At 39.3% G+C, this 58,056-nt stretch overlaps 4 protein-coding genes across 4 annotated transcripts; all 4 read right to left on the minus strand.

Annotated features, from left to right (window-relative positions):
- Positions 1-9,620: 9,620 nt before the first annotated feature.
- LOC131321246 (uncharacterized) lies at positions 9,621-11,775 on the minus strand. Its single transcript, XM_058352250.1, has 3 exons — positions 10,597-11,775; positions 10,247-10,481; positions 9,621-10,154 (listed from the first exon to the last, which is right to left on the minus strand). Exons 1-3 carry the CDS (start codon positions 11,773-11,775, stop codon positions 9,652-9,654), a joined length of 1,917 nt encoding a protein of 638 aa, XP_058208233.1. The 3' UTR covers positions 9,621-9,651.
- Positions 11,776-12,035: 260 nt separating this feature from the next.
- LOC131318999 (L10-interacting MYB domain-containing protein-like) lies at positions 12,036-14,472 on the minus strand. The gene is made up of 2 exons (XM_058349086.1): positions 14,049-14,472; positions 12,036-12,972 (listed from the first exon to the last, which is right to left on the minus strand). The coding sequence occupies exons 1-2, from the start codon at positions 14,454-14,456 to the stop codon at positions 12,145-12,147; spliced, it is 1,236 nt and encodes a 411-aa protein (XP_058205069.1). The 5' UTR covers positions 14,457-14,472; the 3' UTR covers positions 12,036-12,144.
- Positions 14,473-16,864: 2,392 nt separating this feature from the next.
- LOC131319451 (wound-induced protein 1-like) lies at positions 16,865-17,899 on the minus strand. The gene has a single exon (XM_058349685.1). It carries the CDS (start codon positions 17,582-17,584, stop codon positions 17,252-17,254), a length of 333 nt encoding a protein of 110 aa, XP_058205668.1. The 5' UTR covers positions 17,585-17,899; the 3' UTR covers positions 16,865-17,251.
- Positions 17,900-43,289: 25,390 nt separating this feature from the next.
- LOC131319449 (alpha-soluble NSF attachment protein-like) lies at positions 43,290-48,755 on the minus strand. The gene is made up of 9 exons (XM_058349683.1): positions 48,431-48,755; positions 46,603-46,652; positions 46,450-46,522; positions 45,839-45,918; positions 45,457-45,608; positions 44,716-44,881; positions 44,583-44,630; positions 44,215-44,295; positions 43,290-43,615 (listed from the first exon to the last, which is right to left on the minus strand). The coding sequence occupies exons 1-9, from the start codon at positions 48,579-48,581 to the stop codon at positions 43,535-43,537; spliced, it is 882 nt and encodes a 293-aa protein (XP_058205666.1). The 5' UTR covers positions 48,582-48,755; the 3' UTR covers positions 43,290-43,534.
- Positions 48,756-58,056: the final 9,301 nt, after the last annotated feature.

Raw genomic sequence — 58,056 nt, forward strand, 5'->3', positions numbered from 1 at the left:
AATTAGTTGCAATACTAAGTCGATACGTATTATCTTTGTACATCAAAATCACTAACCTCATTGATTACCATTGTTAGTCGCCGCCATCATGTTTTGAAATTTTTTTACCTTACACAGTCTAGGAGTACTATTATTAATTATTTTTGCACCTTTCTATAGAGAACCATTGTAAATCTTTTGTTATCCGCATCACTAATTTCTACTACCATATTTGTCATAGTCATTCTTTTGTCCAATACTATTAGTTAGTTGGCACAAACTGTTCCATAAATAATATCGATTGCTGCCGTCATCTCGGCTATCAAATTTTTTTGGGTGCTTTCAATGATTTTGAATCACTTATTCTTCAATAGTCCCTAATCAAATTCTTTCAATTCCTTTTGTGTTGATATAACAGTTACCATTTGAATTTTTATCTTCAAGGACGGGGTCCACTAGCTCCTGCATAGTATAAATGTGGTGGGTTTGACATTCTAAATTTTAAATTTACTATTTAGTGTTGTGGGTCCTACAAACAATAATAAGAACGATGCTCCTGCTTCTTATATGTCATGGGTCCCACTTCTAAAATTTTAAGTTTAGCGTTTATTGTTATGTATTGTTATGGCTCCCACAAAAGAACAACATTAACAATTTAACGCTATAGCCTATAGGTACCGATAGAATTGGACCCGATGGGCTTGTGGGGCCCACTCTGGGTTCCGCACGGTTAATTTGAGTCGTTTAATAATTCAAAAAATATTGAGTGGACCCGTGAAAAATCAGCTCAATCCGATATGTGTAGGTGCTTGTTCCAATATTCCATTTTTTCATTCATATATTGGATTGAGCACCCGATATGTGTAGATGCTTGATCCACAGGCCAGCTCAAATTTTTTAAAATTATTGAATAGCTCGAATCAACCGTGCAAGACCCGGAGTAGACCCACAAGCCCGTCAGTACCCCATCGGTTCCAATTCTATCAGTACCTATAGCAGGCCTCAAAGAATAATGACAAAAGAATAAAAGTTAACAAAAGATTGAAGGCAAAGAAGTCTTTTCCGCGAGTTGCATAACAAACTTGCAACCCCCACTTTTATACTCCAATAGAAAGATGTAGGTATAGGTAATGAATCCTTTAAAAACTATCATGCACGAAACACTCATAAGGATAATCCGAAGGGGTTGGTCAAGTGGTTTTGGTCAAAAAATTATGGGTTTGCTCCATTGTTAAGATCTCAAGTTTAATTCTCTTCACCAGTAGTTCTTGAGGCCACCTCACCCTCTCGCTGTCATGTGTAAGTGTAACGACTGTGGGGATTAATTCGAAGTATGTGAAAGCAGGCCCGAGACACTTTGTATCCCAAAAAAGAAAAACATTCATGACGTTCCCTTAGCCACTTCTCTCATGTTGATGTGCAACCACTTATCGGTCCTTAATTATATGTTGCCACCGAAATTACGAATCGCATTTACCGGAGAGAGCTTAGGAGTATTGGATGCCTACAACAATTGTGTAGAGATCCCCCATGCTTGAGCCAACATTCCTCTGATCTTTACCCTCAGCTATACAATTGGCAATAATATTATCATTGCCATTGTAATCGCAGCACAAGTGACAACAATATAAGAATATTACGACTACGGCTGTCAATATTACCATTGCCGTTTTCAATCGCGCTGGATATTCTCCTTTTCAACTTAATTAATTTAACACGATTTCATCTCGGGGCGGACGAGAGGGGTTTCTCTGTCTCTCTTCCTCGGAGATACATAATTTACAGTTTAAATGGATTGTGAGGCATCAAAAAAGTTTTAAGGTGATGAAAAGCAATTAATCAAGTTGCATGGTAAAAGGACTTCAGAGTAGAAGAGTGATAATATAAAGATGTGTACTAATAGATAAATGGTCGTCCCAGATTCCTAAAAACCATACAATGCTACTCGATTCTGTTGTTTTGTAAAGGGACTCCGGAATTCAAGCCATTTATCTTGATCTCTTCAAATGTAAGAAAATTTTCCTTTGCCCCAGTGCGAGATTTCTTGATTTGGTAATTGTTTTCTCTAAGACCCAAGTGGTATGAACTTTTTATATGGGCAACTTCGTACAGAACTTCTCCTCCGTTTTAGTTGGGCTCTGCTAATAGACGATGGAATTGATACCCAGCAATAGAGACAGATCTAGAAAATGTGAAGACCCTTATTTTTGGAATTTATTAAAAGGTTTGATTAATGTTGGAATACGGAATAAATGAGGAATTTATTGAATTATTTGAATTGGGTTTAATGTGTTAGGATTGTTATTTGAAGGAGTGTTTGTGCAATTTACATATATGCTAGTATATAAGGGGGGTGTGTGTTGAAGGAGATAAATCTCCCATTTCCTCTCTCTCTCTCTCTCTCTCTCTCTCTCTCTCTCTCTCCCGACCCCCCCTCTCTCACGGCTCTCTCCTCTCTCTCACTCTCTCTCTCCCTCAAACTTCACTCAAAGCTCGAAACCCACAAAGTTCAACCTTCATTCTACACTCTAGACGTGAATTTAAACTCGGGGTTCGTTGGTTGAACCTCGGAAAGAATCATCCTTGGAGGAATTCAAATTTCAAGTTCTAGGGCTCGATTGATTGGGCTTGGATCTTCGTTTTTGTTCATTGAAGTAGGAATTTCTTGCTCTCTCTCTATGTGTATATGAGTTGATTGTGTACTTAGATCGTGTTTTAATTCGTTGTTGTTGTTGGGGTTTTGCCTTTTGAAGTCTAAAAAATCGCTGAAAAAGTTCTGGGGTATCGATACCCCAAAAAGGGATATGGATACCCCAGCCTTCTTTGGATAGTAGCCGTCCAGGTATCGATACCTCATTTTGGGGAATCGATCCCCCCCCCCCCCCCCCCCCCCCCCCCCCCCCCCCCCCTGCTTTCTGGACTGTTTTGACATGTTTTGCTCTTTTCATGCTTGTTTGAATCCTGATCACTTCTAGCACTCTCTAAACACCTTTGAATCAATTCTAGACTTGATTGTTGGTACCTCGAATGGTTCGTTGATCTCTCAAATTCTTTTGGCCCTCGTTGGAAGATAAGACCTTGTTGAACTTAATAAACTTGGTGTCCGTTGGTCGTTCTTGCTTTAGATTGACTTAGAGAATTTATTTGGCATGTTGACATGATCCTATTAGAGTTGATATATGTTGAACTTGAGGTTATTAAAGATTGAGAAATGGTTAACATGAATGAATATGAAGGAACGATACGAAGAAAGCCACGGATCCATCGTAAGGTGTGATGTCGAAAATGGGACGCACAGGGTCCCGAATGCTCGGAAGTACACAAGAAAGCCACGGATCCACCATAGGGTGTGACGCCGGAATGTATAAGGGACGCACAGGGTCCCAAATGCCCGGAAATGAGATTCAAACACATAACTTAACGAATATGGTAACTTTGGAGGTCATTATCCTGCTTGTAGTTGAATGGAGTTGGTTTAGAGGCTCATGTCCTTATTGTCGAACATATGGAAATATTGTTGTTGCTCATGTTCCTTTCGGTGCATTGATCATCTCATTTGCTTATAGCTTGAGCATAGTAATCTCTACTGAGCTAGTGTAACTCAACTTATTATCATTTTCAGGTACACCGCAAGGGCATTGATTTCGGAGTGCATGGAGTGCTTGTTTGACATCATATCTTTGGAAAGCCAACATCGAGGAGTTATTCTAGCATCTTTTGTAAACTCCCTTTTGAAAATATGAAATTGTAACTCCATTTGAACTCTTTTGACTTTGAAAATTGTGTAATCGCTAAACTTATCGTCTTTTGACTAATTCTGAAAATTTGGCCGAGGTGCCAATATTGTAAATCCTTTTAAACTTGATCTTTTTCTCTCGGATGAATTAAGGGGAACATTTTGGGATATTATGATGTATTACTGCGTTAGACTTTTATTAGAAATGCTATTATTATTATGTTGAAATTCCAGAGCGTGACAGAAAATGCACGAGGGCGCTTTTGAATCATAATCTTCAAAAAAAATTCCATACGGGTAGAGAACAACCAAACTAAAACATTTTCCATTATGCATTAATTTTTTTATAAAAAATTCCAAGCACCAAAACCAAAAGTTAATATTTTACACGTGAAAGTGTTATTTTTTAAGGTTATTATAGGAACTTCACACTTTTAAGGTGAATATTTATGCAATTTTCGAAGGAGATAATTGAAAAGAAGAAAATTAGGGATGATAGTGAAAATACCAAAATTCATGGGGGCACAGGACCCGCACCTTGGTGGATCCCCCACCTTGGTGTATCCCCTTCTCCTTCTTTTTTTAAATCTCGGTAAAAGTTACATTTTATTAAAGGAATATTTAAATATTCATCATCTTTATCCATATCATGTAAGAATTCATCCCGCCCTTTTTTCATGTTTATGTTTTCATCCTCTTAATGTATGAATTACCTTTCTTACCTTTTTCCCTATGATATACATATATTATGTTATATTGCTTTCCTAATTTAGTGGGATTGAATTGAATTGTTTTTCTAATTTAGTGGGATTGGATTGAATTGTTTTTCCAATTTAGTGGATTGGATTGGATTATTTTCCTAATTAAGTGGGATTTGATAAATTTAAATATGATTGATAACTTCTTCTTTTTTAATCATGGAATGTATTTGAGGAATCAATTTTATTAGGAATATGACATGATAAGTTGACCACATCTTTTCATGTTTTCTTCATTCTTCAAGTTGGCCAATTAGATAACAAAAAGTCATATTTTCCATTGATCTTATTATATGGAACATGGCTAAATTACCATAAAAAAAAAAAGAAATAACATGACATGTTCAAACCGTTACATGGCAAATAGTTAAATTACCATGACATTACATGGTTAAATTATCATGATGATTACAACGTGAACACGATAAATATCTCATAATTCGAACAAATATTTCATGGTAAACGGTTCAAATATGGTTAAATTACCATCAAAACAACTTTCAAAAAAATCCATCTCGTTACAAGGAAAAATAATGCCTATTTAATTTCCAAGAAAAGGAACTCAACATTGACAATACCAATCGGAAGCCCACAAGGATGTAATGCCGAGCGGAAGCGGCAAGGCGGCGATGGTACTGCTTCTGATGAAGCTGTCACTGAGCGCGGTGAATATGGACCAGATCTTTGATCCGATTGCCTCTCTAGGAAGCGGAAGGGTGCAAGGCGGGCACGGTGCGAGTTCTTCGGATAATTCGAAGTTGATGATGAAGGAAGTGTGGGAGAGACTGAAGAAGTTGTTCATGTACTTCAAAGGAAGGCCGGTTGGTACTCTGGCTGCTCTCGATCCCAGCGCTGAGGCTCTCAATTACAATCAGGTAAAAGTATTTTCATTCGTAAACATGTCGCGTGAGATGAATATGTAGCTGTGAGGATTAGTAGAATATTGAAGGATTGATGATCGATCTGAACGCCGAGGAAGAGGAACGCCGGGACCGTCGGAGAGGATGAAGATGATAGTCTAGTGCTAAGGGACGGACAAGATCGGGCCCCGAAACTGATTGTGAACATGCCGTAGTGAAGCGATTGTCTGGAAGGAACGGATCTGGGTGCGGCAGGGAGAGAGTTTTTGGTGGAACAAGATTATGGGGAGTAGGGAATTCATGGGGGAAGGATTGGGGGAGGAATTTTCGGGATTGAGGGAGGAAATTTTGGGATTTGATTGCTAATTGTTAAGATTTCATCCTAAAATTCAGTTCTATAAAGTGTGTGTGTGTGTGTGTGTATATATATATATAGTTCGGTTCCCTTAAGGGATCCCGCACGGGCTTGCCGTGCGGGACTCCTATTTCCCAATCGAATTGGGACGATCCGAGCCGCTCAAAGTGATCAGAACGTGATTTTAAGGGTACCCGCGAGAAATCAGCAAAAAAAATGATTGGGAAGGGCTTGATCCGAGCAGTTTTTTATTGAACGGTTCAGTAAAAACTACTCGGATCAAGCCCTTCCCGATCATTTTTTTTGCTGATTTCTCGCGGGTACCCTTAAAATCACGTTCTGAACACATTGAGCGGCTCGGATCGTCGCAATTCGATCAGGAAAGGGGAAGTCCGCACGATAGACTGGTAAGGGATCCCTCATTGGATCCGTGATGTGTGTGTGTATATATATATATATATATATGGTATTGTAAATGTAAAGAGTAGGGCAATTTTGGTACAAAAAATGAGTTGAGGATGGAAACATAACACTTTAAAATGATCGGGATGGATTTCTAAGTTAGAAGGATTCTGAAGATGATTCTTTAAGTCTCCCTTTATTAAAACTTGATATGGGTACATCGAGCTTCCAATAGAAAAATAACCCAAGCACCAACTCGACCAAGCCCATACCCCTCCTTGGTATCCACCCTGTCCATCCGGATTAATAGTAATGTGCGCATAAATTGACCCGACCAAAAGAATTATAAAAGGAGAAAAAATTTTACATATAAAAGTATTGCGAAGATTATTAGAGAACTTGACACTTTTAAGGTGAATACTTAATGTTTATAAGGAGATAAATATAAAAGGGTAGAAAATTATGGGTGACAAAAATACCATAAATTCATGGGAGCACGGGAACCCCTTCCCTTGGTGGATCCATCCCTATCCATCCGAATTAATAGTGATGCGCTCGTAAATGAATCCGAACAAAAGAATTACTAAACTAAAAGTATAAAGGTCGGATAAAGGTCCTCCCCCTAATCTCCAATCTTGTGTGGACAAAAGCCGTCTCTAAAACCTGGACGAATCTCATGATAGGTTATCCTCTTGTCTTCTTTTATCTCTCAAGGAAAGGAATAATGGAATATAGCCGACTTTCAATTTTTTTAATTTGTCCAAATCCTCGTACACCTTCTTTCTTATCGACATACTTGAAATCAGGACCAGTTTATATTATTGTGGGGACAAAAACTTAATAATGTGGATGACTCGATTGGTCGTCGACCCACTGCATTGCATTTAAGGAAAGGACAAAACGAATTTGGATATGAATTGTTTGAGTGGTCGAGCCTTGTATAAATCCGGGATCCAATCTCATCTGTCCCGAAAATCCCTGTGCCTCTGTGTCGAAAGGTTTTCTGGCCGTTGGATTATGTGTTATTTTTTAAATCCAATGACCGAAAAATTCCTCGCACAAAAGCACAAGTTTTCGGCACATGAAATCCTGCCTCAAATCCATAGTCATATTGCTTAGGAAAATTAGTTTAGGTGATCTCAGTACTTGAGCCTCGTACAAATCTACAGTCGTTGAATTGACCAACCATAGTCGTTAAATCCATATCTAAAGTTGATAATAACTCGACGACTTTGGATATGAAATTTTGAAAGTTGATCCAACGAGCTTTGTTTTGTTAAACAGCTAAAGCTCCAATCACCTTATGTGATTTTCCTAAGCATTAATTTTATGAGAGTAGTCAACATTTTTTTTTACACCTCAGGTGTTTGGGGCCAACTTACGCGTATCTCGACTGATCTGAGGATCAATTAATCCCACTGTTCACTTGCAGGGGTGCCAATTAAACAAGAAAGCTTTTTATGGACTGATACCAAAAAGTTAATATATAGCACCTACGAAATTTCAAACTTGAGATCTCGTACCCCACCGGACGAAGCCTGTTTTCCCTAAAGTTTGTTAGTAAGTTGTTTTCAAGCATCGTATGAGAGTTATGACTTTCGCCACCGTCATTTTCTTCCATATCAATTTTTAGGACGGGGAAGCTGCTGTGCAGCTTCGTGCTGCACAACGTGCTGCGCACCTGCCGGCGAGCCTTGCCGGTATTGGTCCGGCGATCGGAGACGTTCACCGCGTAGAGCTCGTCGAGTTCTACGTGTGCGCCAAAAATCAGCTTGATCAAATATTGTTAAGTGCCGCATCAGAATACATATAACTTGAAAAAAAAAATCCTAATGGATACAAAACACTAGATCAAAACCACTGAATCTATTTTTTTCAAGTTATATGTGTTCGGATGAGGCACTTATCGATATTTGATTGAGCTGATTCTTGGCACACACGAAGAACTTGACGAGCTCTACGCGGTGAACGTCTCCGATTGCCGAACCGATGCCGGCAAGACCTCACCGGCGGGTGCGCAGCATGCTGTGCAGCACGAAGCTGCACAGCAGCTTCCCCAGTCGCAATTTTTACCTATAGTGCATGCGTGCAAATTAATACTAACTTGTCTGGGTGAACTCCTCTTGCGCTGTTGTGCACGAGCAATTAGGTGAGCTCCTAGAATATTGTTCCAAATATTCCAAATAAAATTTCTCTTCTTTTTTTTTGGTACGTTAAGTAATTAGTAATTTTTTTTTTCTTTTGCACTGTTATATTTTTCGTAGGACTCCAACCGAAAATTAATTGACAATAGATAAAGTAATCTTAAGAATGTATTAACCTACCTTTGGCGGTTTATATGAGCTATGTTGGATAAAGTTTCACACTCCTCTTAACTTGCAACACAGATGCATGTGGAGGTGGAAACTAATGAGGTGATCGAAGTGATTGACTCGGGCTACCAAGGGCGGAACTATGCGAGAGCCCAGGTGAAGGCAAGTGGAGTGGGAAGCCCTGGTGAAGGCAAGTGGAGTGGGAAAAAAATAAAATTTTATTTGTAAAAATTTAGCCCACCTCATTTATAGGTAAACTTGTTAATGATATCGATTTAGACAAGATAATAAATGATTTATATTCTCCAAAACAACGTAGGACACAACTTCAATAGGGTACAAATTTAATAGTTTACGTTTTTTGCACTTTTCTTTTTTTTATTATTGAACATTTACATATTTATGTGCAAAATTGTTGGATATTAATTATTAAACTCTTTTTCGGTTTGTCTATTAGTTTATTAATTTTTTTATTAGCCCAGGGACTTTTGAATTCCTTGTTCTGCACTTGCGGGCGACCTTCACATGTAGCGAATGCATGTGGAGGTAAGAATTGATGAGATGAGATGACTGACCCGGGCAACGGAGACTCGGCCACGTGAGATGAAGTTACTCAAGACCTAACTCTGATACAATATTAAATTTCTTGGAGGATTAATTTTGACAACAATATGTGAAAAATAACCTTTAGAATATGTTAACTAAATTTAGGTGACTTAGGCTCCGTTCCAGAAACCTTCTTATTTTATAAGTACTTATTTTGCAACTTCTCCACAAAAAATAAGAACCTTTGTTCCACAAAACCCAAATAATAAGCCATGTTCTTATTTAGTTGACTTGTGTAATGCCCAAAATGCCCCTACATGGATGGGAAAATCCATCCAACAGGAAATCAACAACTAACGGAGAGGAAATCAACTAACGGCCGTCCAACGTTTCCCTTCTTGTTTTTTTTCTTTGTTTTTTTTTGTTAATTGGTATTTCGTTAATCTATCCCGTTCCACTTTGTAAAATACCTACTTTTACAAAATAAGGACCACTTTGAAGCTTAAAAATAATAAATTTATAAAAATAATATTTCATTAATTTGTTTTGCAATGTTTGATAAATCGCATCAAAATCTACCAAATAAGATCCATAGACAAATTTTTTTTTATTGTGGAATACAAACCCATTTTTTTCTCGTACATAAGTAACATTAATGTATTGCAGAGGTATTCAAGGGCAGCTGAACCTAAGCATTCCCGCCTTAACTTCTTCCTCGTCGTCGTCGGTCCAATTTCATGTTTGTCATTATTTCATCTCGCACCTCTCGCATGTTCGAATCATTCGCATGTAGCGGAAATAGCATGTCTTCAGCGGCCTCCATTTCGGAGGATCGGGGATTAATATCCGGAATATCATCGTTATCATAGTTTTCATCATCAAGCAAAGCTTCTTGCAACTCTTCGTCGTCCGGACAATTGCGGATTATGAAGTTGTGTATGCCCATGGAAGCCAGAACATACTTCTTGTGAAGCGCCAAGTTATAATATGTTGGAATCTTCATCATCCGCCATCGATTTTTCCATACCCCAAATGTTCGCTCAATGACAGATCGAAGTGACGAGTGCCACCTATTAAAGTATTCGTGGTCACCCATGTGTCGTCTCACTCTGCGCCTAAAATCGTCTAGGTGGTACATGTGCCCTTTGTACGGTGCCATGTATCCTTTTGCATTAGGGTAGCCACCGTCCACTAAATAGTACTTGCCTGAAAACCAAGAAGAAACAAAAATGAATACAACTAGTTGATAAGTGGAGATTTTTTTGAAATAATAAAACTTCAACTACCAACATTTTTACCTTCCGGTGGATGCGGAAACTTTTTCTTGCCTTTACCATGAACACATTCCTTGAAAATTAAATAATCATGCATCGATCCTTCCCACCCCGGCGAGGCAAAAGTGAAGCATAGATCAAAGTCGCACACAGCTATTATGTTCGTAGTGTGGCCTCCCTTCCGTCCCCAAAATCTTTTCGCATCCTTCGGATTAGGCTTGCAAAATACATGAGTACCATCCATCGCCCCAATGCAATCCTGTAAACGATTTCCGTAACACATTAGGTTGTATGCCCATGGGAGTCGGTAAGAATTTTAAAACTTTACATTTAACGATTGAACCAAGTTATAATTTTTTTTTTTTGCTTCGTACCTTGAACTGTTTGTATTGAGGTCTAGCTTGCAAGTAATGATGTGGGTCATTGTAATCGCTTTTTGGCTTTATTTCGTCCGCCGCCAATTTTAACATACATTTTAGGACTTTGTTGATCTGCCTCGAACAAGTAGCTTGCCCACGTTGGAATTGTTCCTGGATCTGTTTAAGGGTCTGTCCACGCAATAAGCACAAAAACATTGCAAGGCTCTCAATTACGCCGACCGCACGTTTTGTTCCTATTTTGAAGCCGTATTTGTTAACCATTTCATTGCATAGCTTTTCAAACACTTCCTTTTTCATCCCGAAGACTTCAGGACACTTTCTAGTATTCTCGGAATTTAATGCTGACATCACCCACTCCAAACCTTTGTTGGCCGACGTAAGGTACGGTATCTTCTGTTTTTTGTTCGGGCGGTTTTCATCGACTTCCTCCATTACTTGCTGTACGAAATACAAGTCTCGTTGATGCACGGCATTCCTGAAGTCGTCCTTTTTAATGCCCTCCTCCTCATCTGATTCCTCTTCGTTATCCCCCTCCTCCTCCTCATCTGATTCCTCTTCGTCCTCCTCATCCTCATCTGATTCCTCTTCGTCCTCCTCCTCCTCATCCGATTCATCTGCGTCATCCTCCACCTCATCTGATTCCGCTTCATTAACCTCCTCTGCAACCAAACGTGTATTACCCCTAGAAAATGCTTCGTTTGAGTGCATTTGTGAAGTTGAAGGTGTGTCCCTATTACAAGTTGTGTATCTCGTTCCATCATATTGACCCCCATATTGACTCTCTTCGTTACGAACCCGAGCCCATTGATTCGATATTCCTTCAAGGGATGTTCTACCATCTGTATTTCCCCATTCTGGCCCTCCATTCCAAAACCCATCCAATGATGATGCATTTGCTGTTCCAAAGAAGTTCGATGTGTTTTGTACAAATGTAGGAGTACCTGACCCATACCAAACCCCCTGGTTTGCATTGAACGAGTCAGTGGGGTTTTGCAACGACAACCGTTCAATCCCATTAACTAACATGGATGCGTTGTCCGCAGTGTTGTAATAATTGTTATACGCATATCTGTCTTGCTCATTGGGGACATCTGCATAATGACCAAAGAAATTGTTTCCTACGCCAGCGTTTTCATTGTTGTTACCGAAGTAGTTACCTCTTGACGGATCCATGGCCCCTACCAAACTGAAAATTATAACTCTAAATTAAACCGATGCTGCATTTTAAACTTGTCAAATATCTCGACAGATAGATAGAGCTACATACAAGAGTATCAACCATTGCAATAACAGAATATCATAACAGTACCGAAGTTTTACACCCCAACATTCCAAATTTCAACATACAGTACCAACCAACTGCCACAAATTATGGTTAACAGTACATTAAAACATCTGAAAACAACACAAATGATTAACAGATTATAGTCCCAACATGCAACCCGAATAAAAATTATACGCAAGTTCAAGTTAACAACCCCATACGGAACAAGCCACGTGCACAAACGAAAGTTCAAATTAACAACCCCATTGGCCAAAGTGTTACTGGTAAGAACCATGAGGGAATTGGGGACCATGGGGGAATGGCGGACGTTGACGGAATGGTTCAGACTCATGACGGAATGCTTCGTAACCCGGAGGGAATGGGGGACCACTCGGTGGGAATGGTTGATAAACCTCAGGGAATGGTGCAGATCCCTGCGGAAATAGGGGATCCCGATTTTGTGGGGGATAGGGAGGGAATGGGGGAGGTTGAAGGCCTCTCTTTTCAGGGGGAGCCCTGAGGTACTTGGCTACGGCCAAAGCATTCTCTCTCTGAAGCCATCTAATCATTCGGCTACTGCTCTCTACCTCGCAGAAAACATCAATTTTATGTTGTTGTCTTCCAAAAACACTACAAGCCCAAATAAACAAATCTTCGTTTTCACCCTCATTTTCGAATAAGGGCAGGGTTTTAATTTTTTTGACACAGTCGTCCACTCCCCATCTTCCTGGACGATTAATAAGTATACTTGGGGTTAACTTGAAACGGTCAAGTGATTGGGCAATGGACCCGGAATCATAATCACTAGTCTCGGTAAACTTGCGCTTTTGCCCACCAGACCCACTGCCCAATTTCGACGTTTGGCCTACAGTTTGTTTGCCCTTTCTACTAACCGGTGTCGTTTCATTCAAGTCGTCGGCATGGGGGACCGACCCATGAAGGTCCCGCGGTCCGTCCGACTCATCAGATCCCTCTGCAATGTCGTCAATGCCATCACCTAGAAACATAGCTTCGTTTCCCATAGCCGTAACATCTCGAAAGACACGGGCCATGAGTTCCTCATGTTCCAAACCGTTCTCTTTGAATTTCGCAACATTGCTATTTCGCTGCAATGAGTACAGTAGAAAAACAACACAACAAAATCAACTACGTAGTAAACAAAGGGAGAAAAAGTGTAGTACCTAAATTGTGCAAATATGAGCCAAATGCAACACACAAATGGATCTTCAAACCTTTATTCTGAGTAAAGATTTCTTCAAAACAGTTTTATACATGTTAGTATTTGTAGTTTGCACAAGGAAACCACAATGTCCGAATGGCATTTATAGTTGGGACTAATGGTGGAGGGGGCCCCTCCCATGCACTCATAGTTGTACGTCAAACATAGATCCAAATACCCCAAGGAAAGGACCAAAATAAAAGGGGGAGGGGGGGCCATTCACATTTTTATTAAAGGGAAAGGATAAGGTCCTAGCCTGACAAAGAAGAAAAAAATTGGTAGTTCCAACATTTTTATTAAAGCTGCTGAAAAAAGACCTATTTATTTGGCAAAAGGCTGCCCATTGACTGACAAAAGCCGGGCTTACCCATATCAGAAGACCTATTTCTTCAGACCATCTGTAGTATACACATGTATGACTAGTTTACTACTATTTGATGAATGAAAATTGCACCCAAGAGAATAAAATTGACATGGCATTACTCTGGATGAGTTGACATAGCATCTGAACCCAGCTTCAATTGTGTGTGTGTGTGTTACTACTATTTTTCCTTTTTCAACAGATCATTAACAATGTCCACTTTGCACTCACTTTCCTCTCTTCCATTTCCAAAAATCTCGAAAGGAAAAGCTCCTAAAAGTACATCCACTATCACTCCCTATAGAAAACGCATTATTTTAAGTAAAAACTATCAGCACCAAGTATCAGTACGAAACTCATATAAGCACCAAATATCAGTAGCAAACTGCTCAAATGACCATAAGGGGACAAGTGATTGTGTTGTACAATTTTCCAGCAATACAAGACAAACAAATCATGCTTTTAGCTATCAACGGAAGGTCCCACAATCTCGGCACGCAATGATACATGTTTCGCACGCAAGCATTTTAATAAAAAGCTGCACCAAAACATCATCTAAACACTAATCAGACAGTTTTTGCAAATGTAAAGTGTATACTTACAGCAATCATTGCTGCCCACCAGTGTTCAGGTCCTGTTATTGCACCCGTATCAGGGTCCCTACCAAGTCCAGTTTGGCTGGTATCCTCCGCAACTAACACCCATGCCTTCCACTCCTCCTTCAGTCGGTCATGCTTGTTCTTTAATTGGTCCTTCTTATAGTTCATTGTTCCGGTCTTCATAGCGAAAGCCAGAACGATACGCTGCCATCCTTGGGAGCTGAACCCGGTTAATGCTCGACCATATTCGTCACTTTCTTCGGCACATGCTTCAAGTAAGCACCTTGTGAGACTAGGTGTCCACTTGGCTCGATCCAAGACATTTCTATTTGAAAGTTGTGAAGATTGCGCGACACCTTTCCGGGGGCTTGACCTAATTCTAATGCCACGTCCGCCTCTTGGTGAGACCATGCTTGTAATCTGAATATTTCTGTAGTCATAAATGTGTAGGTTAAGAAAACGACCAAAAACACATTTGCGTACGAAAACAAAGAAATCTGCATTCATCTCCACAACACAATGGCTGTCTTGCACAGTTTTTGATGCGGGGAAGCGTATGAGAAATTGAAGAACGATGCGAGAAGGACAATCACAAACACAATATTTTAGAGAAACTCTCTGTAGACTATTTTCAATAAAAAGTAATCAATTGCCCCAGCCCAGAGGCGAACAATCCGAATAAATAGGGCGCAACTCTACCCCTAGACAGCGTAAAGAAACCCTACTAAAATTATTACTGACCCATAAAATAGAGGGAAAAACAGACTCAAGGCGATATGTCCCGACCGTGGGGCCGTTTCAAAACAAACCCAAGTGGGCCCAAAGCCAAATTCCTCGGTCTAGTAGGATCAAGTAGTACTGGGAATTCTCCATTTTCTCTTCTCCTCTGCTATTTTCTCTGGAAAAGTTGTGGGTTTAAATTACAGAACTACCAAGCACACAAGGAAAGTTGGTAAGTGCAGACTTTCGAGGATTCAAAGGCACTTGGAGAAGATCAACAAGCCTCCTGTCTTCACCTTAGAGGTACGTTTATATAGATGAAACAATTCATTTTTTCATATGATTTTTGTTTTGTTGACTAGTTGGGTGTTATTAATGGCATTTTGTTTGATCTTTCTCAGAGCCCAGGTGGAGATATTATCGATTGTGTACATAAGAGAAGACAGCCAGCTTTAGAAGATCACCCTCTCCTTCGTTATCCTAATGACAACATTCGTTATCCTATTTCCATTTGACTTGGGCCTAATCTGGCATGACGTTCCAACAAATAAATTCAGTTGATGATACTTTTCATGTAACCAACATATCCAACCTTAGCTTTGAAGCCTTAAGATAACTTGGAAGAAGAATAAACATGCAACACACAAATTCTAATTTCCAAATTAAATGGTGGAGAGAGATTTTGAGATTACTTACGTAGCAGATGGGGCTCGGACTCTTCGACAATGGGCCAAAACGGAGCGGAGGAAGTCGATTCGGTCTTCTTGATTGTGTGCGAAGCTCTGGTTTTGCACAGAGAGAGAGAGAGAGAGAGAGAGAGAGAGAAGGAGGTGGGGGGCGGCGGATTTGGGAAAGATGGAACTCGCTGCTGGATGAGAGATAGGGTAGCGTCAAATGAAAGCCGGTTCTACCCTACACACAGACAAAATGGTTGAGGGGCAAGAAAGACATTTCGCAGTTGGGCTATGGGGGAAAACGACGTCGTTTTGGTCTTACTCTTTTAAAAAATAAGAAGCCAGCACTTTGTGGAACAGGGGTTCTTATGGGACAAAAAATAAGAACTTTTTTCAGTTCTGGAACACAGCCTTAGTGAGCAACCTGGTATAAGTCTAACATCCACACTGTACCCTCGGATTTCTTTCGCAGCGACGTTGTAAAGAAGGCCTAGACAATTCTTCACCTTTTGGTCCAACAACCAACCGACTTTGCCCTTAAAAGTCCCGCCGTGGAAAAACCAGAAGAAAAAGGTAGGTAACTAAAAGGTTGTCTAACATGGTTGGATGCTTGAAAGAGGAGAAATTTTTTAGTGTTGGGTGGGTACTACGTCACCCGATTGATGTAATGTCTGAGCAGGCAAGACGTCCAAAAGTGTATTGGACTGATCAGATTGAAATACTCCCTCTCATTTTTTTTCTCTCCAAATTTAAGCCGTCCAAAATCGAAATGGATAGTCCGGATGCACCGAATGGGCACCACGTGATACCTTATCGGCACTGAAAATTTTCTCATTAAAGAGGGTGTTTTAAGTGGATAGCCGAAGTAGTTGTAACTTGTGCGTTTCCAGAGAGATCATAGCATATTAGCATAGGTAGGTGGCCAATTGCAACAACTAAGCTAAATAGGCTAGTACCGCAGCCCAATTGGTACAATAAATTTGCGAACCAACTCAAATGGAAGCAACTGTGTACAGTGTATACTCTCTGAGGACTCAAGTGTCGGGGTCAACTTACAAGCAATAATTCTAGGACAGTGTATACTTGCCATCTCTTCATTTATTCGTCGGAAACAATTTGGAAATGTGATACTAAACTTTATCATATTAACGATTCAATGCATAGTGTATACCTACCAAATTTTTTTGTTTTTATTTTAAGGATCGAGTTCTAAAGCTTGGTATAAAATTAAGTCAACAACAAGTAATAAGTTCACGCTTGCTTTGGGTAAAGTTTATCGTGAAGATAAGTTCACGCTTGCTTTGGGTCTTTAGTGTCCATTCTGGTCAGCTCTCCATCATCTTGCTTTTGGTTGAGTGACATGTATTTCCACAATTCTCGTTTTTTTCAACTACAGAACGGATTAAATCCATATTAGAAAATCAATAAGCCAATCACACGAAAGTAATTTTATATCATGACCAACAAAACACATAACGGCTAATGAATCGGGAGATGTCCACATCATGATACACCTTAAACTTGACGCTAAAAACACTACCACCATACACTCCCCCAATAACAAGGGAAAACGCACACAAACGTACAAAAACAAACTAAAATCCAAACCAGGGGCAAATCAGTAACCACACCCTACGGGCCACTTAACATAGCCTTAGCAGCCCACACGCTTTTATCACACGGTAAAACCGTGTTGCACCCCAACTTTATTGCACTACGATATCAAACTAATACGGCCACACCTGATCTTTTTTGTTTTAATGATGTGAGACTAACGACTCGACAAACTTCCAAGTAAAAATTATGAAAGTATTATATTGCTAGCACGAGACCCGGCACGGATTTTCCACCCGAGAGACTGCTCTCCCACACGGACGGACAGTGGAGGGAGGTGATGGATGAGGTGGACGGGGAGGACTGGTCCGGGAAGCCGATGCGGGTGACGGTGAGGGACGTGTTGAAGTACTCCCTGACCTGGGTGATTATCCCATCCGTGACGGTCCAGGCGTGGACCCAGGAGATGGAGCGGGCGTGGTCACAGCCCTCGGCGAGGACGGTGGAGCCGAAGGCGGCAATGGACTCGGGAGCAAAGTCGAAGGAGTCGTTCGGGGAGGCGGTGGCAGTGCCGGTGAGGAGGCGCATCATAAACTGGTGGGTGGGGGGGCCATGGAACCACCACTCGAGGTCGGGGGCGAGGAGCTTGTGCACCGTGTCCACGTCTCGGGAGCTCAGGGCATCATACAGGGCGAGCACCACCCTCTGGTTGGCTGACTCCTCCAGACTTTCCCGTGGGTTAGCCAGTTCTGGTAGAACGAGCCCGAGGAAGCCTCCGGAAATTCTAGAGAGAGAGAGAGAGAGAGAGAGAGAGAGAGAGAGAGAGATGTTTATATGTCAATGGAAGCTGAAGGGAGGAGGTGGGATTTGGGTCGGGTGTTTTGGGGGTCTTATATAGAGAGAGAGGGAGGTGGGATCTGGTCGGGGTGTTTTTAGTGGTGTTAGAGAGAAAGGGGCAGAACAGTCATTTCGTAGAATTTTGTATTTTCCATGGATAAGAGATTGAAAATTTCCTAATTCAGCAGCCTTTCTTTACCAAAAATTCGCCTTACATTTTCAATAGTCCCCCTGGATGTATACGATGCGTGCTGGAAGTGAGGGGTGGTGTCTGTGGACCCACCACAAGAAGTTCGATCAAGGAAAAATTATTTGGTGTCTGTGGGGCACCTCACTTCGTGGGGGAACCCAAGAAAAGGTTTACGAAACTATAACACAAAATGGGAAATGTCACATCGGGTAAATATTCCTTCCGTCTCATAATATTTGTTCGGTCCGCAAAACGAAAATTATAAAATAATGTATTTCTTTCAAGAAAAAATTTAAATTTTTTTCTTAAGTTAAAAGAACTCGTCAAGATCTAGAAAATTGTTGAATTTTTTTACAAAAATTGTATTATTTTTACGTCTCCGTTTTGCGGACCGGACAAATATTATGGGACGGAGGAAGTATGTAAACGTCAAATGGTATATAAAGTAATGTCTCTCAACTAGAGTATTATTAACCTGAGCTATACATCCTTCATCCTAATTTATTTATCCCAGTTCTATTTCAACTGAATAAAAAAATTAGTTATATCTTTAAATTGATAATAAATTTTATATTCAATAAATCTTGTTTGATAGATCTCGATTTGTTCTATAATACAATATTTTCAAAATCACCTAAAACATTATAAATTACAAGATATAATCAATTGAAAAGTGACACGAACTCCCAAAAAAGACAATTAAATTAGGACGGAGGTAGTATAACTTTTGAGCCGTTTGTTTGGCTGTACCATCCTTCACCAAAGAGCTTGCAAATTCCAAGTCTCTTGTTCCAAGCCCTTGCCGCCGCCTTTGCCTACCCTCCCCTTCCCTTTCCCCTTCCTCTCCCCTAGGGTTTCCTCCCTAAATGGGGTGGCTAGAGGGGGGATCGAGTTTCCCCCTAGTGGGGTTTTCCTTTCCGTCGGCCTTAAATCAGAGTTCTTGCCCCCTCGCTCTCCACACTCCACTCTCTTCTTCCCTTGACATTTCTAGTCACCTAGACTAACTCGTTTCATCCACTGTCGCACCTCCTCTGTCATCTCCACTGCGTAGCCACTGATGTTCCGTCATCGGGGGTACGTCTCGAGTTCGTGGGTCAGGTTTGCGGTTGTGGTTGTCGGCATTTGTTTGGTGCGTGCATGGTTAGCAAGAATAGGAGTTCCAGGATGGTAGTTTGTGTATTGTGAGGTGTTTTTTTGTTTCAATTTTATTTCTATTTCTTAGTCTTATTGCTATAAGTCTTTATGGTTGGTGCTTCGGAGGCCCTAGAGATTATAGCCGTTAGCCTTCAACCCGTGGTTTGGAATTTTTTGGCTACAGTAAGGTCGCTGGTGGTGTGTTTGAGTGGCTGCTTCTCAGTGATCTCTCCCTCGTCTGTGTACTATGAGGATAGTAATGTCCAGAAATGGCAATGTCCTCTTCTCGGCTGGGCAGACATCATCATTTTGTGGGCTAACTGCTATGGCCTTTGTAACATCCTATTAACTTTAGGTGCTTAAGTGTTCTCTTTATAACTTAAGGAGGTGAAGTGCAATTATTTAAAATGCATGTGTGTGATAGCCTCTCTTTTATAACACCTGTTATATACATAAAATTAAAAAAAAAAACCAAAGGCAGGGGACTTCTCTTCCACGTTGGGGGGGGGGATGCATAGAGTGAAGAGAGGAGTAAGGGAATTGAACCAAAATCAGTAAGCTATTCTCTTTCTCTTTCCTTGATGTCTCTTATACTTGAAAAGCTAGGTAATTTTCATGTTCTTGAATTGGGTCTGTTGGATTTGTACCAGGAGGGTTTTTGGTGCCTTAGAAAATCAAGTTTGATCCTTGCTTGCATTCTTTTCTTTCTGGAACAGTCATTTGAGATTGGAAGTAGAAAAATTGATGTTGGAACTTGGATTTGGTGACTAAGTTACTATTACTTGAGTTTCTGTAGGAAATTTTACTATGAAAACTGCTTGTATGTGCTGAAATTAGTAGCTCGAAGTAGTTTGTATGCTGAAAACAATTACTCCCTCCGTCCTAAATTGTTTGTCCGGTCCGCAAAATGGAGACTAAAAAATAAATCATTTCTCTCAAGAAAAAATTTAAATTTTTTTCATAAATTAAAAGAACTCGTCAATATCTAGTAAATTGTTAAAAAAACCTTTTAATTTTTTTTTGCAAAAATTGTATTATTTTTACGTCATTGTTTTGCGGACTGGACAAATATTATGGAACGGATGGAGTACTTAGGTGCTGGAACTGGATTTATAGGTGCTGAACCTGAGTTTTGGTTGCTGGAAATTGACATTGGATGCTGAATTCGCTTATATAACTGCTGAAAACCATTGATAGGTGTAGGAAATATGTGATATGTGCAGGAAATATGTGTTTCAGTGCAGGAAATTGATAGTGAATGCTAAAAATATGATTAGAGGCATAGAACACCCCTTAGGGTGCTGTAATTGAACTCAAATGGTTGAAACTGGTCATGTTTGCTTGGAATATGGCTGTGATAATTGGAACTCGAGTTCAAATTGTTGAGAACTGAAAAATAGTTGCTAGACTTGGTTGAAGTTAGTGCTTCTATTGCTATATTTTGTTAAGGAGTATAAGCAAGTAGTTGCTAAAATTCGTTCTTATGACTATTCCCACATTAATACTCACATGTGTGGTAACATATGATGAATGTTAGGTTCATAAGCGACGACAAGTACCACGACTCTACGTAGAGAGTGAGCTTGTGTTGGCTTTTCTTTTTGTTGGAGACCGAGGTGAGTGTTCGATTCATAGATTTTCTTCAATTGGATTGAACTTGTGATATTGAACTGTGATTTCGTGTCGATGGGCAACAATGGCCAAAGGCTGGACTTTGTGTCGAATCAATGGCTTTATGCCAAAATTATGACTTTGTGTCGAGCTAGTGACTTTGTGTCGGATTAAAGACTATGTGTCGGTTATTTGTTTATGCTTAATTAATGGTGAACTTGGACTTATAGATTCTATTGAACAACATCCATGTCTCATATACATTCCTGGAACTCGTTTTGGGTTCCGGTTTTGCAGGTATAGGTCGGTGTTCACTACAAGTCGCGTTTTGTAACTCGCTCAAGAAGTGCGTGGTTGAGGCCTGTGGGTAGAGGTGAGCAAAAAATCCGTCAAACCGCGAATCCAGTCCAAACCAATCCAAACCGAAAGATTTGGTTTGATTTTTTAGTAGTATGGTTTGGTCATGGTTTAAAAAAATTAGAAACCGCGTTATATGATTTTGTTTGTGGATACACGTTCACGGTTATGGTTTTAAACCGATCCAAACCGTATAATATATACATATATATACAATTTAATTATGATTCACCAAATAAATTTGAGAGCTTTAGTTAACTACTTTCCTAATTTTCTTGATCCTATTAAATCTACCGCAATATTTGTTTTTCCTTTCCTACCAAGATAATTTAGACTAAACTTCTATATATCAAACCTAATCCTAATTTCCTATGATTATTAATTTATTATACACAAAAAACATCACCAGAGCAGTCAATTTCTACGGCCCAATTCCTAAATTTCTATACATGAAAATCAATTCCAATTCAAATTCCTATTTCTATAATTCCTTCACTACCAAGACTAATTACCCTAAATTTCTATACATGCAAACCATGATTTAAAACCGAAATTGAACCGCATTTTAATGGTTTGGATTGGTTTGATTCTATACCTTTTGTAGGTTGGTTTGGTTCTCCAAATTCATAATCTGTAAGTATTGGTTTGGTTCTTGATTTACTATGAAACCGAACCAATCCGGACTATGCTCACCCCTACCTGTGGGAGTCTTGTCTCCCGGCCCGTAGTTGATATTTGTTTAGTTTAGTTTTAGACAATAGTTGGTTATGTAAAGTTTATTTCTTGATAGACTTCCGCTGTACTTTGTAAATGACTGTTATTTTGAAATGTAAATAAAATGAGGCTGTTGAACTTCAGTTTTTAGTTATTCTCTGGAATTGCTAGTAGCTGTCGTTGGGTTGTTGTCATGTGCTATATCGGGATACGCTGATGAGGTGCTATTCCGGAACGTGCGCTTATTGTAGTTCAGGGTTTTGGTTTTCGGAGATTTCGATGCTTGATTTCGAGGTCATGTTCCCCTGCTCGTGTTGTATTCTCTGTAAATTGATTCTCTGGATCCTTTAATTGCTATTGGCTATGAATTTGGATTTCAAAAATTTTAAAAAAAAAAAAACTTTTGAGCCATGTGATTGAGATGGAAGATTAGCAGCTTATCCGGTACGGATCACTACATAACATATGGTAAAAAAAAAAAAAGAAAAAAAGTACACACCATGTGGTGCCGTAGGGCATTGAATAATCAGAGTCTAGATCAAGCCACCCTTTTTTGACCACACTCTCTCAAGGGTCCCAAAGCCTGACAAGTTGACATCATTAAACTCCTGATTCCTGAACGGTTAGGAGTGACTTTGTTCTACTTTGGTCACTCCTGAAACGGTTGGGAGTACTGACCATGAAAGGATGCCTATATACAAAAATCTTGTAGAAATGAAAAAGGTGCAGATGAATGATCTAACCATCCGAAAATCATTAACTCCATCCTTGATTTATTGTCAGTCAACGTATTTTTTACTGTTCAAAAGTCAAGTAGAGGGAAAAAATTTCAGTGCCGAGCAGGTATCATGTGATGTCCGCTCGCGCATCCGAGACGTCCATCGCGTGTTTGAACTGCTCAGATTTAGAGTGAGAAAAAAGAAGGAAAAAGTGTTGGGTGAAAGGAGAAAGAATATTTTAATCCGAGCCGTCCAAAAATGTATTGGACGGCTCGGGTGCGCGGCATGCACCGAATGAATACCACGTAAGATATACCCGCTCGGTACCCGCTCGGCACTGAAAAATCACTACAAGTAGAGATATTGGTCTGCATTACATCGGTAATAAAAAAACACACAAACGAAAAAAAAACAGGAGAGTGCCTAGTAGAAAACGTCACCCACCAACCCTGGCCCATACACCCACTCTTTTCAAATGACCTTTCGATAAGCGCGTGTCACTTTTGCTTCAGAATAATGTTGTGAATTGATTTTTAGGTCATGATTGATACGTACAACTTTAAAATTCTACTGCGAGACTTTTCGATCTAGTAACTGACAAGGGATTCTTGTAATGCGCTGGAATACTACATACGTTGTTTAGTGCACGTTGATCCTGAGTTGTATTGAGATCTCTCAACGACATGATATGAATTTTTCATTTTATTTTCAATCAAATTGGTTGACATTATATGCTCATTTTTTGACGATAAACTCAACAAATTATACAAAAAATTCAAATCATGGCAATAAAATCTCAATGCAAATTGCAAATTGCAAACTAGTACTGTAATAAGTTTATAATCCTGTAGTGCAATACAATGACTTCCTTGTGCCCTTAGCTGCCGTGGGATACAGATCGGATGACCACAAGCTTCTTTTGGATAAATTATGTATTCAATGATGTAAGGGTCAACAAAATATTAAAGAAAAGTAACATCACTTATATTTATAGATGAGAAGCCCAGTGTATTGATCGTTGTGTTGGATATGAACATTGTTACCATAAAGCCATCTTAAGTAGGGACGGATTCAAAAATTTATTTTAGTGAGAGAACACAAATATTAAACTTAATCCATATGTTTATTATTTCTTAACTAATACATTTTTTGGCAGTAAAATAACAATTTAGTGAGTATATATGTGCATAACTTCAACTTATAATTAACAAAAAGGGGTTGTTTGAACAAAAAATGGTGTGAAAATTTAGCACTCTAAAAAATATATCAAACGAATATCCTCATAAAGAAAATCTCAAGATTTTTATTTGGACACCACTATGAATTTATTAAATATAGTATAATTGAAATATTTAAAAATATTAATATAATTGTACGAAATCGAGTGGGGGCCATGCCTTCAAAGGACCCCACGTGGGTCCGTCCCTGCTTATAAGGAATCATGTAAGCTATTTCTAGTAACTTAGACTTAAGTAATTTGGATCATTTGGTTAGGCTCCAACAAATTAATGGGTTAGTGATTTGCATGGACATTTCATGTGTTATCCGAGCAACCCATGCATGTACACGATTGTGTGGGCTCGAAAAGTTCATTAGCCCGACAGTTGTGGCAAGTCTGAGGTAAAGTTCAAGGAAGTTATGCCTATGTGTGTAGGCGACCGGTCCATAGCCACTAAGAAAAAGACCAGGGTAAAGCCGTGGTTGTTCTAGTTCTCAATCTTGCAAGGACACATGGATATAAAATTGTTTTTTTTTATCTTTTTTATTTTATTTTATCCTAAAGGGTCATAATTAATTTTTGACTCTAGGGTTCTCGTTAGTTAGCCCTAGGAAAGTCGTAGAACCAAATATCTCTTACAGCTAACTAACAAGAGCCCTAGAGTCAAAAATTAATTATAACCCTTTAGGATAAAATTATCAGAAAAATAAGATCTTCACATTGGTTCAAACGGATTGAAAAATAGAACATTTAATTTTTTTGCTTGACTTTCCAAAAAAACCTGGAAATTTATTGGATAAAAAAAAATCAAATTGTCCAAAAATTGCAAATTCATGAGTGGGGTCTTCCATGCAAGAAATTTTTGGGTGCCGGGTGGGTACGACGTCACTCGATTGACGTAGTGCCGAGCACCCACATCCGGGCCGTTCAAAAGTGTGTTGGACGGCCTAGATTAAAGCACTCTCTTTCCTCTCACCCCATCACTCGCTCTCCTCTTTCTCTCTCCAAATTCGAGCCGTCCAAAACTGAAATGGATGTCCCGGATGCACCGAGCGAGTACCACGTGATACTTGCTCGACACAGAAAAATTTCTCCTTCCATGCATAGACCAGGTTTCTCACCCATGGGTATAATTGAAAAATGCAATTTGTTATCCTATCATTGGTATTCCAATCAAACAAGGGATTGTGATTGGTAATCACAATCCCATGATTTAATCCTTACACATTCAAAAACCCACTTGGGATTACACTCGAAATTATTAATCCCATCTTCTTACAAATCTCATCTCCTTATTAATCCCATTTAATTCAACACACTTATCAAACATGGCCTAGGAGTAAAAGAAAGGGACCCCACAATATTATTTTTTTTCAACATGAAAGGTTAAGGGAGTAATTTCACTTACCACCTATATTAGGTAATTGCTAACTAGGCCCCACTATAAAACACTTGCTTTTTTTTTAGAGATAGCTAGTACTCTAGGGAGAAATGATTTTGGTGTGACCAATTTTTTAAGCCTTGTCCTGAAAGTGATTTCTGTAATAGCCCCTTCAGAAATTAAGTATTTACAATTACTTTTAACGTGTTATTAGATATAATTGTTATGAACAAAATAGTAATCGATAAAAATCATCTACCATAACCAATAAGTACCCAATATTCCCACCAATCCTAAAAATGAGCAAACACATTTGTCATCCCTGTAGTCTTAAAGAAAGTAAGGGCATGTTTAGCTGTTCCACATTATAACTGATCGTATTGCATTTTGCATTTTGTATTTTCCAAGTTCGACTGTTCTGGAGGTGATTGTGAAATGGTTTATGCCAAATTGCGTTCTTAATATTAGGAAAGAAGACCCCAGATCCACAATCAAAGATTCCTCACCTTAATTTACTGCTTCAATATGTCAATCTCATTCCTTATTCCTAGGATCTGTATAATTGACACGTTCCTTTTCTGGCTTGTATATTTTGTATAAATACATGTTCATAGTATCAAGGAATATAAGCTTTACAATTATTCTCAAATCTGTGTTGTCTCTTTATGGTATCAGAGCAATCATAAACTCCCACGAGTCCTCTAAGACGATCCTAAACCTGCCTTCCTCCTCTTTGAAATCCTTATCTCACCATGACAGAAAAGAATACATCTTCGACCAGTCAACCAGCTGTGGTTTTCTCTCCTAGCCAAACCAATCTCATTGTCCTCAACACAACACAATTGCCTGTCAAGTTAACTCCAGAGAACTATCCTTCATGGAAAGCTCAGTTTGATTCACTGCTCTTTGGCTACGATCTACTTGGATATATCGACGGATCGAACCCCTGTCCACCTAAGGGGTTGACAGTTGATGGAAAACAAATTTCCAACCCGGAGTTCCCTCTATGGCAGAGACAAGACAAGTTGATTTTCCATGGTATTCTCTCATCTCTCTCAGATCGAGTAATATCAATGGTCAGTTCGTCAAAAACTGCTGCTGAGGCGTGGAATCGCCTTGCAAAATACTATGCTAATCCGTCCTCCTCTAGGGTTATGGGGTTAACCGATCAACTCTCTCAAGAACGAGGAACAAGATCTATTGCTGAATATCTCGGTTCCATTCGGGGCATCGCTGATCAGCTTGCTGTCATTGGTGCACCAGTATCCAACTCCAACCTTACTCTTCATGTTTTAAATGGAGTTGGCTCAGAATTTGATAAACTCGCTGCTGCAATTAGAGCGCGAGACACTGTCATAGGCTTTGAGGAGCTTCATGATAAGCTTGTGGAATATGAATCCTTCCTCAAGCGTAAACAAAGCAGCCCTGTTGTTATCACTGCTAATGCTGCTCGTTTCAATCAGCAGCGGCAAGGAAATCAATCTCAAGGTGGTCAGCGCAACCAAGGCGGTCAGCGCAATCACGGTGGTCAGCGTAACCAAGGTGGTCAGCGCTATGACAACAACAACAATAATCAGGGAAATAACTTCAACAAAGGGTCTACAGTGATCTGTCAATATTGTGATAATGTTGGTCACAATGCTCGTCAGTGCTACTCCTTGAAACGGAAACTCGGACTGCCCGTTCCGCCTAGAGCCAATCACACAACCACGGGTGGTGGTGGCCGTAGCTCAAGCTCTAACTGGCTGCTTGACACTGGTGCTTCTCACCATGTCACCGCTGATTTGAACAACCTCTCGATTCAGCAGCCCTACGAAGGACCCGACGATATTGTGATTGGTGACGGCACAGGTTTGCCTATTACACACACTGGCATATCCACTCTCACTACTCCTACTAATTCCTTTTCACTCTCTAATGTTCTATGCGTTCCAACCATGAAACAGAATTTAATTTCAGTATCCCAATTTTGCAAAACAAATAATGCCTCAGTTGAGTTTTACCCTTCTTCCTTTTGTGTTAAGGATCTAACTACGGGGGCACCTCTCGCTCAAGGCCGGAGCAAGAATGATGTGTACGAGTGGTCAAGCACAAGGGAGATCCATCCCAGGACAAAGCAAGCGTGTTACAGTGTCAAAGCTTCTCTCGATCATTGGCATGATCGCCTTGGTCACCCATCATCCAAAGTCCTTCGTCAAATTGTGTCCTCTAATAAACTCCCTATGCAATCAAGTCAGAATGTCTCCAATAAATCGTTTTGTGACTCTTGTCGTTGTAATAAAAGTCACAAACTACCTTTTGGTGTGTCAAGTTTAAAAAGTCGATGTCTTTTGGATCTATTGTATACGGATGTTTGGGGACCATCCCCTATTCGCTCAATAGATGGCTATTCTTACTATGTTATTTTTGTCGATCACTATACCAAATATTCATGGTTATTTCCAATGGCATATAAATCTGATGTCTTCTCTTTATTTCCACAGTTTAAAAGCATGATTGAAAAATTCTTCAAAACCACCATAAATACTATTTATTCTGATGGTGGCAAAGAATACGAAGGTCTAAAAACTATGTTTGCAAATTATGGGATTCAACATTTGATCTCTCCCCCATACACACCACAGCATGTAGCTTCCGCTGAACGTCGTCATCGCCACATTGTTGAGACCGGTCTTACACTTTTGCACCGGGCATCTATCCCTCTCTCTCTTTGGTCCTATGCTTTCAATGCTGCGGTTTATCTTATTAATCGGCTTCCAACGTCGATCCTTGATAATAAATCACCATTTGAATGCCTATTACATACTTTACCAAATTATTCCAAATTGAGGGTTTTTGGGTGTCTTTGCTATCCATGGCTTCGGCCTTACACCAATCACAAGCTCGAACAACGGTCAAAGCCTTGTCTTTTTCTGGGTTACTCAAATGTTCACAATTCTTATATTTGCTTTGAACCCACAAATCACAAAATTTATTTTTCCCGGCATGTTCACTTTATTGAAAATCATTTTCCCTCTTTGACTCCCCTAAATGAGCATGACAAAGTGAATGATTTTACTCTTTCCAAATGGGCAGCGATCACTCCTTCCCTTACATCACTTGCTTCTGACACCCTTTCCCAAACTGTGTCCTCAAGTTTAACAAAACCCACCTCATCCCCTGAGTTACCAACCACACTCCCAATTCATTCTCCCACATCACCGCAGCCTGCCAATGGTAACTCCTCCCCTACCCCACATTCCACTCTATCCCATCCCTCATTCCAGACATCTTCTGACACTGTACACGTTGGCGGCCCTCCATTGGCTATGGATCTCAACTTGGACCCTTCTCCAATCGATGCATCTCTTGCTCCCTCTCCGCAACCCGGTGCTTCCAGATTTGATCCCTCTCCATCTCGTTCCTCTCATCACCCTCTCACAGATGTTCACCCTCCCAACATCCATCCCATGACCACACGCTCCAAAAACAATATTTCCAAACCTTCTACCAAATTCTCTTATGCTGTGTCTAAACATCCTCTTCCTCAAACCCTCGAACCTACCTCAGTTTCTCAGGCCCTCGCCAATCCCAAATGGAAAGCTGCCATGTGTGAAGAGCTCAATGCTCTCACTCGCAATGGAACCTGGGAACTTGTTCCCCGCCAATCCATTCAGAATATCGTCGGGTGCAAGTGGGTCTTTCGAGTTAAGCGGCGCCCTGATGGTAGCATTGACCGCTACAAAGCTCGGCTTGTTGCAAAGGGCTTCAACCAACGTTCTGGTATTGACTATCATGAGACTTTCAGCCCCGTTATCAAGCCTACCACTATTCGTATTGTTCTCACCCTTGCTCTTTCTCATGGCTGGCCAATTCAGCAATTGGATGTAAATAATGCCTTTCTTCATGGGCATTTATCTGAGGAGGTGTTTATGTCTCAACCCCCAGGCTTTGTCGACAACACTCGGCCTAATCATGTTTGTCGGCTTCACCGTTCCCTTTATGGTCTCAAGCAAGCGCCTCGGGCTTGGTTTCAAGAACTGAAGACCTTCATCCTCTCTCTTGGTTTCTCCAACTCCAAGAGCGACACCTCTCTCTTTATCTACTCTACTGGCAATATCCTTGTATTTTTTCTTGTTTATGTTGATGATTTATTAATTACAGGGAATTCTCCAACCTTTATTCGCAACGTCATTGGATCTCTCTCCAACCGATTCTCCATCAAGGATCTTGGTTCCCTTCACTATTTTTTGGGAGTTGAAGTCATTCCCACCGGCCATGGCTTATTTCTCTCCCAACATAAATACATTTGCGATCTTCTCGCCCGCTTCAACATGGAAGGCATGAAGGAGTCTGTCACACCACTCAGCTCCTCTACCCGCTTGCTTCTTTCAGATGGTACCTCTCTTGCCGACGCCACCAGCTACCGCAGCTTGATTGGTGGTATGCAATATCTCTCCTTAACTCGGCCCGAGATTGCTTACACCGTTAATAAGCTAGCTCAGTTCATGCATGCCCCTACACAAACACATTGGACTGCTGCCAAGCGCCTCCTCCGTTATCTGAAGCACACAATCTCCTACGGGTTATTTCTTCGACGCTCCCACCCACTCTGTCTCACGGCCTACTCCGATGCCGATTGGGCGGGCAATCGTGATGATTGCACGTCCATCTCTGCTTATGTCATTTTCCTAGGGACCAACCCAATTTCGTGGTGCTCAAAAAAGCAGAGAACCGTGGCTCGGTCTTCCACTGAAGCAGAATATCGCTCCGTCGCCTCCACCGCTGCCGAGCTTGCTTGGATCACCAATCTTCTTGGTGAACTTGGTGTTCATCCTACTCAGCCTCCACGGCTCCTATGTGACAATCTTGGTGCTACATATTTGTGCGCCAATCCTGTCTTCCACTCTCGGATGAAGCACATTGCCATTGACTACCATTTTGTGCGTGATAAAGTCTCCACTGGCTCTCTTAATGTTGCTCATGTCTCCACTCACGACCAACTAGCTGATGTTCTCACAAAGCCTTTGGCCAAGTCACGCTTCATGCTACTTCGTTCCAAGATCGGTGTTTCCGATGGAAGCACGATCTTGCGGGGGCATATTAGGAAAGAAGACCCAAGATCCACAATCAAAGATTCCTCACCTTAATTTACTGCTTCAATATGTCAATCTCATTCCTTATTCCTAGGATCTGTATAATTGACACGTTCCTTTTCTGGCTTGTATATTTTGTATAAATACATGTTCATAGTATCAAGGAATATAAGCTTTACAATTATTCTCAAATCTGTGTTGTCTCTTTACTTAACAATGAATTGGAGAACGTAGAACTCAAAAATCGCCTATGAAGGAGTTTGTAATTTATATACTTTCAATTACAAAACTCTTATACAAAATCTGTTATACACTTATCATCCAAACACTTTTATGAATACTTATTATTATAATTCAAAAATCTATAATCTATAATCCACAATTCAAAATTTTAAAAATAATTGGCTTCCAAACACCACTAATCTTAATTTCTATGAGATTAGCTCCTCTTCATACCTCAGCCTTTTATATTCCTCCAAATTGTCATTTTGTAAGCCCACTTCATCTCCACAATCAATAGACGTACCGTTCATAGTGTAAAACTCGGAAAGAAAAACATGTTTGTAAATAAGCAGTTTAATCAGATGTTGATAGGCAAGTGAACAAGTTGCATTTTGCTCTATACAATCAAAACTTTTAGTTCAAAACATATTCATGACTGTCAGTTTATGCCCAAATATGTTTGTCATCCACTTAATAGAATGAAATACAACCGGTTCACCTAAGTGGCTGTAGACACCCTATTTTGGGCTTCCCAGATTAGTTTACTTACGATATTTGATTCCCCGATGATGAGTAAGATCAAGAACACCCCGGGAATGTTAGTGTGTTTGAGTTTTGAGTGGTTAAACCCCCTTTTGATTCCCTTAAACCTAACCCAAAAGGCCTCAGCCTAAACCTTACCCGCATACGCTGGTTATCCACTAGCGTGCGCTGATCCACTACCACGTGTCAGTCATCGGTTAACTTTGACCATTGACCAGGTTTGGACCTGCGCACACAGGTCAATCACTGGTGTACACTGGTCAAAGGTAGTCCCATCACCTTTATACAACCACGTTCACAGGACTTTGTGGCACCCATGTACTCCGCACATTCGTTTGAGAAGCAATCTTGGGTCAGGGGATGTTCCCTTCCCCTCTCTCATGCCACCCATTGCCTTTCTTCCTTTATTAAATGAAGGAAGACTTCTTGGCCAAGGCCAACCAACCCCTTTGCAGTTGGTTACACTCCCCATATTTCCTATTTGTACCCCCTTCTTTCCCCATTCAAGAGGTTACAAGGTTAGTTCACCAAGTTACAAGTTTTGGTTACTAAGTTCTATCTGTCTCTAACTTCAAGTTTAAGCCCTAAGTTTCTTGTTCATTCTCTCCTTGTGTAAGGAATACAAGTAACACCCATCCATCCACCTACATTCTCTATACAACCTTCAAGCCATTATTCAAGCTCAAACACCTTCCAAACTCAAAACCAATGGTATATCACCTTTGAAAAACTCTCTATTCTGATCCCTAAGAGGGGCTGGCAGGGTCAAGGCTGGTAATCAATACCAGTCTTGACCCTAAAGCTAGCAAGGTTTAAAGCCGTAAATGGTTGGAACTGGTGCACGCTAGTCGATAGTACGTGTACGTCAGTAATGACAGTATGTGCAGTACTGGCGTGAGGATCATTGTCTAACTCTTTTCTGTCTTTCCTTCCATATATCTCATTGTGAGCATGCTAAGAATCAGTCTATTGCTTTACTTTGTTAAAACTGCTAGTTATACTTTTCAATATGTATTTCTGCTGCTATGGAATGCCTCTGGAATCCTTTGAACATGTCTCAAAACCCAGAAAGTGTAAAGCCAAGCACTGGTCAGGTAGCTTGAACTGGCGTATGGCAATAGCGTAGCTTACTCACGTACGCTAGTCCAATCCTGACCAGTGGCTAGCCCAATCCTGACCAGTGGCCCTTGCATAGCAACTAAGCCTTTGCCTCTGTTTTATTCCCACACTGTTTATGGGGTGTTCTTTTCTTTTGATGGCCTCTAAGCTCATTTAGACTGCTTAGAACTGTATATAAGTTGTATATAGAATTGTTTGGTTTGTTCTGGGTGTGTATTGGTTATTTTCAGAGCCCAGAGGGTTGAAAATAAGAACTATGGGTTTGAGCTTACTAGCATACGCGTGTCCAGTAATGACGTATGCAGGTCAAATTAGCATGCAGTGACTTGGTCAGTGCATGCTGGTTTCTTCTTGTGAACGTCATTCCAGAACAGTTCCTTCCAGTCTATTTAAAATTCCCACAGGAGTCTGTTTTCATCATATACTAATTGTTTCTGTAAGGACCAAATTTGTAGTCTTAATTGTATTGGCAATTCCGTATGACAAAACGCATATTTTATATCGAGTTGTAATTTTATTATTTTTATAGGCTAGTGAGTTTGTATAGGATTAGAGTGGAAGGAATCTATTTATTTGTAATTGAGTGAGAGTGAATCAAACGTCTAAAGGCAGAATGGCTTCGCAAATGGAAAGGAGCTAAATCGGAACGGATTGATCGGGATATCAATCAAATATCCATCGGAGGCTACAGACACACATGATAGTTTTCCTATTTCCTATTTTGCTTCTAGGGTACGGGAAAAAAGTGCAACAGAAAAAGGTTTTTGTTTGGAATTGTATAAGTAGAACAAAAGCTCTTCGAGCCAGTAGTGATATAGGTGCGGCGGCAGAGGAAATGGAAGCAATTGGTTTTTTGAAGAGCTATTCTTTGTGAAGGAATTTCTTTTAGTTTATTGGAGGGCTTGTGGACTCAAGGCCGCTGGCGATTAAGATCACTGGGTGCGGTGTACGTGTGACTCGGCAGGTAGTACTTAGAACGTTGTGAGGATTTACACCGTTTGGATAGGTATATTTGTAACTGCACAATGATTATAGTGATTTGATTTCTTCCCGTGGTTTTTACCCATTCTGGGGTTTTCCACGTATATCTTTGAGTTGTGGGATTGTTTGCTTGCGTGATTTTTGCTGGTAGAATAACTTAGTGATTCGCATTCAGACTTTTAGGGTTTTTTACGGATTATTAAGGAACCCTGTTTTTTCAATTGGTATCAGAGCGGGCTGCTCCTTCCGTTAGAATTTATTTTTCTAGAGCAGATCCATCATGAATATGAACATGAATCACATGTCTAGAAATATGTCTATACTTGATGCTGATAATTTTGATTACTGGAAATCTAGAATCAAGGCTATAATGAGATCAGTCGGAGAAGAAATTTGGGACTCATGTATTTTGGGTTACACTCGACCCACAAAAATTGTTGACGACAAGCCGGTTCAAAAAACTGCATCTGAGTTATCAGTCACAGAAAAACCCTTACTTCAGGCTAATAACCGTGCACTTGATATTTTATTTGCTGTTGTTGACACAAATGAGCACAGGAAAATAGCTAACTGTGAAATTGCGAAAGAGGCCTGGGAGATTCTGGTTACTTGCCACGAGGGGACAGAAGTTGTTAAGCAGTCTAAGTTGCAAAGACTTACCATAGAGTTTGAGTCCATCAGAATGCAGGAGGAAGAGACCTTCAATCAATTCTACTCCAAGCTCATCGCCATCGTCAATAGCTGCGAGAACTTGGGTGAGCCAATTCATTCTTTTCGTATTATTAAGAAAATTTTGCGCTCCTTACCTCATAGATTTAAAATTCAAGTTACTATGCTAGAGGGTAAGAAAAAGTTAAAAGAAAAATCTGTTCAAGAAATAGTTGGGATTCTCCAAACTTATGAGGCTGACCTATTACAATCTGAACCTGTTAAACCCAAAGTAAAACCTTCGGAGACTCCGATTGCTTTTAAAAGTACTCAAAAATATAAGAAAGGTTCAGATAGTGATAGCGATGTCGATCTTGAGGAGATGAAAGCTTTTTTCAAACAATTTAAAAATAGTACGAAAAAGAAAAATGATAAAGGAAAAGGAGAATTTTCTGGAAAAAATAAAAGGGAGGGAAAAGGACCACCTGAGGGACCACAATGTTTCGAGTGCTATGGTTTTGGTCATTACGCCCAAGAGTGTGTAAATAAAATGAAAAAGAAGGCTTTTGTCACTAAAACGTGGGATGATAGCGATTCTGATGAATCAAATGAAGAACAGGGGGCAAATAAAATTGATAAAGGAAACTTTTTGGCCTTTGGAGTAACCTTAAATTCACATGGTCATTCTGAATCGAGTGGGTCTGAAACAGATAATAGCGAGGCAGATAGTTGTGATGACATAGATGATGTTAGAGAGAAGTACAACAAACTCCATGTTTTCAGTAAAAAATTAATAGAGGCGAGTGAAAAGCTTTCTGATAAGGTTAAGAAGTTAGAGAATATTTTGAATGAACGCACTCAAGAGAGAGATGAGAGAAATAAAGAAATTGAGCTCCTTCTTGAGAAAAATAAAGCTTTGACTACTAGCTCCAAATCTAAGGATAAATCAGAGGATGACACACAGATAGGGACCAAAGTGTTGGATCATATTCTGTCCATCCAACGGCGACCTAACGATTGTTCGGGACTTGGTTATCATGCAACGTCTTCAACTCTATGGATAGGGAGAAACGAAACTAAACGTCAAGGTGAGAAGACTAATGCGAATGGCATGCAGACCATGATTAATTCTCCTATGACAAATAAGCAAATGACAACAGAGATAAGCGGACATCCCAAGCGCAAGAAGGTAAAACCTAAGGTTATTAATACTGATAAGTCTAACGTTTTTTCTCCTATTGCTAATCAATTTGTCCCCACTTGTCATTTTTGTGGTATGACTGGCCATATTAGACCGTATTGTAGGAAGATGCATGAGTCATACACTTCACATGCACATGTAGCTCGTTCTTACAGTCATAATTATTTTGTGCCCATTTGCCATCATTGTGGACTTAGAGGCCATATTCGTCCGTACTGCTTTGCCCTTCATGGCTATCATAGGACACCTCCCCGTTACCCTAAGTTGAACAATCGTAGGGAGTATTTTCAGAGGCCTAAACATAGGATGCCTTCGCATGCTAATGTTGAAAAACCCATGACCACTAATGTTGAAAAGGGTAAGACTAGACAGATTTGGGTTCGTAAAACTGAGTTGGTCTCTAATGCTAATGATGACCTTGATTCTCTAGATGACTATAGTTCATCCGAAGAACTTAACCTCGCCTTTTGAGGCTAGGTCGTGGTTCCATAACCTAGGTTTAATTGTTCTTGCATATCTCATTGCTTAGTGTTATGGAGTTTCATAATTTTGTGTTTCTTTTGTTTCATAGTTATTTTTTTTTTGTCTTTAAAAAAAAAATTCCAAAAAAAACAAAAAGGGGGGTTGTGGGGATTGAGCATGATAGTCTTTGGTGTGTAGTTGAATATCATTGGATTTTATGAACATGTTCATCCATATTTTTGTTGCACTTCTTTCATGGTATTCTCACTGCAATTAAGTTTGAATGTTAATAAATCATGAGTATTCGACATTATGTACACTCCTCCATGGCTATTGGTCAATTTCTCAAATAGGGATCACTTTTCTCATATGCTTTGTTTTATCTTGTGTCTTTCCAGAGCCGTGACCATCTTTATTTGGTTTTCTGTTGATAGAGCCCTCGCTTATTCCAAAAAGAAAAAAAAAGAAAGAAAAGAAGATGAAAAGAAAAGATAAGAAAAAGGATAATATATATCTTGGCTTTTGCTTATCCGGGCGTTCATCAAGTAACCGGACAATTAGGGTGAGGTATTCTCTCTCTGAGCGTTCGCGTCAAAAAATGGATAGACCTTGTGAAGGCACCTGTGTTGGACCATTTGCTTAGTAACCGGGCATTGGGTATGAGGTATTCTTACTCTCAATATTCGTGTCAAACAGCGGTGGGGTAAAAGTAAAAATACGGTATGAATTTCTATTGATTACTTATTAAACAACTGCCTGTTGTTGAGGGGGAGCTTATGATTAATTATCTGTGACATGTATGTCGAACCTAAAGAGGTGTATCTTGTTGAGGGGGAGTCACTAGATAAACCTAAGCACTTGAGCATTTTGGTCCTGTTTTGAGTTGTTGAATTTTTTGGTCATGGATGCGCACACACACACACTTTCCTCCCATGTCGATGATCATGGTGTATTGCATTCCTTCTGCCTTGCATGGTGTTCTATCATTAAGTGGTGCCTTAAAATTTGAATGTCTTTTTCATCTCATCTCATGATATAATACTTGCAATAAAGCTATCTCATGCTCGTATCTTCAGATTTATCGTTCTTTTTTTAGCATTTAATTTAATTGTGTTATTGAGTTTTGCGTGCCTGAATTTAGCTGCCATGTTATTTATGCTTTTATTTGCGCTTCGCTTAAATTTCTTATTTATCCTATTCACCCTTTGTCACTTCATGTCAAAAAGGGGGAGAATGATGAAAGGGAGAGTAGGGTGCCTATTGTTCTAATGCGTTTGAATGGTGAGGTTTGTTTTGCAGCTGCTCTACAACTCGATCTCAGTTAGTAAGTTTTTCATTGTAGTGTGTTTTTGTCATGGAAGTGCCAAAGGGGGAGATTGTATGGACCAAATTTGTAGTCTTAATTGTATTGGCAATTCCGTATGACAAAACACATATTTTATATCGAGTTGTAATTTTATTATTTTTATAGGCTAGTGAGTTTGTATAGGATTAGAGTGGAAGGAATCTATTTATTTGTAATTGAGTGAGAGTGAATCAAACGTCTAAAGGCAGAATGGCTTCGCAAATGGAAAGGAGCTAAATCGGAACGGATTGATCGGGATATCAATCAAATATCCATCGGAGGCTACAGACACACATGATAGTTTTCCTATTTCCTATTTTGCTTCTAGGGTACGGGAAAAAAGTGCAACAGAAAAAGGTTTTTGTTTGGAATTGTATAAGTAGAACAAAAGCTCTTCGAGCCAGTAGTGATATAGGTGCGGCGGCAGAGGAAATGGAAGCAACTGGTTTTTTGAAGAGCTATTCTTTGTGAAGGAATTTCTTTTAGTTTATTGGAGGGCTTGTGGACTCAAGGCCGTTGGCGATCAAGATCACTGGGTGCGGTGTACGTGTGACTCGGCAGGTAGTACTTAGAACGTTGTGAGGATTTACACCGTTTGGATAGGTATATTTGTAACTGCACAATGATTATAGTGATTTGATTTCTTCCCGTGGTTTTTACCCATTCTGGGGTTTTCCACGTATATCTTTGAGTTGTGGGATTGTTTGCTTGCGTGATTTTTGCTGGTAGAATAACTTAGTGATTCGCATTCATACTTTTAGGGTTTTTTACGGATTATTAAGGAACCCTGTTTTTTCAGTTTCAATAAGCGAGCATGCCATTTATCACATCCTGCCAACATGTTACAGTTTTAATCCTCTTAAAATTGTTCCCCCGTCGTAATTGGCTAAAAATTGATTAATGAGAGAGAATAACAAATGTTTTACAAATGCCTGAGTAGAGACTGATCTCCGGATTGGGCGAGAGGGGTGCCTTTAAACCCTTCTCCTCTCTTAATCTGGCTCCCGAACCTCAGATATTAAAGGTGACGACGGACCAGTCTACGCCTTTTCAAAATCAAAATGTAGCAAGTGTTTCAAGTTCGGTTCCTTGGGTGGTTTACCGCAAAAACCCCAATGGCGACTCTGAATCGAAGTGTTTCACCGCGCTTTCAAAAAAGGGCGCACCCTATTTTAAACAAAGATTTTAGGGGCGTGTGCCCACAGTGGCTATCAATATCCAGTGAAGAGATAGAATTGTTATTTACGTACGTTCTTCTTTGTGCATTTCGCAAAATGGATACACCGGGGGGGTTTTTGTGGGGAGTCTGATCCGCTTGAGGTTTTTCCGAGTGCGCGCAGGCCCAATCTGTTGGGGAGTGTCTATGAAGTCCACACCATATCTCCTGGACCCAATATACATTGAATGACTCATATCCACTTAACATATACATGGGGTTTGTGTTGGGAGTCTGATCCGCCTAAGGTTCTCCTGAGTGAGCGCAGACCCAATCCGTTGGGGAGTGTCTACGGGGTCCACACTATGTCACTTAGACCCAATATACATTGAATGACCTATATTCACTTAAAAAGCTAAGCCTTGTAAGTGATGAGCCACTCAATTGTATATTAAGGTCAAATCATTTTTCTATTTATCCAATATGGGACCTAATTCTTCACACATGTTCTCAACGGTTTGTGTATGTGGAGGCTCATGTGAGCATGTACGCAAGTATGAAAAAGCTCTATCCAACCACTCAAACCACTGAGTTACAATTGCAAATGAAATGACAGGCACATGATAAGTACCATATAGTACTTCTTGTACGAGGCGAGAGTCAAACCCCACCAACCCTATTTTATTTTATTATTTAAAAAAAAACCCACTGAGCTATAACTCTCCCTCTTTTCCCTCTCTATTTACTTCTCTAATGACTTTTTTTTATCTTCTACTGTGCGGAGTATTGGAATCCTGATGTCCAATAACTTTTCCTTAACCACTTGAGCAAAGACATTTTTAAAAGTGGAATACTCGAATATGGAGTGCTTGTAGTTTGCTTTAATTCCCCCTCATTTTGGAATGCCCACGTTGGCCACTCAAACCTAGTAACTATTGCAGTGGTTGTGTTTTGATGTGATCACTTATCACCCACTAACCAAATGTGCACTTATGTACATGTGCTATTTGTCAAATTGATGCCATTATTTATTCCAAAAAGTTGACCTAGCTCATAGTAAACAAGTGGTCAGAATTTTTTTGGGGGTAAAGTGACCTCCTGTGGTTTGCTTCATGTGCGAATAGAATTCACATGGTTCAAAAATGTTCACATAATACTTTATGATTTGTGAAAAAGTTTTGATGGACCCAATTTCGTCCATATTAACGTCAGGTGTGAAGGACTCGCATTAAAGTCCGATATCCCCTCGTCTTCTGCCTTGAATCTAATCAATCCATCCCTTGTATCAACAATTGGATCTGAACCGTTGATATTATAGAATTTGACGAGTACTATAACCATACCAAAATTCAAGTCGATCAAAAATGAAAACCTCATGGTTGAAGCAAATTTATTATGAAATAAATATTTGAATATAAATTTACCATTCATTTTAACAAGAATTAGATACTGAGTTATTGATATCTGATTGAGTTGATTATTTATTTATTTACAAAAGATGCTTTATTCTTTGATTAATACATTATGAACGTCTCGGATTAGATTTTGGTTAGATTTAAGAGGCGTGTGAGATACACCTCTGTTAAAATAAACGGAATTGGATCCATCTGTACATTTTTACAAACCACAAGGTCTTATGTGCATCCTTTTGAACCATATGAAGTGTATCCGCACATGACCCAAACCACAAAGGATCAAAGTGGGTTTTGCCATTTTTTATACATTCCCACAGTGTTCTCTATCTTCGAAATGGCTTTATACACTGTTACATTGCCAAAATCATGTTCGAAAAATGAAGAAGGGATGAACCAAATTGTAGTCTCTACCTTCGATCATTTGTAAATATTGTTGACGACCAAAAAAATATAAACATGTGCCCATTTGATTTGCCAAGGCACAATACTCCTCCTAAGAAGTGCTACAATACATACCATTTATTTGGGTGTGTATCATATGCACCCTCTTTAATTACCATTAGATGCTTGAAAAATGATCTGCAACCCTTTAAAATGTTACGATAGGTTACTAACAAAAAACCTGTTACCAACGCTACAGGTAAACCCCGTGAATTAACCAAAATGGAAAGAAAATCTTTCCCCTCACTTTCTTCCCAACCAGCGTATATCTTTCTTTTCCTTCGATGAAACCAGCCCAATTTTATTTTTGATAATTAATTTATGTTAAAAATAATAATTTTATTTTTTAAAAAACTTTGAAGCTAAAATTATTTCAAGTGGAAATAATTTACTTCATTAAAATAGGTTCTCGATAATTACTAAAGGAAAAAAGATACTATCATTATCATAATGTAATAAAAAGTCAATGCATTTTTTACAGGATTTTTAAAGTGTTTCATATTTGTAGTCATTTTTTTTTGAATTTTTTTGATGTTTAATATTTTTCACAATATCTTTAATTGCATAGTGAATTTTCACATAAATAGTCCAACTAAAAAGAATAGCAAAGTCGATCATTTGTATTAATAAGTAGGAAACACTAATAAAAAAGTTAATGGGTAATCAAGAGAGTGATAGTGACGAGATAAATTTACCAATACATTTTAAAATTATTCAGAACAATTGATTTTTAATTCTATTGCAATGTTGTTTTTAACTTATTTCGCAATTGATTAGAGGACTTACTAAGGCCCATCAATTAGCAAATCGATTGAGTAATTGACTTCACATTGTTACCCAATCATACTCAAATCAATTACGAAATTGATTATATTGTCTAATCGATTACATAATTGAACATAATAGAATTGATTACATATTCGATTATGATGTGTAATCGAATATGTAATCAATTGCAAAATCAATTACTATATATTTATTATAATATCTAATCAATTGAAAAATTAATTATAAAGTCTAATCGATTATGGAATTGAACATTCACATAATAGATTACATATTTGATTAACTACCGTTCAAAAAAAATTGATTAAGTACTCGATTGCACAATTGATTATAGAAAAGTTATGAAATGGACTAAAATGTTATGATTCCGTAGTGAAAATGTTACGATTTTTTTTTTATAAAGTTATGAAACACACCAAAATGTTGTATGATTCTAAAAAATGTTATGAATCTGTTGCTAAAAAGTTACGATTCATTCGTAAAAGTTACCATATGCACTAAAAGGTTATAATTTGTAAGAAAAATGTTATGAATCAAAAGTTACGAATTTTTGGTATAAAAGTTACGATAGACCTAAAATGTTATGAATGACCGGTTCAGTAGGTATTTTTTTATGAGGTGGCACAGTATAGACCACTCAATAGATGCATATGATATGCACCTTAAAGGGGTGTGTATTGTAGATTTCTCCACTCCTCCTATATCCAAATTAGGACCGGTTATGGGAGTGATAAGACTATGACATGATACATACGGATAGCAGTTTCTCCGTTCCGCTTTTTCTCAAAACCTTCTTTTTCAAACTCAAATATAACGAAAATAAAAAATAATTTTTTTAATTTTTTTTGCACCGTTTAAAAGATCTCAATAAGATCTATCAAATAAGGTCCATATTGATAGGAAAATTATTTGCGTAAACACATGATTTTTTGACTTTGAAATTACATTCTTTTCCTTGAAGTTCTTTTTTTTTTTAAAACCGGAACGGCAATCGTAATTCACTAAAAAGCTAGTAGTAAATAATTCTGAACTTTGGCAATAGATAGAGAGTGTCAATTAAACAACTGCCGATCTAACGTATACGGTTGCATTGATGACAAATTAGAAGTTCGGCCATGATAGTGAACTCTGCTTAATTATTCATAATAATGCAATAAACTCATCCATCAATACCTAAAAACAGAAGAACCTGACTAATTGTGGCACTAATTTAGGTAAGTGATCTTTTAATTTGGAGTTTTCCCTTGTCCTAATTAGGTAAGGACAACAGACTTGTGTGCGCATGCAAATACAGTGGGTGCCGTGTGGAGGTAAAACATTAGGCTGTGCCATTAAAATGGAGAAAGGTTTGCTGATGCATTATTTCGTTTTTTTAACTACTCGAGATGTCCCCGTGTCCGGACTAGATTCCAAACACCTCGACTAATTTTTAAAGATTGAAACTTACCGTCCGCTATGAGAGACATAATTTAAACCGGAAAATCCCGGGCATTATGCATTATTACTTGTTAAAGTCTCCGTTGTTAGCGAGAGTCTTGAGGACACGGAGGTTAGTCGAGGCCGGCAGGGTCCTGGGCCTCCTGGAACCTCCAAATTTTGTGTATTTTCTTGCAACATTTATGCATATTCTATATTTAAATAGGTATGATATACACTCAAGGTAAGGATTTTAAGGTTGCTAACATAATTGACTTTAGGTTGAAAATTTTCCATCATCTTATCATCAAATACAATCAAATATACTTAATAAGGGTGGGCCCACCGTGCGGTGGGTTGGTCACCGCATGGGGTGCAGTGGGCGTAGTGTTATTGTTCTTTTTTCCCTTTTGTAATAACTACTCAGTCCCCACTCCCAGTCTAATGATACCAACTAATCTAGAACCAAACAACCGTCGACTAGCAAAATGCCATGTGGATTGGCCTAACACGTGAATTACAAGATCTTTTCACTGACTTATTATTTCCATTACATTTTCGAAAAGTATAGAATCATGTAAATAAAATGTAGGAAAAAACTAGTCAAAAGAACTGGTCGTATTGAATAGCACGCGGGTGGAACTCTAGACCAAAGGCTACCTACCATTGCGCCGATTCAATGTTCTAAGTAATAAATTTTATTCACCTAATATTTTAATTTTGTAATGACATGCTTCTTATTGACGAACCTCTCGCTAGTGGCCAAGAAATTATAGTTTTTGTGACCTATTTAGGCCTCAAAGTATAGTAATTCAGGTCTCAGGTGATCTATTTAGGCCTAAAAGTAAAGTAATCAAATATACTACCTACTTAAGCATCAATATTTATGCCCCATCTGATCCTCAATGATGCATGCATATATAGTATCTCATCTCACCTTGCAAAACCATAGACCTAATTTCTAAAACCCACAAACAGTCCAAAATTCCCCCAAGTAACAAAAAGGAAAAAGAGGCGTGCAGTCAGAGACTGAGAGACAGACATCCTCAAAGAATGTTTATTGACATAAATATAAAACAACAGAACTTCTAGACCTATCAAAACATAATAAAACAAAATAGTACATGAGAAAGGAAATATGGAAGAGTAAGTAAACTTAGATCCGGCTCCTCTCCAATCGTACTTTTGGACCGGAGGGGGTAGTTCACATCGCAAGATTTGCAACCATTCATTGCAACAAATGGACAGTTGAGATGTGACCGTTCACTTTAGTCCAAAAGTATGACCGGAGAGGATCCATTTCACTAAATTTACACGGCACAAGTTTATTTACGAGCCTCAAATAGAAAAATATTCGCTCGGATAAAAACCATTATCGCACCACACTCTCATCACTCACAAGTTACATGGACATACATATCATTTAAATTAACAACCAATGTAATAAAACTGTAAAAAAAAAAAATTTTAAAAAGAAAAGAAAAGAAGAAAACGACCGTAAGCATAGTGACACAACAACCAAGTGCAACCATCAGAAAGAAATACAAAACATAAATGTACAAGAAGGGTTTAAGTGAGATCATCCTCTTCTAGCTCTTTTGCCTTCAGTGCATCCTTAACTCTCAACAGAAGGGTTGTCTTCCAAGCATCCTGCGGAGTGAAGATGCGGAACCAACTTAAGGTATTGCAACACTTTACTACATGGAATGCAATGTCCGAATTTAAGGAACCAACTTAAGGTATTGCAACACTTTACTACATGGAATGCAATGTCCGAATTTAAGCAAGACGACAGGATCAGATTGGTCTGTGGCTGTTGTCGAATTGAGTAAGACATCCCAAAATCAACAAGATAACAAAGGGGCTGTTGTTGTATAAATTGGGTGTCAATGGCAACACCAAAACGAAAAAGCAGTTGAGTTCATTTAAAAAATGCTTTATCAAAGAAAATCTATTCATTGAATAGATGAACGACTTTCTCTACTTAGCTGTCTCACGGCAATCTCCTTAATTAATCCATTGCATGGATTTCACCCCCTTCATATTTCTAGACACTCAAATCACTTGGCAAAAACCATTGAAATATTCCTTTATCTTTTCTATTGTTCTCATGCCATTGATCCATCATTTTAAATTCAAGACTATGTGCAACTAACTTTCATTCCTACATGTCAGAAACCAAATCACTCAACAAAAACCAGACTTCCGATTTCGATAAGAGTAACAATTGGAATCAGAATGCAATTTACCAGCTGGGTCATGCTGTCAAACTCCTTCACAGCATCAGTGAATTTGGCGACGTCTTCCTGATCAATGGCATCAGCTACGTCCTACCATAAGATAAAAAGTCCTCCATGTTAGGCTGAATTCCTTAGCTACACCGAGATAAAAAGGATAGATAACCCTATCAAATTCAACATAGAACAGGAGGTAGCTTAAATGGTAAACAAGTTGTTAAAACGTCATAAAATGTCCACTTCTTATGAAAAACAAAATAAATTTCGTTAGATAAGAAGTTCACAATAGTCCACGAAAACCATTACCTAACAATCATGAAATTAAACCAGAGAAACCAGAAGCAAAACCAACTACCAGTTTCACAAGCTACTATACATACCGCGAGCAATCTGTACTCTCGCGATCCCGAAAAATTTGGATCCAGGTCCTGCAAATGAAATCACTGTTTTATACCATCTATCAAATAAATATGGTAAAGAGGTCATTAAGTAGCACAAGAGCCGTGCTTATACCTGATAGCGTTCTAATGCATTGTTAATTGCAATGGTGTCACCTTTTCCCTTACAAAGTTGGCAAATGCCAGCATTAAGAAGATGTCCTTTAACTCCATACTTAAGCAAATTATTATTCAGCGACTGCTGTGCTATATCTTCATAAATCTCAATCGCTTTCTGGTATCTGGACAAAAAATTTGAGCATATTAGATCCTGAACAGGCCAACAGCACATGGTTGATTCTTCCTCCAGATTTTCCACCAATGTAACGTGATGATATCATAAACACAGTTACACAGCCTAATGATAACATCTAGAGAGGTGCGTAATACAGACAACTAATGCGGAAATTCACCATTCACACCTATATGAGTAAATGCTTATGATGCTACTCCAACGCATTGAATACTGATGCCGTACAAACTGGTGGCTAAATTCAAGTCAACTACAACTGTTGTTTTTTGGCAGAACATTAGAAACTGATACATTCATATCTTAATAGTGAGAAACAACGGGATGCAAATTACACGATGTAAGGGATGGCAAATATCCATAACCAACGGGCAACGATAGATACAGAAGGCGTAAAAAGGATAGATGTACATGCATTGTGGACAAAATGCAACAATACGATTTTACCTGCGAGGAATCTTAAATTCAGAAAGGAATTATACCCATAGTTAATTCAGGTCGATACATAGGTTTAGAAAACTCTGAGGCCACATAAGATGCATATATACAGTTAGTGAACAGGCTTACTGTTCTAATTGTGCAGCAAACTGTGCAATTTTCTGCCTGCACTGATTAGCAGTAGAAGTTACTTCCTCACTTTGGAAAAGATCAGCAGCTCTTTCATAGTAAACAATGGCCAGCTCAAAGTTCTGGTCAGACTCACATAATTCAGCAATTTCCTGCACATGAAGAAAAAAGTCCCAAGTTACCAACTTTGAAGCTTTACTAGCCAGTATATACAATGACTCCAGAGGTTAACACTGAATAAACATCAACTTCAGATTAATAGCATCAATAATTATCTGATTCATTATTGTCACGTATTAGGCAATATGAATACTAAAGTATTTAGCTCCGACAACAGCCTCAAGTGCGACATTGTCACTGACAGAGTTGTTTGAGGCTGTACCTTGTAGTATCTTGCAGCCATGCTAAGCCTTCCAATCTCCATAAATACATTGACTGCTTGCTCTAGACAAGATATTGACTCTGAAAAGCATGCAATATTTAAGAAAGGTAAGTAATCCCATGATCCTAGAGTTTGCTACCAGAGAACCAGAAAATATTATTGGTAATTGTGAGTGAAAAGGTGATAAATTACATGTAAACCTTTAATCTTCACACCTTGAATGATCAGTGAATTAAATTAGAGTCTATCCTGGATAAAGTACTTTTACTACATAGTACATTCATAGAAGTGAGCATCATTTCCAATTAGAACAGAATAAGATGTATTTTAAGCACTTACCCCCCAAACAAAAAAGAGATGTATTTTAAGCTACAACGAACAAATAACGTTACAACTCCAAGACAGTTTCCAATTCACTTGGTCGCACATTAATATGTGTTCAATAACTAAATGGTACCCTTTGGAAGCCACCTAGAAATATGTATTATTTGTCACAACAATAGGAGTTCAACAGTCGTGAATCGTGATCATACATCGGCGTGACTATTTATATTTCGCAGGCTTATCTACAACAGCAGCAATTGCGTAATAGAAGTCAACATGATGCAGACCTTTAGTGTTTGTCTTCTTATAGCAGTGCGCAGCATCAGCATATGCGTTAGCAGCTTCATGTTTGCTATCCGCCTGTAAAACAATGTCACAATAGGCTTACTGAGCAGTTAGTAAAACGGAAACACCTAAGCCCTGTAGGATGAAGCTCTGACCTTTATATGACAATTTGCTCGCTTGACATATGTTGATCCAGCTTGGTCCCCTGAGTAGCCAATATGTCATAAAGATAGCTAAACCAATATACTGACGCACAAAATTTATGAATCTACTCTAAACAACGGGCTAACTTTAATCAAAGTGATACTTCTACAACCAAAGAAATTAAAATCTTTCTCAAAAAAGGAAAACGCTTCCAAAACATTAGGACAACTCAAAGAAAGTGAATTAATCATCTTTGTTGTTTTCCAAGAGAAAGAAACCATTGGAAGAGCCTTCTCTGCTCATCGAGCCATCAACTTTCTAACTTTAACATTTGATCTCCAAGGACTTATCATTTGTAAATAAGAGCCATAAGACAGCTTCAAAGGGTGGAGAAAGACAAAGTCGGGATAAGGTGCCATGCTATGATGCACGGACATAGACACGGATAGGACACGGGGACACGGAAATTCTAAAAAAATGGGGACATGGACATGGCGGGGGACACGCCACGTGTATATTTATTTATTTATATTTGTTTTTCAATTTTTCCCCAAGTTTAAATGGCAAAATGTGGACAAAACAAAAAATACATAGTTTCAATACCATTCAAACAGAACAAGACATCTATAAGTTCAATACAACCCGATTGAAAATTACAATTTGACCCCTGATTTTTTTTAAAATTACAGTTTGACCCCCAAAATTTAAAAAAATTGCAGTTTGACCCCTAATTACACTTTGACCCCCGCCGTGTCCCCATCGGTGTATCCCCCGTGCCCTCAGCCGTGTCCCTTTCAACAATTTAAATTAAATTATGGAACACGCCACGTGGCATGTCCCATACATGTCCCTGCCGTGTTCCTATGTCCGACACTGCAATACGTCCACCTCTAGAGGTGTTGGTGCTTCATAGGTGCCATGTCAATCCCCTAACCCCCTCCATTTATTCCTAGATAAGCATAGCTATCTATACTACTCCCAACCTAATATATCCCTAAAAGGCATACAAAGTCCTGATAATAACTAACAATGCCGCTGACATCAAAATTTTTTAGCCCTTTTACAGAGGTGGTGGTTAAGGCCGCCAAACAATTAGTATACCTATATCGCTTCAATCAATGATTAGAACAAGAAATGTCAAATGAACATCTCAATTTCTCCATGCAACTGAACAAACGACTCTTATTTTCATCAATCCCTAAGAGCAACTCCAATCCAATACCCTACAAAACTAGATTCTAGAGGATCAAAATAACATGCTATAATCAAAAAGTAGTGTAAACGGATTTTATTGAACATACAAACTCCAACCACAAATATCTGTATCTCTATTTGTCGTCTCCATTTCAAATATTCTTCCACATTTTCTCCAATCATTGTCCGCTTTCCTACCAAATTAAGCACTTTCTCTATTCTTATATTCAAACCCAACTCAAAAGTAGTGTTAAAGGATTTTATTGTTCATACAAGCTCCAACCACAAATGCCTGTATCTCTATTTGTCATCTCCATTTCAAATATTCTTCCACATTTTCTCCAATCATTGTCTGCTTTCCTACCAAATTAAGCACTTTCTCTATTCTTATATTCAAACCCAACTCAAAAATGGAAATGGCACTCGCGCAAATAAACAGACCACCATGCACTAATAGTAATCGAACCATCAGCCATCGATCAACCCTAATTCGATACCACAAATTCCATCAGAATACCATTCAAATGAACCCTAAATCACGAAAAAAAAAAGATACAAATTTCCGTATACGCATAATTGCATCGACGAAATGACTAAAGAACCCCAATCGATAAGCGAAAAGGAAACAAGGGGGAAAGGACTCACAGGATTTGGCGAGTTTGAAACAATTGGCGGCTTTGTCAAACAAATCGGCGGCGTCTTCGAATTTGGAACCGGAGCTGAAGAGGCCCCAGCCGCTGAGTTTCTTCTCGGCTTTCCTCTCGAAATCTTCTCCTCTTGCTATATGATCGCCCATTTGATAAGATTCTGACCTCTGTCTGTCTGTCTGTTTGTTGCAGAGGTGGTGGTGGGGCGGTGGAAGATGAATACGAAATGGGAAAGAAGACTCGATCGAAAAGCAACAGGAGAGAAGGTACGGAGTGTTGGTATCAAATAAGAAAATTTCAAATGTGCTGTTGTCAGGTTTGACAATTCGTTCGTTAATTGTGGGCTGGTTTATTCGTGAGGTCTGGCTAAATATAACCGCGAATTTACTATATGTAGTTAATTCATAAAAAGTAATTCAAAATTTTTTTTTATGAATTGACTATATATAGTAAATTCGTAGTTGTATTTAGCAGCACCCAACGTGAGCTGAAATCTTCATACTATATAGCCAATTCATAAAAGGGAATCCAAAAATTTCCTTTTATAAATTAGTTACATGTAGTAAATTCGCAATTATATTTAGCAGCACCCTTCGTGGGCTGAAATCTTTATACTATAGAGGGCCCAGCCCATCAGTTGTTTGCATCTCTTAAAGTGTTTTGTTTTTGGAAAAATGACGGCCCATGACGTGTTTTAATGTTACAAATATTTTTAGCGGGTATTAATTATCAAAGCACATTTTTGTCCGTCATTTTCCCTTTGTTTTTTGTTTTGACACGCAAGGGTAAGAGAGTAATTTCACTTATTAAATTTTTTATTTTTTTTTCCTGTTTTATGAGAAAGTCACAATAGGAGAATTATAAATCATCATCAGAAAACAGGGAAAAAAGCTTTATTTTTTTTTCCTGTTTTATGAACAAGGAACGACCTACTCCCTCCATATTAGAGCATCTCTAACTCTTACTCATTTTTTAACCCAAATTTGAATGAAAATTTGGGTCAAAAGCTTTATTTGAGTATGTCTTCTCCAATGCTATTCCCCCTTCTTTTTTTTTTATACCCAAATCTTGTGTTTCTGGGCTTTCCCTCAAAAATTTGAATAAAAATGGCACATTGGTAATTATTAAGGAGTGAAAAGAGGTATTGAGAAAAACGGGTGTAAGTTTGAGTCTTGTTAAATTTGGAAAAGAAAAAGGGTAAATCGCAAACAGGGTCGGCTCATAAGTTTTGGAGGCCGGAAGCGAATCTCTTGAATGAGGCCACCCTATATTTTTCATATAAAAGTGATCTACAAAGAGTCATAAAAAAAAAGAAAAAACCGATACAAAAGATTTACCATACCTCAAAATCCATCATTTGAAAATTATTTTTCTCGCACTTTTTGCTGCAAACGCACTGATTAAGTCTCCATAGTCAAGCTTCATTTCCAATTCCTTCTCGATAGACAACATAGCCAATCCATTTAATCTTTCTTGAGACATGGTTGACCGAAGATAATTTTTGATCAATTTCAACTTTGAAAAGCTTCTTTCCCCCGTTGCAACTGTAACCGGTATAGTCCACAATTTGGGCCTATTTTGTGACTCTTAAATTTCAATTGAGCCTATTTTGTGTAAATGAGGCTAGTGTAATTTTTTTTTAGACCATATATATACAGAAATCTTAAAAATTTGGGGGCCCTCGTTTTTAATTTTTTTCGCGGGCCAAAAGCGTCCGCTTCCCTCGCCTTGGCTATAAGCCGGCTCTGATCGCAAAATGGGTGGAAAATGAGTATAGCATTAGAGATGAGTTTTATGTATTTTTTACCAATTTGGGTTTGGGTAGGAAAATGAGTAAGGATTGAAGATGCTCTTGTCTTGTATGGGGAATCCAACTTTTTAAGAGGACAGACAATTAATGTATGTCATCTTAAAAAGTTTAATTAGTTTTCTAATGTTACCCCTTATTTCCTTTGTCATAATTTTTTTTAATCATTAATGAGGGATAGTTTGTGTAACATAACATATCTTTTGGTTTGAATTTTCAAAGATAACAAACTTTTTGAAACATCCAAAAATGAAATACAGGAACAGCAATATGGGACAAAGGGAGTAAAAATGTTACCAAGGCATGGAATTTTGGACCATTTTATCCCTAAACCATTAAAATATTACCCTTAAGCCATTACAACTTCATTCTAGGCCCAAATAAACTTATAGCATTACACTTGGACCCCATCATTTCTTATATTTAAACGTTCAAAAAATATCTGCACTTTAACACGACATTTGAATGGGTGAAAATTTCAGACACGACTTGTTAACACGACACAAATTCAATATGAAGTTAGAGGATTTGGGTGGATCATTTTTCTTACGTGGATCACCTTTTGATTTTTCATGTTGACATGTTAAACCGAAATGACACGACTCAAATGTGACATAAAACGATGCCGACAATGCAATCCATTAGCCTGTACTTGAGATTAGTTTTGATTCTTTTGAGTGTCCTAGAAGTACAAGATTTGATTTTCAAAAATCATGCTTGGTGAACTTATATAGAAAAACAACAATGGAATTATGGAAAAGCAAGTCATGCATATCATTATACTACCCATCAAAGAATAGGTTACTATTGGATTTGTATCCTTTGTAGAATACAAATTGGGGTTTTAAATTAGTATAATTAATCAAACAGTACTCTCCCTTGATATCTTTTTTTTTTTTTTGCCAAAGTTTAGGATAGATTTTATTAATCTCAGGGAAATAAAATCAATACATCAAGAAGGGCTCTCATCCTCACATGATGGATGAAAAAAGCCAAGGGGGGGATAGAATTCCCATGATCGAATCCCACTCCCTCTCACAGCATCTTTGGCCACAACATGCGCCGCCGAATTGCCAATCCTTCGAATAAAACTCACTCTTGTATCTTCAAACTCTTGCCTTAGCCGGGTCACATCCGCAATTAGAACCCCAACTGTTGTGTTGACATCTTGCTGCTTTTGAATCATGCCAATCACCAATTGGGAATCTCCTTCAATATGCACCTTCTGCAACCCAAGTTCTTTCGCAAAGACCAAAATTTCTCGTGCCGCCATCGCCTTCAACACTACTGGGCTCATCAAAAAACCGAAGTGAAAACCTCTAGCCGCTCTAAAATGACCACGCGAGTCTCTGATCACAATGCCTAGCCCGCTTGACTTCCGATGATTGTCCAGTCTCCCATCGAAATTAATTTTAACCTACCCATTCATGGGTTTTTTCCATTCAACTTGCTCTCCCACAATGGTGGCATGACCAGAGTCCCCAATCCTTGGTGTTTGTTCATTAGACTTCAAGAAATCTGCTGCCTCGCAAATTGCAGCAGTGCAAGCCGCATCCGGTCTCCACAGTTTATTACTAAAAACAACGTCGTTTCTGCATTTCCAAATTCTCCAAACAATATAACCCACTGCAGCCCACACATTCTTGTTTTCCTTCGTCCCTTTCCATCTCTCCCACCAATCAAGAATTGAATCACCCTGAATAGAATTCATGTTAATCCCCAACGGAGAAAGCCGCCACATGATCTGAGCGAAGGAACATCTGGCTAGTAAATGAATAGCCGATTCCCTATCCTCTGAACATAGGGGGCACAACGCATCATTAACCATCCTCCTCTTGACCAACACGTCTTTCACAGGAGCAATATCATGCAAACATGTCCACACAAAATGTTGTATTTTACCTTGACAACGAAGCTGCCATACACTTTTCCATACCTTCTTCCTCCTTTCTCTATTACTTCCCTCCCCCTCACTTCGTCCCCCCATTTGCCCATCCCTCATCAACTTTAACGCAACTTCGTATCCTGATCGATTTAGTTGTATATATGCCAATACAAATGAAATGCCATACTGCTCGATCACCCATTACGAATCTGGACAAAGGTATACCCAAAATTAGTTCCGCTTCCTCCTGATTAAATGCCTCACAAACCAGCTCCTCCCTCCATTTATTACCAACGGGATCTATGAACTGACTAACCCGAAATCCCTTAGCAAAATTAGCAATCCCCCTTGGTTTATGTAACGCCCCGAATTTTGGTACGTTAAAAAGACATTTTATTCATAAAATCAAATGGAGTCTGGCGTTAAATAAGTAATTTTATTGAAAATAAACTGAGTCAAGCTCTTTATTACAACAGAAACTTAAAAGGAGTACTTTTATTACAAACGGAAGGGAACTAAGGTTCCTAACTACAGCTCCGCCTGCTCCTCCATCTGAGCCAGCTCTTCAGCTCCAAATGCCTCCAAGGTGTAACGTTCACCCTGTTCATCTACAAAGTCTGACACATTATACCAGCGTCGCCACCGATATAATATGTCAGGGTCACCGAAAAGGCAACACCGTGAGCTACGAAAGCTCAATAGAAAAATCCTATACCCGCTAACCCATAACTAACAAACAACAGGTTATAACGTCACATCGATTTCCACATGATATGTGTATACACAGCTACAAAAGATAACATTAATAACACATCTGCAATTGCTATATCACTATCGTTGGTGTCCAAGATTCTCTGAGTTTCTCCTACGCAACTCATCGTAGACCGTGTCAACATTTTCACATACCAATTCATCTTTTCAAAAACCATTTGTTTAACTCACACAATTTGCATTGGCTCCGTACCGCGGATAACCAAGCTACACACCCAACCTCGGTTCCGCCGCGCCGGTCTCCCGAGTATCCTCACAATGGTTCCGCCGCGCCGGGTTCCCATTGGCACACAAAACTTGCATTGGCTCCTCTCCGCGGATAACCAAGCCATATTACCAATGAGGCTACCACGTCAGGCCGCATTGGCAATCTTCACAATGGGCTACCAAGTCCGGCCACATTACGAGTTTTCATACACACAACGGGCTACCAAGTCCGGCCACGTTGCGGTTTTCACAATCCACACGATGGGCTACCACGTCCGGCCGCATCGTGGGTTTCCATACACACAATGGGCTACCAAGTCCGGCCACATTGCGGTTTCAAAACACAACTCATCATTATCCACACCCTAGGTGTCATGTTTCTACTTTCTTGATTTTCGTGTCTCGTTTCTCATGCATAGACTCCGCGGTGAGACTTTTCACAAACGATATCATTCATTATACTATTCAATCTAACAAGATCATCCATTTTAAAACTACTTGACATGCTTGAATCACTTAATAACAAACATCATGCATTTCATATACTTTCAACAAAAGATGACATTATCTACTTTAAATGGCATGATTAAAGTTTCTTCCTAACGAACTTATAATTGGGTACAAGACTATATTTGGGAAAATAGGTAAAGATAACTACTTGAGATGGAAGATAAGGATATCCTACCTTGCTTCTTGGCGGTAGTAGTTGGTTATAAAGATTCGGTCTACGGTTTTGGATTTCGGCGGCGTAACGGCGTCGGTTTTGCTTCGAAAGGAAAAGAGTTGTACTTTCTTTTCCTCGAAACAACTTCCTAACTTAACTAAGCTACTTTAAAAGATCTAAAGGTGGTTTTGAAAGTGGTTTGGTGGTTTCTCTCAAGAACACTCAAGAACATAAGAAAACTAGAACTTTGAAAGCAAGAACTCTTGAAATTTCTAGAGAGAAGTGAGAGCAATGGTTGAAGGTGTGAGTTTAAGCTTGGAGTGAGCTTCTATTTATAGGCCAAGGCTCCTCCTCTCCCTCTCTCAACCGAATCTCTCTCTCTCTCTCTACATCTTTGATTTCCTTCACATGTCAAGCTTGATTGAAAGCTTGATGGGTGAAGTTAAGGCTTGGTTGGAAGATCAATGGCTAAATGGTAGGCTTGCATGGCTACTTTGGTCCTTGGATGGGATTCTTGGAAGATATGTTGCAATGGAAGAGACATGGGTACAAGATTCTTGGTTTAAACAAATGAAATTGGTACAAAGGAGGACAATGGAGGAAGATATGGAAGATATACATCTTCAATCTTTGAAAAGATGAAGAATCACCAAGTACAAGTCTCATCTTCTTCTTCTTCCTTCTTCTTTCCTTCTCTCTCTCTCTCTCTGCCTCTCTCTCCTCTCTCCTCTCTCTCTCTCTCTCTCTCGGCCTCTCTCTCCTCCCTCCTCTCTCTCTCTCTCCCATGTACTAGCTATATATGTATATATATGTATGTACTAACATGTAAGAATATAATTAAACAATAGGTACTTTTGTACAAAAGGGCAATTTAGTCTTTAAGGGTCAAGATTTCCCCAATAAACAATTATAAAGTACGAGTACTTTAAATAATAAAATAATGTACTTTTGTACTCCCGGGAATCTTAACAAAATATTAGTTTAATGGGTTAAGTACTTTGGTTGAAAGATGAGCCTATTACCCAATGGTTAATAGAATCCCTAATGGTTATTATCCAAGGGATAATAAGGTACGGGTACTTTAAATACTAAAATAAGTTTTTGGAAAAGACTACATGTCCTTTTTGGAAATACACATGTGATATATATATGTGTACTTACCAATTAAAATAAGGAAAAGGCTTTTGTCCAATGAGTAAAGATTACCCTAATGGTTATTGTCCAATGGTCCATAGTTGCTTGGGTACTTTTATTAGTAAAGTAATTGAAAAGTACTTTTCAAAAATAATTATAAATGTCAATCATAGTACTTTGTTTAAATCTTTCAAAAATCCTTTTAATATAAAGAAATGGGTTTCTTTTATCCAATGGGTAATAATTCTCCTAACATTTATTGTCCAATGGATAAAGAATAAAACTAAAAAAAAAAAAGAAAACAATTAAACCATTTCTAGTCTAGGGTTCAAAAGGTTCAAAAGGTTCAAGATGGGCAAAATGGTCCATCTTCGATTAGGGAAACGTAACTAGGTGACTTCCTAGTTTGGTTACTCCATCGAGCCGGTTAGAAGCTAACTAGGCTTGCTAAGTAGGGCATATAAGTCAAAAAACGATCCTTGAGGGGCTAAAGTACAATTAGAGTTTCTAGTCGAGGAATACGGTGATACGGTGTTCAATTGCTTGAATACGAACTACTAGGAATCAAATAAGAAAATCATCGAGAAATTAAGAAATTTCGAATAACGACGAGATTTTTATTGAATGAAAAATCGGAGTTGTTACACTAAAAAGTCTAACTATGACGAAAGCAAGAAATCAAATAGCCACTCAAGAGAAAATGAGTAATTTAAATAAAATTCAAATATTTAACGAAAATTTTATTGACCAAAATTGAGGGGCGTTACAATCTATCCCCCTTAAAACAATTTCGTCCCCGAAATTGGCGCGCGCTAGGTTTCGAATAGGCGAGGGGTAAGGTTAAGGAACGAATAAAACACCAATGATGGTTTGGCACTACACAGCTACTGCTTAGAGGTTTTGGGAGGTACTACAAGTACAGCGTTTCAGGCATGATCCTTCTTTCTTCTTCACGAACAGCGTAGGCGCTCTGTCCTGGTGACGTATTTGGCTTGATAAACACTTCATCCAATAGTTCTTGCAATTTGAGTCTTGAGCTCCTTTAGTTCCACAGGGGCCATTTGGTATGGTGTCATAGAGATTGGTACTGCTCCCGGTTGGAGTTCTATAGAAAAGTCTATCTCTCATTGGGTGTCAAGTCAGGAAGTTCTTCAGGGAAAATATCGGTATACTCGCCAACGATATGTGGCAATCCCACTTCCATTCTATCGGCTTCTTCCAATTTGAGACAAGCGAGCCATCTAAATAGTTGATTCTACCACTCGGATCTTCTCGTCGTCGGGCTCACCGTTCGTCTATCCCCCTTAAAAGGAATCGAGTCCCTTCTAGGGTATAGGCCGTCATTATCCTTTGATGGTAGTCTATGACTGCTCGACGTGCAGATTGCCAATCCATCCTAGAATTACGTCGAGATTCGCCATGCTGATCATTCTAGGATCGTAGATTAGACGCAAGTCAGCTACTTGAGTTCGCATTCTCTACACACTAGGCTAACAGCTATACTCCCCCCCAGACGGTGATGTTACTTTCGTACACGCACTTAGGGGTTCTGTTTCTAGCGCTAGTGCAGTTATGCAGGTAGTAGATGTAAATGAATGCGATGCTCAAGCTTGTACGCAGGCACTATACAATAGTAGCGTACCTTGGATCACAGAGGGATCCTGCTCCTGTGCCTCAGTTTGTAGCGCAAAGATACGCCCTCCAGTGCTTTGCTGGTATCCCATGGGCTGTTTTCCCTTGTTTTGCCCATTCTGCTGCTGTGATGAGCCTCCAGGGTTTTGCTTCACAAAACCTATCTGTCCAAAGCTCCCATTACCCTCCTTCTGAGGTTGCGGGCATTGGCGACTGTAGTGGCCCATAGCCTGACAGTTGTAGCACCGAACTGTCGTTAAGTCTCGACCATCTCTCTTCTGCTCGCCATTTCCGGAGATTGCAGCCTTCCAGGGTTGGTTACTTTGAGACGGGGTAAAGGGTTTGGTGGAGTAGGGTCCACGGTTGCCATTGGATGGTTGGGTTCGGATTGGCCCGCCAGTGTTGCCCGTTGCCTTCCTCCATCGGGTTTTGAAGTCAGCCTCCTCACTTTCCAGGCGGAGAGCACACTGGACCACACCATTATAGGTGGTAAAGGCCTGTGCCACTACGGCCCTTCGAGCGGTAGTCAGCCCCCACTCGAATCTTCTTGCCTTACTGCCTTCGGTTGCCACAGCGGTTGGGGCGTAACGGGATAGCTCTTCAAATTTGGCCGCGTACTGGGTCACGGTCATCGTCCCTTGTTTCAGGTTCATAAATTCCTGCTCCTTGGCTAGGCGAAGGGGTGTAGGGAAGTATTTGTCGAGAAACAGAGTCTCGAACCCAGCAAAGGTCATGGTGGTAATATCATGGGTCGCCTCCATCAGATCCCACCAGTAACGGGCTTCTCCTTTCAGCTGGTAAGTGGCTAAGGCCACGCGGTCTCCGTTCCGGGTGATCTCCAAGGTGTCCAGGATCACCTTGGTTTCTTTCAGCCAAGCTTCAGCCACGGTGGGGTTAGTATCTCCATTGAAGGTTGGGGGTCGACGTTTGCAGAACTCGTTCATTGCTCGAGTTCGGGGTCATAGGCTCGTTGTCGTGGTTTTGGTTTTGGCGGTTGGCGTTCAAGGCGGTTACGAGTGCTTGCATGACTTGTGCTAGGTCGAGGTTGGGATTAGGGTTAGAGGAGTCACCGGTCTCATATCCTATTCCGCTGCGTCGGTTCACCATCTACGAGTGGAAATTGAAAAGGGGGAGGTTTAGTCTACCGAATCGATTTCCTTTTAGAAAAAAGGCGTTTCCTACTAAGGGTCAAAAAGTAGTTTAACAAATAGTATGCAACGGTGCTCTTTAAAAATAAAACAGGTTTTTCATAGATAAGAACATCATACAACATAGGCATAGATTTGCAAACATAAACATAGAGTTCTACTATAAACAAGTAGACTTAAAACAAGATTCCTAATACAAGTGGAAAACAATCCTAATCCTTAGCATCCTACATCCCGAAGGATTACAATCGGCCTAAGATATGCTTAATTGGCGTCGTTGGTTTCGGGTCTCGCCCATCCTCGAGATTCTCTACCATCTCTCATCCAAAGCTTGGCGCAAACGGCGTTCGTACTCCTTTATGGCTGCGGCGAGTGC

The sequence above is a fragment of the Rhododendron vialii genome, chromosome 3a (assembly GCF_030253575.1).
Source record: "Rhododendron vialii isolate Sample 1 chromosome 3a, ASM3025357v1".
Taxonomy (NCBI): Eukaryota; Viridiplantae; Streptophyta; class Magnoliopsida; order Ericales; family Ericaceae; genus Rhododendron; species Rhododendron vialii.

Bases quoted from the DNA above. Each gene is read 5' to 3' on its own strand.
- LOC131321246 (XM_058352250.1), bottom strand. From the start codon at position 11,775: ATGGATCCGTCAAGAGGTAACTACTTCGGTAACAACAATGAAAACGCT. The intron at 10,482-10,596 runs GTACGAAGCAAA...AATCGTTTACAG, and splicing joins CTCAATACAAACAGTTCAAG to GATTGCATTGGGGCGATGGA. The intron at 10,155-10,246 runs GTAAAAATGTTG...CTTGGTTTTCAG, and splicing joins GTTTCCGCATCCACCGGAAG to GCAAGTACTATTTAGTGGAC.
- LOC131318999 (XM_058349086.1), bottom strand. From the start codon at position 14,456: ATGGTCTCACCAAGAGGCGGACGTGGCATTAGAATTAGGTCAAGCCCC. The intron at 12,973-14,048 runs GTAAGTATACAC...TACTCATTGCAG, and splicing joins GGTGGGCAGCAATGATTGCT to CGAAATAGCAATGTTGCGAA.
- LOC131319451 (XM_058349685.1), bottom strand. From the start codon at position 17,584: ATGATGCGCCTCCTCACCGGCACTGCCACCGCCTCCCCGAACGACTCC.
- LOC131319449 (XM_058349683.1), bottom strand. From the start codon at position 48,581: ATGGGCGATCATATAGCAAGAGGAGAAGATTTCGAGAGGAAAGCCGAG. The intron at 46,653-48,430 runs GTGAGTCCTTTC...TTGGCTACTCAG, and splicing joins TTTCAAACTCGCCAAATCCT to GGGACCAAGCTGGATCAACA. The intron at 44,631-44,715 runs GTATAAGCACGG...TTTCATTTGCAG, and splicing joins ATGCATTAGAACGCTATCAG to GACCTGGATCCAAATTTTTC.